This window comes from Protopterus annectens, chromosome 8.part0 (assembly GCF_019279795.1).
Source record: "Protopterus annectens isolate FY-2018-M chromosome 8.part0, PAN1.0, whole genome shotgun sequence".
NCBI lineage: Eukaryota > Metazoa > Chordata > Ceratodontiformes > Protopteridae > Protopterus > Protopterus annectens.
Genome location: NC_056741.1, coordinates 742,877,574 through 742,941,225, shown reverse-complemented (window position 1 = coordinate 742,941,225; position 63,652 = coordinate 742,877,574). Strand labels below are relative to the sequence as shown.

Below are 63,652 nucleotides of genomic sequence, written 5' to 3'. Positions count from 1 at the left end.
TTTAAGTGTGTCAGCATTATAAGGCTTATTTGTCTGTTTAGGACATGGTGGGCATGGTTGTGCGAGGTGGGTGTAGGAAATGACAACATGCTTGTTATAGTCTACTGTCTCTGAGGGTAGGTTAACCTCCAAGGTTAGTAGATACTTGCACCTCCCACATATGGAATCATTTACCAAAGTATTAAACACTTGTCACATATGGAATCATTTATAGGAAGAATTAAACATTTATCACGTGTGGAATCATTTACAGGAATAATTAATCAATTCTCACGTATGGAATCATTTATAGGAAGAATTAAACATGTATCACGTATGGAATCATTTACAGGAAGAATTACACACTTGCCACATCATCATCATCATCAGCCCCTTTTTTCCCATTTTCTACATGGGGTCAGAGAATTGTGTTAACTGTTGCCATCTCTCTCAATTCAATGCCACACTCCTGTCTTCTTCGACACTCATGCCTGACTGTCGCAGATCTTCTTTCACACAATCCATCCACCTCTTTGCTGGACTTGTCTTCTACTTTTCTGCTGGTGTCCAAACCACCATAATCCATTCATAGGTTCATAGGTGTGTACTAGGCTGATGGCCCTGGAGCCTTTACAAGCCTAGCCCATAGAAGTGACATGGCATCATGCCACCCGATGTTAGTTCCCAGTGCCTCTATTAAGTAGAGCCACTGGAGTGATCCCCATGATGAACTTTCTATTACCCATCCACTCATCAACATTTCTCTTGAAGACGGCCAGTGAGGTGCTCTGCTTGACATGTATAGGAAGTCTATTCCAGAGCATGGGCAGTCTCCAGGTTACAAACCTGCCCCTCCAGCATGTTCTGTTGACTGTGGTAATGAGCTTGAGGTCTCTGCAGCATGTGGTGCATAGGGATTGGGATTTCTTTAGATGTAGCATCTCTAACAGAGCTGGGTCAGACATGACTTTGTAAGTCAAGCAGAGATCACCTCTTAGTAGATGATATGAGACAGAGAATAGCTGGAGTTTTTAAGTCTGTCCATATAGGACATTTGTTTAAGGCCTAGGATCCTCTTCATGAGGTACTTTTGTGGCCTTTCCAGCTGTTGCAGGTGTCTAGTGAGATACATGCCAAATGGGGCATTATACTCATTGATTGGTCTAATGTGAGAAGAACAGAGAGAGAGAGAGAGAGAGAGAGAGAGAGATGATGACCTCTTTCTTCCTGGATGCACAACCCTTGGTAATGAGATGTGCCACATAGAAGGACTTTCTGACCACACTGGCAATGTGGTGGTCGAAGGAGAAGTTGCAGTCAGTAACGCTTTCTGTGTTCAGTTTGAGCTGCTATCAATGTAGTAATTAGTGGGAACCAAGTTTTTCCACAAAGGGGATGATGACACATTTTTTGGCATTAAGCTTAAGGCCATGGTTTTGACACCAGTCATTGGTCTCAGTGAGGCCTTTCTGTAGGATGTCTACATCACCTAGGGAGTTAATAATGGCTCCCAGCTTGTAGTAATCTGTGAACTTGATCAGCCAGAGTCCCTCCATATTGGCCTGGACTTCTGAGAAGTAGATGCCAAACAGGAGAGGACCCATGACTGATCCCTGTGGGACTCCCCTCATGACTGGTCGGCAGTCTGACTTGGAGTCCGCTACTTTCACACTGTGGGTTCTATCTGTGAGCTAATTTGCAACCCACCTAGTGATATAGGCGTTGATGCCTAATTTGGTGAGTTTATCAACAATTCCTGAGTGGGGAATGGTATCAAAGGCCTTGGCCAGATCAAGGTAGTCTGTATGAACTGCCTTGCTCTCATCCACATCTCTGGTGACTGACTCAAAAAAGTTAACCAGGTGGAGCAGGCATGATCTCCATTTCACAAAACCAGATTGCATGGGATCTAGAGTTTGGAGATTCCCTATATCCTTGTTAATTAGGTCCATGACAATGCGCTCCATAGCCTTACATATCAGACTCATGCTAATGGGGTGGTAATTCTCAGGGTCTGTAGTCACTCCCCCTTTATGGAGAGGGATGACTGTAGCAGTGCACCATTTGGTAGGGACAAAGCCTGAGGTGAGGCTGTGATTGAACAGGGCACACAGATGTGGTGCCAGTTCACTTTGTAGTTCATGCAGAACACATCTAGGGATATTGTCGGGTCCCATGGAACCTGTATTCTTGGCCTTGGACAATGCAGTTTTAACCTGTGCTGCAGTAATGCTGGGTGCCTGGCATTCCTCCAGTATTGTGATTGGTCCATTGGGGGGGAGAGGGGTAAAGCTGGCACTGAATCTGTCAGCCAGTATGTTGGCAATATCTGTTGGCTCAGTATAGGAGGTACCATTGTTCAGTAACTCAGAGCAAACCTGGGTATTGCCATGGAGATTCTTAATATAACTATAAAAGTTTTTGTGGTTGTTTTTAGTGTCTTCCGCAATTCTGCCTTCATAGCTGGCTTTAGAGGTTTTGATGAAGGATCTCAACTTTTTGTTGAGGCTAAGAATGGAGTTTTTTGAAGGAGAGAGTCTTGGTTCTGTTGGGCATGGCTAGTTCCATGCATTTATGTATGTGTTCTTACAGTGCACTGGTGTATGATTCAGTAGTCATGAATCTATTTTCTGTTGACATGGTTGCAGCGAAGTTAGCCACCTCTGTTTATAGGAGCCCAAAGTCAGCTTTGGAGAAGTTTTTCATGGTGGTTACCTTTGCAGGGGGGTAAGGGTGAGATATGGATTTCCATGGTGATTACTTTGTGGTTGGATCTAACCAGGGAGGAATTGACTATTGGTGTAGAGCACCAGTTGCCCATGTTACTAATAACCAGGTCAAGGATGTTGCTTCCTCTAGTGGGGGTAAGAATGAGCTGGTCCAAGGCATTGGAACTGATGAATTCCAGGAAGCGTTGGGCCAGTGTATTGGTGCACGAGTAGTTTTCCCAGTTGATGGAGATGTAGTTGAAGTCACCTAGTATAAGAGTGTTGGGTTGGACCCTAATAGTTTCCAAGGTGCTTAGGAACGTGGAGTAAGAGTCTTGGGACATGGTTGGGGGCATATAGCAGGCTATGACCTGAATCGCCATCTTACCCAATGTTAGTTGTACCGGAAGTATCTCTGATACGTTACGCTGGGCTACAAGTCTGGAGGTGTGCATATCCTGTATGAATATGGAGACACCACCACCTTTGGAGCTTCTGTCCATGTTCTGGGGCCGAAAGGTGTGGAATGAGTTATAGCCTGGTATAGCCTGTTCTCTTTGATTTTTTTCTACAATAGGAGCTACTCTGGCTTCTGCTCTTATGTCCTCATTTCTTCATCTGTCCTGCAGAGTGCATCCTACCACCCTTCTCAGGCACTTCAATTCCATCACTTCTAGATTCTTCGTCTACTCTGCCTTTATTGTTCAGGTTTCTGTACCATGCAGCAGTACTGGTCGCACCGCTGTCTTGTACACCTTACTTTTCAGCTTCTTTGGCATTCTTCTGCAGCCCCTATGACTCTAGCTTTGATCTCTTCATTCAGACTTCCCTTCTCCTCAACCACCCCTCCCAGATACTTGAAGCTATTTACCTGTTCCACTATCTTCTCTTCTATCTCAATTCTCAGCTTCTTCTGATTTCCTCAGTTTGCTGCCATTACCACTGTCTTATCTGTGCTTAGTTTTGTCCCATGTGCCTTCAGTTTTGCATTTCATTGCTCTATACTTTGCTGGAGTCTGCCTGTAATGCCACACCATCTGCATACAGCAACTTTGCTGATCTGTCCCCTCCAACCTGTTTGCTAATGTAGTCCATCACCAGTATGAAAAGCAGTGGGCTCAGAGCTGAACCCTGGTGCACACCCACTCCCACTGGGAACCCCTCTGTGAGGCCAAACACTGTTTGTAGTTGAGTCATTGGGTCCTTGTACATAGCCTGCACTAATTCTACCGGTGTTTCTGGGACTTGGAACTACCATAGTACTGCCCAGATCAGCTATCTTGAGACCTTGTCATATGCTTTCTCCAAGTCTAGGAATGCCCAGTTGGACACTTTCATCATCTCTACCTTCTTCTCAACTATCTGTGTCACTGCAAACATTGGGTCAGTTATGCTGCATCCTGATCTGAATCCGAACTGCTCATCTCCCACCTTACATTCTACTGCTCTGCATATAGCTTTATCAGTCACTGTCTCCAGAACTTTCATGCAATGTGGCAGAAGTTTAATGCCTCTGTACTGCCCAAAAGTTGTGGATGTCCCCTTTCGTCTTCTACATTGGCACACGTATGCTTGTTCTCCAGTCATCTGGGATATGCCTTTCTCTCCACACTGCGATGAGTACCCTCAGGACCCATTTCTCCTGTATCTCACCCAACATCTTTATCATATCTGCTATGACCTCATCTGAGCCTGCTGCTTTCTCTGACATAATTTTCCTTAGTGCTATTCTTACTTCTTCTAGGGTATGCTCCTCCTCTTCTCTCATCGTAGGCTGCTTCTGGGGTAATACAGCTTCTGTGGGGTTTTCTTTATTCAGAAGCTTGACACGCATGGAATAATTTACAGAAGAATTAAACATTTGTCAGATATGGAATCATTTATAGAAGAATTACACATTTCTCACATCATTTATAGAAGAATTAAACATTTGTCACATATGGAATCATTTATAGGAAGAATTAAATGTGTCATATATGGAATAATTTATAGGAAGACTTAAACATCTGTCACATATGGACTCATTTATAGGAAAAAATAAACATCTGTCACATGTGGAATCATTTATATGAAGAATTAAAAGTTTGAGTGTCTCCACTGATAACAGATGGTGAAGTAAACAGACATTATGATATTTACTGTCTGGAGAAAAAGGGGTTATTATGATGGCTAATGGATTTGTAGGAAGGGTCTTTATACTAGAACACTAGGAGGAGTGGACTTTAAAAGAAATATGGAATAAAAGATGCAACTACTAGGCAGTCCACTGTGAACTAGGCAGGAAGGAAGATAAGCAGAAGGATAACTCAGACTTTACAATCTAATCGGAAGCACCTTCCAGTTTGATCTACAGTTCCCAGAAGTTTAAGCAGATTAGATGAGAGTGGCAGGAGTTTCCAGAGGCAATTTACAGTGAGAGCACCCAGCTCTAGAGCAGCACTGACTGGATATGCGGGCACTCAGTATTCTGGATCTATGGGATGTAAATGAGACTTTTGTGCTTATAGACACAGAAATGAGACAGGAGAGGGAGGGACTTTGGCAGTCAAATTAGCATAAGGGGAGGGACAGAACAAAGATAGGACAGTGTGGGAAGATGGGGACAAAAAAAAAAATCAGTACCACAGCCAGATAAAATCAGACACTTGTAGCCCCCCCAAAAAACTTGCTCACACCAAGGCTATAAAGTACAGATGATGAATAAAACACCTGCCCAAACAAATCTGTTTTAGTTAAAGCACAATGGGAATGCAATGTACAGGAAAAATGCTTTAAAAACAACTCTGACAACTGAATATTTGAATAAAAAAGTGTTTATATACATGTATGTATGCATTCTGTATTATATATTACTTTCTTGGTGTACATATGCTCAGAATAATTATTGACTTTTGTTTAAAAATTTATCCAAAATGCTATTTTTATTCCAGGCTAGCCACAGAGGACAAAACAAGCAAAATCTCAGCTCTCTGACAATGGACATCAGCAAACCGTAGGTCCTGTGACAAACAGCATGGTTGCAGAGAAGCCATCATCTTCAGTCTTCATACAAAAGTAGTCTCCAGAACTGTGCAAATGATTCCAAAAAGAATCTCAATGCCCATACAATTTTTAGCATTTTCATGATGTTTCCTTATCAGTAATGATAATTACATGTGAATGACCTCACATTAAAAGTGCATTTGTGCACTTGACAAACATTATACTCTATAACCAAACTCAAGGTGAGACCCCATGTTCAACTAGCTCAGATTAAAATACAAACATCTAGTGTCTCAAAATTGTTTTCTTCATTGTCATTTGTAAAGCCATCTCCAAATCCTACTGCTTCCACTAAGTTAGGATTCCTGTTGCACATGGGACAGAGATGGTTACGGACAGATGATGACCTCATCCACACAATAAGATTCCATCTTTCTCCTGATTCAATAGGAAATGCGCCATGAAGCTGTCCTCCTCTATGTAACAACCCCTGGGTGACAGTATGTGTGACCTGTACACACCCAGACAACAGTGGAATCTGTAAAACAAACATATCAGCATTATTTTCATATCAACATGACTGGACTTAAGTGAAGGCAAAATATAACCCATTCATTTTTCTTAATTTTGTCTAATTACTACACATTATTTATTATAGCAATTCAACTACTTTAAATAGTCTGCCTTCTATGAGAATGTTCTCTTTATTCATGTTACCAGACGTTTTTAGACCTATCAAGTATTATCCCATATCAGCTCTAACAACGGCAATTTTACCACTAAGTAGATCATGGTGTTACCAGAATAAATCTGAAAAGACTACACTTTGTCTTCCTCAGTGAGATACATTTAATAACAACTTGATGGCAAGCTTTCGCAATGCTATATATCTGAATTCCTCTTCTCTATTGGGAATGCAATGTACAGGAAAAGCAGAAAAGCCCTTCTCAAAAGTAAAGCCCAGACATTGTGATGTCTGGTGCCTATCTTTTCTACCAAGTTCGATTTCAATCCCAGATTACCAAACATTCTGTCAGAATAGAGGTGTTACTAGGTGGCAAAGTAGCTCCTCAGAAGTTATTCTAGTATAAAATGTAAAAAGTACAGTGAAGAAAACACGCTTTAATGTGCCGCACTGTCATTGTTAGAGACAGCATCAGTGACACAAGCTGAAGACCAAAAGACAAACTTATCTAGTCTGCCCTTCAAGTGTAATTGGCCTTCAAACTCCCTTCTTCCATCCACAGCATCCCCCTCAAACTTCCTCCCTCCTCCATGCATAGCATCCTCCCCCTCTTCCATCTGTAGTGTCCCACTCAGACATTATGCACCTCCTCACCCAATGGTCATATTCCAAAAGCAGTGACTTCTGTCACCTTAGAATGGAACATTTTGAGCAGCTCGCAATGCTCTATTCCTGATGTCAGGTGCTAGCATGCAAAACTGCACATTTCCACTGTATGCTTGATCCACCTGTTTAAACACACACCAACAATTGTTTCCAAAAAAAAAAATGACACAGCAAACACATTCATATAAGCCATACATTTTAGGGTCCAAGTAAGACTAAAGGAGGGCAGTACAAAACAGTAACACAAAATGTTTATCAACATATTTTTTTAACTACATCTTGGTGCATCACTGTCAGATGTGAGCACTAGGTAATCTGACCTACTCATTATTGTCAGGTGCGAGGCTAACACATCCTGTAATTCTTGTAATTCTCTAATATGAGCACTAAGTGACTTAGCATAGTTATCTCTTTCAGATGTCAGCGTCTGCATATGTAGCTTTGTGTGATAAATGCTAAACTATGAATGTTAACAGTATGAGGCCAGGCTCTGGAAACCATCATCCACAAAGTGTTAAATGAGGAAGTCTTTCCCCCTATATCCAATATTTTCTAGTCCACTCATGTGATAGACTGCACTTTACTTCTTGTGGTAGCCACACTACTCACCAACATGAATAAAAGGATTGTTCAAATACTGTCTGAAACTGTGAAAAAGTACATAAACAAAACTCATATGCATGCTAGGCCTTACCACACTTCTATAAGATAGGAAGGGGATTCCTTGCATGACAGTCCTAAAGGATCTCTGACTCAGTCACACAAAATTCCACCATCCACCCATCCAATTTCCAATAACAAACTTCAAGCTTTATCCTTTTCCAGGTTGCAGGGATGCCACAGATTTTCCCAGCAGCTCACTTCCACATTGCATTAGGTCATTTATGTAAGACTGACTCATTTCTAACATCTCTAAAGAAACAACTGAATCCTGGATCAGTACATGTGATAGTAATCAACGTCTTCTCCAGTAACCAACAAACTATGTCACCTCTTCTCTCTCACTTAATGTATGCTTCTCAAATGATATTCTGCAATTCACAAATGTGTACACAGTTACTGTACACCTTACTACAACTGTGACCTTTATAGGTTCATAGGAGGTTACAAGGCTAGCAGCCCTAGAGCCTTTACATGCCTAGCCATGTTAATCCCAGGTATCCCCATTTGTTCTTTTTTGGGGTAGTTAAGAACGAACTTATGAACAGACTGGGTCTCTGATCAGCACCGGCAACTCCTGTCCATGAGGGACCAGGGTACCACCCCTGGAGCGAATTTGCAGTTTCTCATCCAGTTATCTAAGTTGTGTCTGAGTAGTGTCAGTGAGGACCTCTGTTTTACGTGAATATGGAGTCTATTCCAGAGAAGTGGCAGTCTCTGGGAGACATATATGTCTCTCCAACATGATCTGTTAATGTCACAAAATAGGTTGAGATCTCCAGAGTGAGTGATGCTTGAACCATTTGACTTGCGAATGAGCAGCATTTCTATTATGGCAGGGTTGGAGATTGCCCTATAGGCCAAGCACAAGTCACCTCTCAGCAGCCTCTAAGATACATGGTAAAGTGACAGGGCTTTCAGCCTGTTCATGTAGGCCATAGTTTGGAGTCTCTGTATTTTCTTAGTGAGAAACCTCTGAGGTCTCTCCAGCTGCTGCAGGTGTCTGGTGAGGTACATGCAAAAGGGTGCATTATATTCTATTAGTGGTCTGATGAGAGTCAAGTACAGTGGAGTTATAACATCTCTTGACCTGAATGCTATGCCCTTGTTTATGAGATGTGCTATGTAGAAGGCTTTTCTTACCACGGTGGAAACTTGGTCAAAGTTCATATTGCTATCAACCTGTGTTCCCAAGTCTCAAACCACTGGGTTGGAACTCAGGGTGGTGCTGTCAACACTGTAATTTGTTGGGAATTTCATTTTGCCAAAGGGAATATAATGCATTTTTTGCATTTAGTTTTAGACTATGGTTTTGGCACCAATCATTTGTTTGTGTTAGCCCTTCTTGTAATATGTTGACATCATTGGGGGACTTAGTGATGGTCTCAGTTTGCAATCATCAGCGAACCTGGTTAACCAAAGGCCATCTACTTTGGCTTGGACTTCTGAGAAATAGGTGTATCACGTCTTTCCTTTTTATTGTTCTTTGAGGATTCCCCCTGAGACTCGAGTGAAATCATCCAGACTTTCCTAGTCAACAAACTGAAGTAAGCAAATGAATGAATGAATGAATGAACTGGCGAGGCACTGAAACCCATTCAGACAGGAACCAATCTCTCAAAGAATGTACACACTCAATCATACACATTACACTTACACCTACAGGCAATGTGGAAAACATTAATTCACCTACTACACATGTGTGAGGGAGGAAACCTAGGCACCTAAAAAAACCCCACAGAGCCAGAGTTCAGATATGCAAAAGTCTATACCACAGCCAAGAATCAAACTGGATAAATGTTTTACTGTGATGCAGCAATCTCAGTCTGTCACCCAATACTCATTTTATTTGCCCATCACCATTTTAACTAGCTGTACAATTTATTGCAGCTTATTCATAGGTTCATAGGTGTGTACTAGGCTAATGGCCCTGGAGCCTTTATAATCCTAGCCAATAGAAGTGCCCTGGCATCGTGCCACCCAATGTTAGTTCCCAGTGCCTCTATCAATACAGCCACTGGACTGATCACCAGGGTGAACTTTCTATTACCCATCCACTCATCAAGATTTCTTTTGAAGAGGGTCAGTGAGGTGCTCTGCTTGACATGAATAGGAAGTCTATTCCAGAGCATGGGCAGTCTCTGGGTGAGGAACCTGTCCTTCCAGCATGTTTTGTTGATTGTGGTAATGAGGTTGAGGTCTCTGAAGCATGTAGTGTGGAGAGATTGGGATTTCTTTAGCTGTAGCATTAATTCCAAAAAAAACGAAGGCACAAGGAAAAACTTCACAAATAAGGTGACCATACAACTAGTTCCAAGAAAGGCTGTATAAGCCCTTTCGTTCCTTTATTCTCCAAAGACAAAACGGAACTTCATCAGATACACAAACACATAATTTCCTTTCATTTAAATACCATTTAAAAATCATGTGATCCACAAAAACAATTTTAAAAACAATAAAAATAAAAACCTTCATCCTTCTTATTTATCAAGTGCATCGTGAGTGTCACTAGTCCCTTCAACTGGAACTTCCTAACCCTACACATTAAACAAAAAACACATTGAATCAGCTTTTGTTAACAATATTAATAATATATTTATAAAGCAATCCCTGCTAAAAATCTTTTTGCAAAAACACTCCACCTAAAGGCCAAAACCACACTCTCTTATTGTGTTTTTTCCTAGATTTAATTATATAAATCTTTACTTCTTAATTTATTTGTTTAATTCTTACTGCCTTAGACTTTGTCTGCTCTAAGGTTAAGTAAGCTACTAATTGAGATTCTATCATTTAGTCCAGGCTTCATAGTTGCGTTCAACAACACCTGCCAGAAGGTCTCCCTGTACTCAAGAAAATTGGACCAATTACCCCCTCTCTCTTGTTTTTTGACATTTTCCAACACACAAAATCTAATTTTTTAAAACTCTTTACATGTAAAAATGTGCCTAAACAGGGCATTTTTTTCCTCCTGTCTTTTTTCACTAAATATTTTTTTATTATTTCAAATAAGATCTGTTAAAAACATTACATGAAATAAAGATAAATAACATATTTATAATTCTAAAACATTACTAATTTCAAACCATTGTATAACTACTTACATTGGTGTCTATTCAAATCACATTGAAATTTTATATTATGTAAAATTAGAAACATAAGATGATGTATCTTCATCGATCTTTTCAAATATTTCCAGTACTTTCATCCAAGAGTAATGGTAAGAAGTAGATCTTTTAGTTCTGCTCTTCACTGTTAATATTTCCATGTGTGCAACTGTTGATGTTAAATTCTTAAATTCGTTGAACGTAGAAGTCTCATTTTTCCAATGTATAGTTATGATTTTATGTGAGATTGCCAATAGTGACCATAGGATTTTAGTGTCTTTTTTTGGTACACAGTTTGGAATAGGAGAGTTGAATAAAATTAAAGACTTTGTTAATTGAAAATTATCATTAAAAACAGTCTGAAAAAAAATAGTTAATAGACTTCTAATACATATACATTCATAAAAGACATGCTGCCAATCTGCTTTTAACTTGATATGGCATCTCCAACATTGATCTTCAATAGAATACATTTTGGTTAGCCTATGTGGTGTATAGAAACTTCTATGTAGATATATCCAAGTGAATAATTACCAGTATTTTGATAATGTAGAAAATTTGGAAGATTTTAAAATATTACTTTTTTCTTCTTCAATTGGAGGATTATTGTTTATTAAAGTATAAGAATCCCAGTATGATTTTTCATGATAGTGTTTTGTTTTTTTAACAATTTTATAGATATTAGACAGATAACCGGTACTCTGATAAGGCTGTTTTGTGATAAGAATAAGGTATTCAATGAGTTTTGGAGCTTCATGTCTAACTGAAGATTGCATTTGTTCTATTTTATTTATAAGAAAATGCCTTAGATTTTGTAAAAACAACCAATTGTCTTTATTTATATTATATTTATAAATTATCTGTTCATTTGTTAGTATTTTCCCTTTCTCTATAAGTTGATGCCAAAAGAGCAATGATTCTTTTTAAGTATATTTATTTTAGATATTTGGGCTGTATCTAGAATATTTGGTGTAAAAGCTATAGGGAAAATAAGAAAAATCCAAGAATTAATATTTGTTTTTTGTTTATATATGTTTTGAACACTGAAAGTGTAGAGCTTATATAGTTTGATGGCAATTTATTGATATTATTCCTTATCCCTAAAAAATAATCTTTTAACATCCATATAAGGGGTGATGATATTATTGTTAAGTTGTCTTGTATATGATTGTAATTAACTTCTATGTGAATCTGTTCATGGGCTTGTTTCCATATAGGTGTGTATGAATTATTTAACCATAGTATTATATTTTTTTAATAACAGATGAGATAATATATAAATCAATATCCGGTAAATTAATTCCACCATCTTCACAATTTGGTAAATGTTTATTTAAGGCTATACAGGGTTTATTTGGAAACCATAGAAAATGTAAAATTAGTTTATTGTATCTTTGAATAATATATTTGGGAGGTGGCAATGAAAAATTTTGTATTAAGTATAATATTTTGGGAACTGTGATTACTTTAATAAGATATAATCTGTCTGCTGTTGAAAAGATGTATTTATTCCAGTAACCAATTGATTGTTCTATTTTATCTAGTATTTTATTACAGTTAAATATTAAAGAATCTGTTAATTAATTGAGTAGATTTATTCCCAGATATAATAATTTATTTTCTGTTACTATATATTTGGAAAACCTTTTGTTTGTATTCTTTTTTTTTACAGTTACATGGCATAATTTTTAAGGTAAATGTTTATTTAAGGCTATACAGGGTTTATTTGGAAACCATAGAAATGTAAAATTTGTTTATTGTATCTTTGAATAATATATTTGGGAGGTGGCAATGAAAAATTTTGTATTAAGTATAATATTTTGGGAACTGTGATTACTTTAATAAGATATAATCTGTCTGCTGTTGAAAAGATGTATTTATTCCAGTAACCAATTGATTGTTCTATTTTATCTAGTATTTTATTACAGTTAAATATTAAAGAATCTGTTAATTAATTGAGTAGATTTATTCCCAGATATAATAATTTATTTTCTGTTACTATATATTTGGAAAATCTTTTGTTTGTATTCTTTTTTTTTTTACAGTTACATGGCATAATTTTTGTTTTATTTTCATTAACTTTTAAGTCTGAAATATTTTGAAATTTATTCATGGAGTTAAATAGAGCATTTAAAGACTCATTGGCATCTGAAAGAGTTAATAATATGTCATCAGCAAAGAGTTGGATTTTAAGGTTTAACATTTTATTTTTACAAATACCCTTTATGTTAATGTTTGATCGGACTTGATTTGCAAAGGGTTCTATGAGAAATGCAAATAACAATGGTGATAAGGGGCAATCCTGTTTAGTTCCCTTTTTAATTGTTATAGGGCCAGATCTATGTGATCCTAGTTTAACATATGCAGTAGATTTTTCATATAATATTTGGATAAGGTTATTAAAATTAGAAGGAAAGTTATATTCTTTTAAAACTAGTGAAATAAAGTTCCAGTTAACCGAATCAAAAGCTTTATTAATATCTAATGAGATTACATTTAAATCTAGGACTCTATGTTTGCTATAGTCTATTAATGTTAGTATTCTTTTAACATTACATGAAGTATTTCTTCCTTTAATAAAGCCTGTTTGATCTTTGTGAATTAAGAAAGGAAGAAAGTGTTTAATCCTATCTGCGTATATATCCATAAACATCTTATAGTCTATACTGAGAAATGATATTGGCCTATATGAGGAACAATGCCTCTCATCTGTATCTGGTTTGATAACTGGAGATATCAATGAATATTTCCAAGAGGGTTGTATGTTCAAATCTTTTTTGGCTATATGATATACTTTTAATAGTAAGGAAATGGCTTGATTGGGTATTAATTTATACATTTCTGGTAGCATATTATCTGGGCCAGGTGCTTTGACTTGAGCTTTTTAATTTGTGACTTTAACTCTGTCATATTGATTGGTTTGTTTATAATATCTGTTTGTTCTTGTGTTAATTTAATATGAATATTATTTTCTAAGTATTTTGTTATATCCTTAGTAGGTGTATCTTGAGTGTTTATGGAATTGTCAATGTTAAATTGAAGTCTGAATGCTTCTAAGATATCATTTAGATCAGTAACTCTTTTGTTAGTATTAGGAATAAATATTTATTTTATTTGTTTAGATTTAATTATTTTTTGTTCTATTAGTTAAGTGTCTCAGGTGTGCTGAATTAGTGGTGTATGAATTTATTTTTATTTTTTCTAAATTAATCATAATCGTATGATGTAACAATTCTGTATACTTCTTATTGATTTGTGCAAGTTTTTGAACTTGAGAAGTATTTCCCTTTTGTATTTCCAGCTTCAGTTCATCTGCTTTGTTTTGTAAATCTAGCATATCTTTATTCCATAACTTCCTTTTATTTATGTACCAGGATAATGTTTTTCCATAAGCAACTGCTTTTAATGAATCCCAGACATATATTTCTGAAATATCCTCTTTGTAATTTATTTCTAGAAAATTTTTGATTGTTTCTTCATAACATTCTTTGAATTCTGTCATTTTTTGTGATAAAAGAAGGTATCCTAGTAATGGGATTTGAATAAAAAGGTGTAAGTTCTGTTTCAAAGACTATGGCATTATGATCAGATAATGGACAATTTATAATTTTGACTTTGTCAATTTTTGTTATTAGGTCATTGGCAACATATATTCTATCTATTCTTGAGTTAGTTTTATATCTATGAGAATAAAATGTGAAGATTAATGAGTTTGGTTCTACAAATTCATTTATGTCTTTTAAATATAATGTATCTATAAATTTTGACAGTGCTTTAGAGATAGGTTGTTTTCTTCTTTTAGATTTAGAATCTGTATCTTTTTCATTCATTATACAGTTAAAATCTCCTGCCAATATGAGGCTACCCTTAGTTAAATGAATTATCTCTTCAAAATGCTGTTTAACTGTTCTTAATCCTAGTCCTGGGAGCCAATATACATTTACTAACATATAGATTCTCTTATTTAGTTCTATTGAAGCTAAACAAACATACTTGATGTATCTCGATGAGTAGTAATTATTTTAGGTGTTATAGTTGAGTTACGAAGTAGTATAGCTACTCCTCTTTTTGTTTGTTTTGTATTGAGAGTTTATTAGTACTGTGTAATTATTAATATTTAAGTTGTTTATATCTCTATCTAATAAATGTGTCTCTTGTAAAAAGACTTTTTGTGGTTTATGTAAGTTTATGTATTTGAATAGGCTTCTCCTTTTATTACTATTATTTAGACCATTAATATTTATGGATAGACATTTCATTTCCTAGTTTTGAGTTTATTTTATATGTGAATTTATGTAAATATTGTTTACTCTTAGTTTCATCTTGGATGTAGAATTCAAAAATATTTTTCTTGTGTGGTTTTTACATGTTTCTAAGTGACACCAAAGTGGTAGAATAAAAAAACAAAGAACTTCCAAACTTGTAATTCTTAACCTTAAAAACCATTCCCTATCACTATGAGGTAATATACCTCCTTGTTTGATTAATGAAACTAACCAAACAATCTTTCCACCCTCTCTAATAATATTTGGATCAGTTACTTTTATCCTCTTAGGTTTTAAATAAAGATAATTGAATAATATATTAAGATAATCTAATCAGCTAAAATATATAAATTTACTTGTACTCTTTATCTTATTGTAATTCAATAATACTTATTTCCAATCAGACTTCAAAAAGGTACAAACATTTAGACTAAGATAATATCATTTCAAAATAGTTTAGAGTATTAATAAACATTTACTCATGTTAAAATCTATAACTGTATATTGTAGACATCTGTCGAAAATTATTTACAGACATTACTTTACAATACAATACCATTGCTGTGTAAGTGCTTTTAGACTACTCAAGTCCAAAACTAGTTATTAGAGTAGTATTTACAATGTCACATTTGAATAAAAACATAAAAAGTTCTGAAACCACATCATAGTTCATGTTTAAAATAAACTGAAATGAAATACAATGCACAAACATATTAATATTTCTTTAATGGACATCAAATATGTTTGCCTAATTGCATTTTCTAACTTTTCAAAAACTTTCCCCATGGGTGGAGGCAACAAGATAGACATCTCCGTTATCTAAGAGATTGCTTATAATGTTGTTATTTGATTGAGTGTTTTGTTGTTAACATTTTTATCAATTTCCATAGCGACTTTGTATAATCAAAAGACACAGTACAAAAGTAAAACTACTGTTCATTTGACCACATTTTCCAACACAAACACATACTATCTCTTACAGCTTAGACTGGCATTTAATCAGCGAGTTTATCTGCTGATAATATGTATTGAAAATACAAATTTGGGTTACTTAACATCAGTAACTTAATCTTATAACTGAGTAAAATTTTTGGATTTAAACATCTGCAATTTCTTATTATAGCTGCACCACTGAAGTTGTACTTATGCTTAGAAAAATAGCCACTAATTGTTCTATTTGTGTTTGGTGATATTGTGTTCTTGTGTACTGTGCTTCAGTGTGTGTGTGTGTGTGTGTGTGTGTGAGTATGTATATGTTTATATATTTTTGCTTTTACTTATAAAAAAAACACTTTTGTGTATTGTAGTGATGCTTGTCATGCTGGCATATTATATTCCTTTGTTAACCAGGTAAACCCTCTAGGTATATAACTGATTTTAGGGTGACCCAGGAGGATGTCTGGTTATATGATTTGTTTTGAGTCGCACAGTAGGGAACTACAGGCTGAGGGAATAAAACTCTGTCAATACAAAGTTCTATTCCACTATTTTCTAAGTAACATTAAATTTCTGATAAAAAGTCCTCACTATCCTGGGTGATATCTAGGACTTACAGGTCATTAAAGATTGCTGTCCGGAATGGTATTTCTCATACTCTATCCTAATCAGTGTGATGAAGACACATTACTTTGTATCTCAGCCTTCTTATATAAAACCTGTGTAAAATGAAATCTGCATACATTTAGATGAAGCACAAATATTACTTGCATTTTATTAAAAGGAATTTGGGTTCTTGCATCTTTAAAAGTGAACGGTGCTTATTTCCTGAATAGATGTCAATTAGTTAAGGTCAGGGGATGATGTAAATAAGTAAATGCGGCAAGCAATAAGGAACTCGAGTGTCTAGATATATTCATGGGTGTTTAATTGTCTCGAGAGCTAAACGGGAAAAGGTATGTGTTTTTCTCTCTCTTTTTTTTTTTTTCCTTTCCCTGTCACGCTTCATGAGAAAATCATATAGTGTGCACGCGAGCACTATAGTCTGCTGAATAGAGATTAGCACCAACTAAGCCTGCATTTTGAACATAAGATGCCATATCTCTCAATGAGAGAAAAGGCAACTGAACACCCAAACCATTTAAAGGCATCTCTCAACTCCGGACGTCCGGAGCCATAACTCAGTCGACTCATAGCCGCAAAATGTCAGTAACAACATACTTCTGCACTATATTAGATTTAACACAAGCATATGGGTCAAAGACAGAACACCTTTTAATGCCATCTAAACTAGTCTTATGAAATGTTTAAACTGAAATACTTCATTTCAAAACAACACATTCCAGTTCAGCATTACTATTTACCCAGTCAGGGACATTTTTAACTCATAAAAAGCAATGTTGTTACGAATGAAACTAATAACAAAATATATAGCAGCTGTTATTATATCTATTAAGCAATGTGATCATATACTGGCTAAAGTATTATAAGCTCATAGCCGCAAAATATCAGTGACAACATACTCCTGCACTGTATTACATTAACACGAGCATATGGGTCAAGGACAGAACACCTTTTAAGACTATCTAAAATAGTCTCATAAAATGTTTAAACTGAAATACTTCATTTCAAAAACAAAAACATCACATTCCCATTCAGCATTACTATTTATGCAATCAGGGGCATTTTTAATTCATAAAAAGCAATGTTGATAGTGATGTAACTAATAACAAAATATATAGCTGCTATTATTATAGTTATTAAGCAATGTAACCATATACTGGTTAAAGTGTTATAAACTAATGAAGACTTTATATAATAAAAAAAGAACAAAGTAAAAAGAAAGAAAAAGAAAAAAAAATTGTACTTGAGAACATATTTGAGAACATTTTTATAGTGTTGATTATTTTGATTAGAAATATAAAATTACTGAATAATAAAGTAATGTTTAAATTGTGCTTAATATATTAATGTGATTTGAGATAAATGCATTTAAATTAATGTTAACTTTGAGAATTGAAGTATAATTGAAAACAGTACCTGTTTCAGATTGACTTGAAGACAGAAAGAACTTTTCTTTTGTTCTTAGTATTATTATTTAAACTTTTACAGAATATATCATTTGTTAGATTATTTGTCCTTTAGTTTTTTTTTTTTTTTTTGCTCAATAGTTTTCCAGTTATTTACTTCAGCATTTCTCTTTGGTGTATTCTTCATGTGTTAAGATGTTATTGTTGGTAAGGTATTTTATTGCTGAATCTACTGTTTTGAAGACTTTTATTCCATTTGGTAGAAAAACTCTCAGTCTTGCTGGGAATAAAAGATAGGTTTTCAATTGCTTCTTTTTCAAGGTTTTTATTATCGGTAGAAATTATTTTCTTTTTGATACCACCTTTGTAGAATAATCATTGTCAAATCTTATTAATGAATCATTGTATTTTATGGGAGAATTTGCCCAAGCATTTCTTAATATAAGATCTTTATTTGTGTAGAAAAAGTCTTACAATTATGGATCTTGGCTTGTTTTTACTTGGAGAAGAAGTATTTCCAGAAGCTGCTAGTGATCCGTATGCATGTTCTATACCAAATGAAAGAACTTCAGGTATTTTTGTTACAGCTGGTATCCAAGTGGTAAGAAAGTTCATCATGTTGTCCCCTTCAGGTTTTTCTGGTAGACCATATATTCTGATATTATTTCTTCTTGTTCAATTTTCCATGTCATCAAGCTTTTCTAGTAAATATGTATTCTGTTGCAGTAAGAATTCAGTTTGTTGTTCTTCTATTTGGACTCTAGTGTCAATGTCATTCAATGACTGTTCAATAAGTGATATCTGTCCTTTCTGCTGAGTAAACATTTCTTGAAGCTGTTCTAGTTGTTGTGAGCACTTTTCTTTAAAAGTATCTATTTTATTGTTCATCTTGTCAAGTTTTATTGTAAGTTCCTGTATATTTGTAATGAGAGATTGCAGGTCTTTTTTGAGAGAAGAGTCTTGTGCTGAATTCTTTAGATGGCTCATGGTGTGAAGCTGATATTGGTGCTGATTTTCCAGTAATTAATTTGACAGGAATTATTCAAGTTCTGACAATGAAAGATTTCTTGTAGATGCTCGAAGTTATTAGAAATAAGTTAGTAATAAATATTTCTTCAAATTAAATGTTATTTTGTGAAATTCCTGTCAGGAATTGAATTGAGGTAAGAGAGCTGAAATGTAGAGCAGCTATCATTTCAGCATCCTAGCCATGTCCCCTTCCTCCTGTCTTTTAATAGCATAATAGTGCTGGTAAACCCTCTTCCTCAATTCATTCTCAGTTTTACCTATATAATAGGCATTACATATTTGACATAAGGCGACATAAATGACCCCTTTTGTCCTACAGTTGTAGTTCCCTTTAATCGAAATGACCCTGTCATTACCTTCAATAACCAAGTTCCTGGTCTTTGATATATATATATATATATATATATATATATATATATATATATATATATATATCTGCATTCCCTACAATTACCACACTTACTCATCTTCCCCAACACCAATTTAGTCTCGTTACTCTGGTTTCTTTCAAATAGGGTCTTAATATTATGCCCTTTCCTGTACACTACCTTGGGGCTGGGGCCTAACTTATCAATTATTCCAAACACACTAAACATACGACTCCAGTTCTTCTCCATTCTTTTGGATCTCTGATGAATACTCATCATTTGTCAAAGTACAACTAAAGGAGTCCACTAATGTGTCTTGACCCCTCATTATCACATTGGGATTTTTCAACAAAGGCGGGTATTTATTTAACATTTATTTAACATTTGTTGACCGGGAATGTCCGACTAGGTTCCACAGAGCCTGTTTTCAGCGGAGGCCCGGGGAGAAATGCTCCAGATGCATGTCTTTGGAATGTGGGAGGAAACCGGAGTACCCAGAGGAAATCCACGCGAACACAGGGAGAGCATGCAAACTCCACACAGAAGGCACCCTAGCCGAGAATCAAACCGGAGAACCTCTTGCTGTGAGGCGACAACGTTAACCGCTGCACCACTGTGCCATCCACTCAAATGGCTTGTTGCATTTTGAGAGTGAGCACCTGTTTTGGCAAAAAAGGAATCTTATCAAAGGAAAGATGATAAGGGTATCAGGATTGACTAATGATGATGGAAATTTTATGGAAGAGATGGATACTACCCACCACATATCTTTCCTGTCCCTCTATTAATGCTTTAGGGTACCCTCTAATATACAAAATCCCCTTCAAAATATCCATCTCTTCCATAAATTTTCCATCATCATTAGTCAATCCTGATACCCTTATCATCTTTCCTTTGATAAGATTCCTTTTTTGCCAAAACAGGTGCTCACTCTCAAAATGCAACAAGCCATTTGAGTACGTTGGTTTTCTAAATATTGTTCACTCAAAACACCCCCTAAGTCTATTTTTATATAAATGTACATCCAGGAAGTTAACCATCTCCATTCCCACTGTACATGTAGAGGTTAGGAACTTGGTTGCTGTGTTAATGTACTCAAGAACTTCACCTACCTCTTCCTTGGTCCCAACCCACAAAATTAGGATATCATCAAGGAATCTATAATATTTGTAAATGTAAGTTTTAAATCTTGCATCCAACAGAAATTTAGTTTCCCAATACCAAAGGGCAATGTTTGCAAAAACCAGCACTACAATAGACCCCATCGATACTCCTCGGGTCTGCTTAAAGTGTTCAGCCTGAAACCACACAAAGTTGTTACTTAACACTAACTCCATTAATGTAGATAACACATAAACTGAGTCTTTGGAAAATATTGTACCCTCTCTGAGTGCATCCTGAAATATTTCCATCCTCTCCTCATGAAGAATCAAATAAAGATCTTTAACATCAATACTCAGAAATATCACTTGCTCATTGTATTCAACACCTGCCAAACTCCTCAACAGGTGCCATGAGTCCTTCAGCACATGATCTTTCCCATCAAAGAATATTTTTAAATGGAAGTCAACCATCTTAGCCAAGGGTTCAGTTTTACTTCCCCTCCCTGCCACTATAGGTCTCATTGGTGGATCAGTCAGGGATTTGTGTATCTTTGGGATCCCAAAGAAGGAGGGGACTTTTTGGGTGTTTAACTTTCAAAAATTGTATTTCTTCTTCAGTAAAACTATATTCCTGAAATAAATCCTCTAGTATAATATCCAATCTCCTATTAAAAATATTAATCTCATTCAAAGATGCTGGGTTAAAATAAACACTGTTATTTAAATACCTCAACATTCTTCCAGTATAGTCAAACTGATCCATTATTACCACCCCTCCTCCTTTAGTGGGTTTCATAACCCTAATATGTTGATTTTTCATCAGTTCCCTCAACACACAATTTTCTTCCTTAGTTAAATTATATCCCTGTTTTTTATGGTTACTTAATAAATTTCTAATTTCCATTTCAGTTACTTTTTCAAAGATGGCTACCGGAGGAAGCAAAGGAGGATTGTAAGTACTCTTTCTTACCAACGGGATTTTGATAAACTCACTTTTGTCATTTTTTTCCAACAAAAGTTTTTAGGTTTATTAATCTAAAAAACAACTTAACATCCAAAATCATATCCACCCCGTGGTTCTACCCCTTGGGTACAAAGGTGAACCCTTTTGCAGTAGTTCACCATGATGCACTTCCAATACTTCACTAGTATAGTTATAAATTTTAAGCCCTCTATATTCACTAACCATGACTTTATCTTCAATAATTTCAAAAGGGTCCTTTCCCATAGCCATTTGGTCCAATTCATTCAATTCTAGCATTTTAACATTGTCTGCTATCACCTCTGAATTGTCAAAACAGTGTGGTTCATTTTCACTACCACCTACAGCCATAAATTCATCATGCACAGTTTGTAATACATTTCCAACAGTTTTGGTATCATAATGACAATCAAAACCCTCTGTTCCCAACACAACATAATTCACAGAACATTCTGTAGCCGCACAGTTCATAAAGTTTTCGAATTCACCAATTACATGTATTCTATTAATATCATTGTCAGTCCCATCCACTGTGCTTTCAAATAGACCACTTACCACTGGTGGTATTGTGGGGGTCCACCTTGCCATCTGCCATGACCCCCCTGCTGCCATCAATACCCCCCGTGGTTCTGGCCATTGTTTCTCGGAGTCCATTGTCCATTTTTGCTCTTCAGTCTTGCTGAGCGTCTCGGCATTTGTTGAAAATCATGCCCCACATTACTACTGGAGTTAGAGTTAGAGTCTCTAAAAACTTCTCTTTCCTTATCATTGTCTACAAATGGAACCTCAATGGTATCTTCTTCCACATCCACAAATGAGACCCTCTGCTGAAGGTTAGTCCTTGGGGTAGGGTATGCCTTCTTTTGTTTATAGTCCTCCTCATCCCTTTTAAACTTCTTTCCTTTTCTAGCTTTAGTAATTTTTTTGTGTTGTTCAACTCATTCAAAAATACTACGATACAAACCCTCATTTGTGCTGAACAACTCATGCTCAGTAATCTCTTGTTGCAATTGGATAATTTCCTCCTTAAGACCTGCTAACTGCCATTGGTTGTCCTGTATTAACAACCGCATGTACCCGACCCCCATGCGATCAAACAACTGCAACAACTCATGGTGTAAAACTGAGCCACTCACAAAGTTGTTTGGAAAGCTCCACATCCTCAGCCCCTTAGGAACATGATGCACCTTAATACAGTCATCAAGAAAGGCTATATCCAATTGCAAACCCCTACATTTCTTAAGGGTCTTTTCCAAACGATAGATCCTTTGCCTCAAATCCGTTACAGGTACGGATTCCGTAAGTACGCCACCCTGGGAGCTGACTGTTGGCTTTGGCTCCTTATTAAGTCAACTCAAAAAATCACTGTTGTTAATCAAGGGAGGCAACGGAGGAATGTTCAAATCCTCAGGACCCCTCCTATTCCTCCCATTCTCACCAACAGATGGCTCCCCTTCAGCCAGCGTCCTCAAATAGGACACCCCTCCAACATTAGTCCTGTTATTCAACGAACACACATTTTCACTCGTTCTTACCAGTCTATCACTCTTGCTGGTAAAATCCTTCATATTAACACAAACCGAATCAACCTTCGCATTGGTTTCATTAATTAACGCCAACAGTTGAGTTAAAGTATCTTGATCCTCAGACTGCGTGCCTTCCATAGCCACTAACCAAAAGCACAGTCACTAAAATTTCAACAAGGCAGCGGGATTGCAAATATTCGGGTTCTTCGGTATGTCATCCTTACCCGAATCCTTCCTTATGCCATACACAAAGTCCACGAACAAACAACCAAACAATAATCCAAGGCAAAACTAATTCCAAAAAAAATTAAAGGCACAAGGAAAAACTTCACAAATAAGGTGACCACATCACTAGTTCCAAGAAAGGCTGTATAAGCGCTTTCGTTCCTTTATTCTCCAAAGACAAAACAGAACTTCATCAGATACACAGACACATAATTTCCTTTTATTTAAATACCATTTAAAAATCATGTGATCCACAAAAACAATTTTAAAAACAATAAAAATAAAAACCTTTATCCTTCTTATTTATCAAGTGCATCGTGAGTGTCACTAGTCCCTTCAACTGGAACTTCCTAACCCAACACATTAAATAAAAACCAGAGGCTAGTAAGGGAGTTTTTCCAGTCTTGGGATTCACCTTTTTCTGCAACAGTTTCTTCCTCCTGTTGTAGAGTTTATTAATGACAGGGGACCACCAGACTGGCTTCCTTTGTTTTGAGGAGATCGTCTTGGTTCTGTTGGGTATGGCTAGTTCCATGCATTTGTGTACATGTTCGCACAGTGCATTGGTGTATGATTCGGCAGTCATGCAGCTATTTTCCAATGACATGGGTGCCGTGAAGTTAGCCATCTCTGTTTTTAGGAGTCCAAAGTCCACTATGAAGAAGGTTTTCAAGGTGGTTACCTTTGCAGGGGGGTGTGGGTGAGATGTGGATTTCCATGGTGATTAGTTTATGATCAGATCTGACCAGGGAGGGGTTGACTATTGGTGTAGAGCGACGGTCGCCCATATTAGTATTAACTAGGTCAAGGATGTTGTTTCCTCTAGCAGGGGTAAGAATGAGCTGGTCCAAGGCATTGGAATTGATGAATTCCAGGAAGCGTTGGGCCAGTGCATTGGTGCATGAGTACTTTTCCCAGTTGATGGAGAGGTAGTTGAAGTCACCTAGTAGGAGAGTGTTGGGATGGATCCTAATAGTTTCCAGGGTGCTTAGGAATGTGGAGTGAGGGTCTTGGGACATGGTTGGGGACCTATAGGTTCACAGGTAGGTACTAGGCTATCAGCCCAAGGGCCTATGTAAGCCAAGCCAACAAGGTTCACTGGCTTACACCACCCAAGAAAGTTATTTTCCTGTGCCCCTGTTGAGCAGAGCCACAGAAGTGATCCCCGGGGTGTATTTCCTATTTCCCATCAACTCATCAAGATTTTTCTTGAAAAGTGTGTTATGGGACAAGACCAGCTTATTAAAATGTATATTGATTTCAGTTTATTAATGATACTATAATATGATTGTTAAAAAGCAAATATAATTTGTATGCAGGGCTGGGAAAATACAGCTTCATAAGACACATTCATGGTCAGAAACAAGACCCCTTGGAAGCAGGTGAATCATGTATAGGAAGATGTTCACATGAAGTCTGAGGCGAAAATCATGAGGGATGAGGATATTTGCAAAGTTTTCCTATAGGACACAGTCATTATAATGTCATGAAATTGCATGAGCAGTTTGATAAGAAAATGTATAAAATTATGTAAAGTGAGAATGCTTCATCAAGAATTATGAAGACTAACTCCCAGCGCTTTAAGAATAACATTTCTGTTTGCACATGTTAAAGTGTTGTTCCTGACTACAGGCATATAAGGTAAATTCTTAATGTTTTTTATTTATGACTTTAACAAGTGCTAATGAGGAACTTTGCTTGACATAGATGGGTAACTTGTTCCAGAGTATAGGAAGTCGCCTGGCCTGGAATGCTGTCCGGTCCCATGGATGCTGTGTTTTTGATTTTAGAGAGTGCAGCTTTTACATGTATAGATGTGATTACAGGGACTCTGCATTGTTCCTGTATAGATATGGGCCCTTTAGGGGGTGAGAGGGGGGTAAAGTTAGCACTGAACCTATCTGCCAGGATGTTGGCAATATCAGTTGGTTCTGTAATTTTCATGCCGTTGTGCTGTAACTCAAAGCAGATCTGGGTGTTGCCATTGAGATTCTTGACATAGCTGTAGAATGCTTTGTGGTTGCCCTTAGAATCAGTGGTGATTTTGTTGTTGTAGCTTGCTTTGGAGGATCTTATAAGGGATCTCAGCTTCTTACTGAGGCTGACCAGGGAGCTCTTCCACTCATGGGATTTTACTCTCTTTTGCAACAGTTTCTTCCTTTACTGTTATAGAGTTTGTTTATGGCAGGGGACCACTAGATTGGTTTCCTTTCTTTGAAGGATTGCATCTTGGTTCTGTTTGGGATAGCATGATCCATGCACTCGTGTAAGTGCTTATAGAGTGCATTTGTGTAGGATTCAGCAGTCATAACTGTATTGTCCATCTGCATGGGTGTCATGAAGTTCGCTACTTCTGTCTTAAGAAGCAAGAAGTTGGCTTTGGAGAAATTTTTTACCATGGTTTCCTTAATGGGGTGGGGGTGGAATGCGGATATCTATGGAGATTAGCTTATGGTCATATCTGACCAACGAGGAGTTGACTTTAGGTGTGGAACACCGGTCACTCATGTTGGTAATGACTAGGTCTAGGATACTGTTGCCCCTGGTGGGGGTGTGGATAAGTTGATCCAGGGCATTGGAATTTATGAATTCCAGAAAGCGTTGAGCGAAGGAGTTGGTACATGAGTAGTTTTCCCAGTTAATGGTGGGATAGTTGAAATCGCCCATTATTAGGGTGTTTGGTTGAACCCTAATATTTTCCAGTACATCAAGAAAAGAGGAGTGGGAATCCTGGGGCATGGTAGGGGATCTGTAGCAAGCTACAATTTGGATTGCAGTTTTGCCCAGAGTTAGTTGCACTTGGATTATCTCAGATGCACTATGCTGCGCAACTAACCTGGAGGTGTGGATATCCTTAATGAATATGGACACATCTCCACCTTTGGTGTTCTGGTCCAGGTTAGATGGCCGAAAATTGTGGTATGAGTTTATAGCCTGGTAGTGCAGGGGTGCTCTCTAGAGCCTTGAACCAGGTCTCAGTCACTGCACAGATATCGATGTTCTCCATTTTAAGGAGTGCTTCGAGTGAGTGCATTTTGAGATTTAGACTTCTAGCACTGAGTAGCATTACTCTCAGTTTTTGCTTGCCTGTTCCTGTTATGGTAGTGAATTTATCATTTGAACCTTGCCTAAAAAAGGCACTATAGGGGCGGCAAGACCCTTAACCAGTATCTAGAATCTCAGGGGTGACAGGTGCAGGCCATCTCTGGCAAAGCATCATGGTCTGTCGACCATGTCATCCCAGGCAAGACAGATACTGGATCTCCTTAGAATGACACCAGAAGCTTAGCCAGTTGTTGAAGTCAATCATTTTGTCCTTGTACTGCGGTATCATTCTGGGTGATGGCAGGATGCTACTCAGGGCTAGGGTCATACTGCCTGGGCTACAAGATAGGAGAGCTCTTCCATGTCTCTTTTCATGTAGTCCAGGGAGGTACATCTCAGGTCATTCACACCAACATGGACAATGACAGAGTCATATTTGTGCTTGTTATGGAGTGATCTGAGTGCATAGATTGTGTGGCGGATCCTGGCACCAGACAGGCAGCTGAAAGTAACATTCTCCTTGTTTAGCCTGGTGAGTGAGACATCTGTGTGCTTGACTATAGAGTCACTTATGACTAGTGTGTTGCGTACATTGTTTTGCCTTATGGGCTGTCGTTGAGTGGCAAACTTAGTCTGTGGGCTATGTGTCATTTGGGTTGTGTTGGGGGTGGAGGTTGCTTGTATTTCTGCTTTGGAGGTCTCTGTTACTGGAGCAGATTATTATTGAGAGCTTCCTCAAATGTTTTTGTATTTCTATGTGTGGATTTTTGTGGTGTAGGTTTAGTGGGACTATGTGATGAGTGTGGTGTGGTGCAAGTGTTTACCTTCTCTTCTTGACTGTCAAGTTCAGTCTTGGTTGGAGGGAGCTTGACCTCCAGTTTGGCTAGATAAGTGCATCTCTCACAGGTTGTGGTGTTGGGTGGTAGGAGGAGATGGTTGTCTGTGTACATGAGGCAATTGCTACATTGCCCCAAGATGCCCAGATTCATCAAATAAACAGGAGAGAACACTGGGAGCTGTTCCTTTGACATACCTGAATAAAAAAACTATTTTCCTCTAGACAAGTGAGGAAAGTGAGTACAAGAGCTGTTTTTTCTCTAAGCAAGTGAGGAAAGTAAGTACAAAAACTGTTTTCCTCTAGGTAATGAGGAAGGTTGAGTACTGTGGTAATTTGTAGCTTATTTAGTGCTTACAACAAGTTCTGAAAGAGTGCTGAGCACGACTAAGCAAATTCAAGTTCTAAAACTTAGACTATGTATCAGGCTATGACCTGAATTGCCATCTTACCCAATGTTAGTTGTACCTGAAGTATCTCAGATGCGTTATGCTGGGCTACTAGTCTGGAGGTGTGCATATCCTTTATGAAAATGGAGACACCACCGGCTTTGGAGCTTCGGTCCATGTTTCGGGGCCAAAAGGTGTGGAACGAAATATAGGCTGGTAGTGCAAAGTGGTGCTTTCTGCCACTTTAAACCAGGTCTCCGTTACAGCCCAAATGTCGATGTTCTCCATTTTGAGGAGTATTTCGAGCGAGTGCATCTTGAGATTTAGACTTCTAGTGCTGAGCAGCATGACCCTCAGACTGCATTTACTTATAGCTGTTACAGTGGTAATTTGGTCTTTGGAACATCATCTAAAAAAGGCACTGTAGGGGTGGCAAGACCCACGTGGGATGCTTAAGTTGGGGCTTGACAATAACAAAGTTTGGAGTTAAGTAAATTAAATTTTAGTTTTTCTTTAAAGTGTGATGGGTGAATAATAGAACTTATCTCTATAGGGAGTTTGTTCCAAGCTTATGCGATTGAGTATTTATATAGAAATTTGCCTGCATTTTATTGGGCTGATATATGAACAGTAGCTGCTGACTAATGGTGTGGAGAGTCTGAGGTGGTGTATAGATAGAGACAAAGGAGGAGAGAGCAGGACAGGATGAAGGTTTATTAAGAATAAAGTGTAGCATTTGAAGTTGACATTGTAGTAGAAGCTGGGGGAATTCAAACCACTGGAGTGAGTTTAAAGAAAGGCAGTGATGTGAATTGTAAGGTGAGTTTGTGACAAACCTAGCTACCTTATACTAGGTTTGTTGGAGTGTATTCAAGGTCGTGGTTTGAATGTTAGTGAGTACTGGGGCGGCATATAGGAGGGAGGGGAGGAAAAGGGCTTGAGCAAGTGAGAAATGTTTTATTACGATATAGTAAACCAAGTTTCTGGTGTGTCTTTTTTATACACTGGAGCAGGTGGAGATTGAATTTGAGTTCATCATCAATGATGACTCCCAAGAGTTTTGTGTGAGCTTCTGGTTGGATTATAGTCTTGTTAGAGGATGTAATATCAAAGGTGGATTTGTGGTGAGTGAGAGATCAGGGCAAAAAGAGTAAGAGTTTGGTCTTTTTGGGGTTGAGGATAAGTAGATTATTGGATAGCCACTGTTCTGTGGGTAGGAATGCACTTTGAGTTAGAGTGTGTAGTTTAGAGATACTGTCACAGATGGAGACGAGGGTTGAATCACCAGCAAATTGGATGAGGGAGGATTCTTTACAGGATGTGTAGAGGTCATTGGTAAAGATATTGAATAGGAGGGGACCCAGGATGGAACCATGTGGTACTCTGGTAGGAACAGATATAAATGGAGAAGTGGAAGAAAGCCATTTGACAGATTGCTGCTGCAGGATAGGTAACTGGAGAAGCAGGCCAGGGTGGATTTTCAAGTTTAGATAGCAGAAGGGGATGGTAAACCATATCAAAGGCTTTGGAAAGGTCAAGGAAGAGACAGGATATGAGTTTGTTGTTATCTTGGGCCTTGACAATGGTATGTGTGAAGGATAAGAGGGAAGAAGTGGTGCTATGGTTAGGACGGAAACCATACTGAGTGGGAGTGAAACGGTTGTTCTGAAGGAGGTGGTTGAGAAGCTGTGAGTGTATGCATTTTTCAAGAATCTTAGAGAGGGAGGATAGGATGGCTATGGGGAGGTAGTTAGAGGGGTCTGTAGAGTTACCACCTTTGTGCAGGGGAATTGTAAAGAAAGATTTCCATAGGGTAGAGACAGTGGATTCCTGAATGGATCTATTGATTAGGATAGATACTGGATAGGCAATGGAATTGGCAGCGATTTTGAGGAAGCGAGGAGGAAGGTTATCAGTGGAGGGAGAGCAGGGTATAAGGTTTAGAAGAAGATATCTGATGTAAGAAGCAGGGAAAGAGTGTAAGGAGAATGGAGTATTACTAGGGGGACTGGGAGGGTTAGGCAGAGAAGTAGTGTTAGAGTGGTAGGTATGAGTTTTTGGATGGAGTCTATGAAGTACTTATTGAGGAGAGTAGCTGTTTCAAGCGGGGATGTGTCAGAGTAAGAGCAGGGTGTTGAGGGGCAACCAAGAGAAAGAATTCTGTTTAGAGTTGACCAAAACTTCCGAGGGTTCGATTTGCTGTTGAGCTGTGCAGAGTTATAGAAGGACCTTTTGTCATTATCTGTTTGTTTTTTTTTTGTCAGATTCCTAAGCTGCCTATATTTGTGGAGTAGTGGAAGTTCTTTAGTTTTAGTCCAGGGTTTCCAAGTACTATCTCTCTTGAGCATAAAGGACCTGGTTTCTCTTGATAGCCACAGGGCGTGATTGGATTTTATTCTGATCATCCTAGAGGGAGCAAGGGAGTTAAGGGTATTCAGGAAGATGTATTGAACATGGTTACTGCATCATTGAGAGGGATTTGCTTAAAGATAGACCAGTCTATGCTAGAAAGAATGGAGTTGAACTGGGTTACATTAAAGTTTGAGAGTTTACGACAGTCGAAGTAGAGGTGAGTTATTGAGGGGTGGGGCTGTATCTTAGGACAGTGGTGGGAAGGTGGTCACGAAGACAGTCTGGTAAGGTTGTGGGGTTATGGTAGTGGTGGGGGGAGTTGATGAGTATCCAGTCTATAATGAAGCTGGAAGATGAGTTTTTATGGAGACTGGTAGGGGTAGATATCAATTGATGGAAACCATGCAGGTTGATACTAAGTTGGGGAGAGTCAGTTTTAAGTTTCGACCAATCTAAGTTTACATCTCCCCAAATTATGGTTTCGTAGGGTATATTGTGGGAAAACCGGTTAAGGATATTCTCTTCTTCTTCTTCTTTCGGCTTTTCCCGGTTAGGGGTCGCTACAGCGGATCACCTGTCCGGTCATGATTGGCAGTGGAGTTTTACAGTGTTGAGTTGCCAGCCCAGCGCCCAACCTTCCACAGAAGGCACACACACACACACACACACACACACACACACACACACACACACACACACACACACACACACACACACACACACACACACACACACTCACTCATGCCTAGGGCCAATTTTATTGTGTCCAATCCACCTACAGCATGTATTTGGGATGTGGGAGGAAACCGGAACACCCGGAGGAAACCCATGCGACCACAGGGAGGACATGCAGACTCTGCACAGAAGGCACCCCGGCCGAGGATCGAACTGGAGAACCTCTTGCTGTGAGGCGACAATGCTAACCACTGCACCACTGTGGCTGCCTGTTAAGGATATTCTCTAAGGTGGACAAATTATTCCCAGCAGGGAAGCAGATGGAAGCAATGGCCAATTTCTTGTGAGCATTAAGGTGGCAATTAAGGATGATAAGTTCAGCAGGGTGAAAGTCAGGGATGGGTGTGGGGAAAACTGATAGGCTAAGGCTATTAGAGTGGAGAAAGGCTACACCACCTCCTTTTTTTGGGATTCTATCAGACCAATAGATATTATAGAGTACACCACCCCTTTTGGAATGTACCTCACAAGACATCTGCAGCAGCTGGAAAGGCCACAGAATTACCTCACAAAGAGGATTACTGACCTCAAACAGATGCCCTACAATGACCATCTCAAAAAACTTCAGCTTTACTCTGTAGCATATCACCTACTCTGAGGAGATCTCGGCCTAACATATAAAGCTATGTTAAACCCAGAACTGTTGGACACGCTACACCTAAAGAAATCCCAATCCCTCTGAGCTACACAATCTAGGGACCTAAACCTTGTCACCACAATAAACGGAACATGCTGGAGGGATAGATTCCTGTCCCAGAAACTTCCTACACTCTGGAACAAACTACCCATCTATGTCAAGCAAAGTTCCTCATTAGCACTCTTCAAGAAAAATCTTGATGAGTGGATGGGAAATAGGAAATACACCCCAGGGATCACATCTGTGGCTCTGCTTGACAGGGGCACAGGAAATTAACTTTTTTGGGTGGTGTAAGCCAGGGAACCTTGCTGGCTAGGTTTACTTAGGCCCTTGGGCCAATAGCCTAGTACCTACCTATGAACCTATAGCCTGGTGGGAGAATTTCAGTATTAGTGATGTGTGGCTTAAGCCAAGTTTCAGATAAGGAGAGGATGTGAGGAGTTGTATGGGCTATCCAGGAATGGAACTCTGTGATTTTGTTAGTTAGGCTTTGATATCATTCTGGGTGATGGTAGGATAATGCTTAGGGCTAGGGTTGTATTTCCATGAAGAATGACTGGTGCTGATGGCACTTAGGTGTGCTACAATAATTGCTACAAAAACCTGTTGAAGTGCAAAGAGATTAGGCTATTTGAAGTGCAAGAGAGAAAGAACTAGCACAATCTAAGGGAAAAACAGAAGAGCAGACTTTCTGGCACCAGTAATAGTTTGCCTCAGTTCGGCGCCACAGTGCGGAGCTTAAACAAGAGCAAACCCACGCAGACGCAAGCTTTTAAACCAGAAAGTTGAAAGGGATGGAAAAACTGCCCAAACGGCCAATAAACTACAATGTCTGGGCCAGAAACCACCCCTCTTGTGGTAGATAGGCTACCTAGTGTTTACCACTCCCATTGATATGCTAGAAGGCTTCCATCCAACACAGAAAGGCTTGGGGGCTCAGAAGCTTACAAACAGTCCTGGATACAGCAAATCTGTATTGGGACTAGACTAGTAACAGGAAAGGTGGGAAACAAATGCAAAAGTGGGCTTTTAAACCAGACAGATTAAAGGGATGGAAAAACTGCCCAAATGGCCAATAAACTGCAATTTCTGGGGAAGAAACCACTCCTCTTGTGGTAGATAGGCTACCTAGTGCTTATCACTCCCACTAATAAGTTAGAAGGCTTCCCTCCAACACAGAAAGGCTTGGGGAGTGCTCAGAGGCTTAGAAACAGTACTGGATACAGCAAATATGTATCTGGACTAAACTAGTTACAGGTAAGGCAGAAAACAAGCTTAGAAACATTTTTTTTTACAGAAAAGCAGCTAAAACAGCAGTAAAAACAATTCAAAGGCAGTGCAAGCTAGCACACTTGAGTGTGTAGCAAATATTAAAGCAAATACAGTTTAAATAAATGCAATTACATTTAAAAAATGACTAAAAACAAGTGCAGAAGGCAGTAAATTAGGAAAAAATCAAGATGGAGGGACAGAGAGTATCAGAAAACAATGCCAGCAAAAATATTAACAATTCAGTCAAGCAAAAATTAAGAAAGTGCAGAACTCTGAACAGTTAAAAAGTGCCAAAAAAGATGTTATGTCTTACCATAACGTTCCATCTGTGTTGTAGATCTTCATTCATTCATTACTGATAGGACTTTGGTTCCATCCTCAGAACCGACACAGCCAGTACTAAGCTCGCACCAGCCAAAAACTCTCAGCTAAGACCTACCCACAATGCCCCTCTCATAGTCTCTTCAGATCGAGTTTGCCCACCCTTATAGTATAGAAATAATGATAGTGATAGAAGGAGGCTCTGTCTGGGTAGAGACCTTAACTAATAAGAAGATCCTAAAGTCCACCAGGAGTCCAGGCAGGGGGAAGGAGGGTGTGAAGTAATGAATGGATGAAGCTCTACTACACAGATGGAATGTTATGGTAAGACATAACTTCTTTATCTGATGTTGTAAATCCTCATTCTTTCCTTACTGATAGGGCCGAGTCCCCAGCTTCTTGAGTCCTGGGTGGCCCTAAGGAAGGACATTCCTGAGCACCATAGAACTAAAAAATGCCCATCCCCTGGAGGCCAAATCCAATTTGTAATGAGTGCTAAAGGTATGATGTCTCGCCAAAGTGGCTGCTGTGCATCTATCATCCATCGAGGCTCTGGAATGAAAGACCATTGAGTTAGCTATTGATCTAGTAGAGTGAGCCTTTATTTTGGAAGGCAAGGACACTTTGTTTTGATGGTAGATGAAAGTAATGGCGTTTCTGAGCCAAGAAGAGAAGGTAATTTTGGAAACAGACTTACCCATTCTGGGTCCTGCAAAGACCACAAACAATTGATCCATTTTCCTGAAATATTTAGTTCTATCCAAGTAGAAAGAAGTTGCATATGAAAATTGAGGATATGCAGAAGGTATTCTGCTCTATTTGAATAGTGGGAAAATAAAAACAGTAGGTAAATAGATTGGTTAATGGAAAATCCAGAAATGACCTTGGGCAAAAAGGAGGGGTCAGTACATAGAGAAACTCTTTCCCTATGAAAAATCAAGTAAGGTCTCTTGACACTCAAAGCCTACAACTCAGATACTCTTCTTGCTGAGGTAAGGGCTACTAGAAGTAGAGTTTTCCAAGACAAAAATTTGATATCACAGGAATTAGAAGGCTCGAAGGGAGGACTTGTTAATGACTGAAGCACCAAAGTCAAGTCTCATGGCTCTATAGGATACTTGACAGGAGGTTTAATATGTAATACTCCCTTCATGAAGGTTTTGCACAGTCAGTATGACATAACAGATGAATTGTCAAATCCATTGTGAAAGCTTGCAATAGCTGCTAAATGCACTGCAATTGTTGATGCTGAAGCTCCTGCGTGCATCAGGGTAGTGAGGTATTGTAAGATTTTCTGAATAGGCATGGAAAAGGGGTCTATGTTATGTTCTTTGGCCCATCTAGAGAACCTAGTCCACTTACTGGAATACATTTTTCTGGTGGAAGGTTTGTGTGAAGCCAGAAGGATCTCAGGAACAGGGGATGAAATATCAGGTAGCCTGGCAATCATCGGAAGTGGAGAATCCAAGCCATGAGCTTGAGGCTATGAAGACTGGGGTGAATCAGTCCCTGAGGATGAGACAGCAATCCTTGGGATTGATCCAGGATCCACGGTTGTGAATCAGGTGAGGCCATAGGAATGGGAACCAGACTTGTTGGGGCCAATAAGGGGCAATGAGGATCACTTTGCTTCTCAACCTTTGAGCTTTCTGTAGAAATTTCAGGATGAGGGGAAATGGGGGAAATGCGAACAGTAGACCCGAGGGCCAATCATGCATCAGAGCATTCCTTGGTGACTCCACCTGAGGGGGAATCAGGGCAAAGTAGCTTCTGCATTTGTTGTTTAGGGGTGAAGCAAACAGGTCACTGCAGCCACAGTGCCACAGCAGCAGAAGATTTGAGCCGCTATTGCCGGATTGAGGGAACAGTTATGAGGCATCAAAATGTTCCTGCTAAGATTGTCTGCAAAAGGATTGGAACTCCCGGGAATGTGCATTGCTATGAGAAAGTGGTTGGACGTCATCGCCCAATGCCAAATTCTCATGGCTTCCCAACACAGGGGATAAGACCTGGTTCCACCTTGTTTGTTGATGTACCAGATGACTGACATGTTGTCCGACTGAACTGCAATGGTCCCGGAAGGGAGGGATGTGTGGAACACTTGCAATGCTAAGAGAACTGCCCTAATTTCCCAGACATTTATGTGCAAACTGGCCTCCATGGGGGACCGGGTCCCTTGGATATTCTTTCCCTGTAAATGCCCCCTCCACCCTAACAGAGAAGAATCCGCGGTCACAGTGGCCCTGGGCTGGGGAAGACAGAACAGTTGACACCAAAGATTTGTTTATGGCTTCATCCACCATAGCATTTCTTTCTTGCAAAGGTTTGTAAAGCATATCATGTCATTGAGTGGGTGGGCTAAGATCGACCATTGTGATGAAAGTAGCCACTGTAATAGTCTCATGTGCAACTTCGCCGGGTGGGTTAAGATCGACCATTGTGATGAAAGGAGCCACTGTAATAGTCTCATGTGCAACCTTGCCAGTGATATTAAGGTAATGGTTGCTGCCATAGAGCCCAATAGTTGTAGTACAAGCGTGCTGGTACAAATTTCTGCGGAAGGTGGACTTGAATCTGGTTTCTTATTTTTGAAAGTCCACCTTCCACAGAAATTTGTACCAGCAGATGTGAAGAGGAAGGGAAGCTTCACAGGACATTGTGTCAAAGATTGCTCCAATGAATTCCAGTGCTCTTGTTGGAGGCATGTGTGATTTATCCATGTTGATCGTGATACCTAGGTGAAGAGCAATGCCTTGTGTGTAAGAGAAACAGAGGATGCGAAGGTTCCTGGTTGTGGCAGTAAAGAGACAATTGTCTAGATATGGAAACACCTGCAATCCTTGTAGTTGGAAATGAGCTACTATGACTGCCATACATTTGGTGAACACTCTGGTGGCTGTCAAGAGACCAGAGGCAGTACTCTGAACTGGTAGTGATTAGCTCCCAGCCAGAAGCGGAGAAATCTCCAGGAGCGTTTGTCCATCTTTATGGATAATATTATATTTATAATACATGTCCTGGAGGTCTATAGAGCACATCCATTTGTCCTTCCCCAGAAAGGGGAGAATGGACTGTAAAGTGACCATCTGGAATTTTTGAGGTATGATGAATTTGTTTAGTAAGCTGAGATCCAGGATTGGTCTCCAGTCACCTGTCTTTTTTGGCACTTAAAAGAACCGCAAGTAAAACCCGGATCGTCTTTGGTCTGGTAGGACTGATTGGATGACTCTTTTTCTTAGCAGCTTTTCAATTTCAAAGGCTGCAGCCTCCCTCTGACCAAGTGGGACATCAGGGATTCATTTTATGGGTCTGGAAGTAAGGTCGAATGGGATATGTTAGCCTCTGGACATTATTTTCTGCACCCACGCATCTGTTGTTATGAGCTGCCAGGCCTGTAGTTGCAGAGAAAATTGACCCCGGACTGCTTAGAGAGGAAAGCAATCAGGCCACTGCTCAGGAGCACTAGAAGGGTCAGTCGGAGAAGAAATGTGTAGTGCCCTGGTTGCACAGACCCCTCTGCCCTGAAAGGGGGGGTCTTCTGGATGAGTTGCCCTCTCTGTCCCAGGGAGATTGCTCATCACAAGTGCATGAAAAGATCTTTGGGACTTCTTGAACCACAATCCCCCCCTCTGATTCCTGGAGTAGGATCTCCGGGGGGGTGGTGGAAAAACATATGTCCACAGGAGACAAGGTCTTTCCGTCCTTCTCAGCATGTGATAGTGTGTCTCTTACTTTGGGACCAAAAAGGGAAGATTCATCAACAGGCGCATTGACAAAGGAAGATTTAGAAGGGACTGCAAAGTCACACAAATGCATCCAAGCATGCCATCTCATGATGATGCCCAATGTGGCTGCTCGAGCTGCCCCCTCGGTAGTGTGAGAAATCAAGCGCATCAAGGAGTTCAAGATGGATTCCAAGGTAGCTAGCTGAGAGGCAACAGTATCACGAACCTCCTCAGGCAGTACCTCCGCCAAAGAGGCAGACATTTCTGAAATTAGGTCTCTTTGGAGGTGAGTAAAGTGTGCCAGATAATTCAGCGACTGAATGGCAAAGGTCCTTGAAGTGTAGGTCTGCTTCCTCAGTCTGTCCATAGCCCGAGACTCCCTGTTCAGGGGATGAACAGTGGAACTATCTTCTGCCAGTTCTCTTTTGGTGGACACGGGCTCGACCATGGAATCAACTACCAGCTGTTTGGACCAGTTGGGTTGGTCTTCAGGAGTGGACAAAATTTTATCTGACCTCCGGGGGACAGGTTCTATGTTGTCCAGGGCCTTCCAGGCAAGCTGCACAATAAAAAAAAAAAAAAAAAAAAAAAGGACTAAGTGGTATTAACTTTTATAAGCCTAACAGCAACAAAGTTATTAATTTGTCTGGTTGTTTTGTTAAAGATGAAATATATGAAGTTTTAAATCATGGTTTAAAGTTTATTCCAACTATTTTACCTAAGAAATATATATGTAAAATTGAAATGTTTCAGCTTGTACGTAAATTGCATTTATGGTATTATTTTAATCAGATTATTAACAGAGCACATGAAAGTAATAATTTATTTAATGATGGTGAAAGTTTAGAAAGTTCAGATAGTAATATATTGTTTTCGGATGATTCATTCGAGTCATGTGTTAGTGAAATGAATGCTTATTGCACTATAGATACCTCTAATGTGAATATTTATAGTAGGTTTATGCCACCTTTTGTACATGAGGGTATTAGGAACTTTCATACAATGATTAATTTTGAGATAGAACAGTTAATAAATAATATTGATTATACTAAAATAAATTATAACCTGTCAAAGAAGGAATGGATAGAATTAATGAAATTTTCAAAACAAAATGAATTGATTGTGAAGCCGTCAGATGAGGGCAATAAAATTGTCATTATGCATTATATGCAATATAATAAAATGTGCATGAATTTGTTAAATGATGTAACAGTTTATGAAAAAACTTCTAATGAAGTGATTGCCCTAGCAAAAAATAATTATACACAATTAATTAAAAAGGGATTGAGACTAGGTTATTGGACTGAACAAGATGTGGAAAGCAAATTGGACTTAAATGATAGTGCTCCTGCATACTTCTACTGTCTACCGAAATTACATAAGAATATGATAGATCCTCCAGGTAGACCGATAGTTTCAGCAAGGAAGTATTTTTTATATAATTTAGGGGAAATTTTACATCAAGTGTTATGGAAAGAAGCTATTAAACTTCCATCATACATAAAGGACTCATTTGATTTTTTAGATAAAATTAAGAAAATAGTTTGGAGTGAAAATATGTATTGGCTCACAATGGATGTAAGTAGTCTTTATACAAATATTAAAAATGAATTTGGGATTGAAGCAGTATTGAAATCTATGGGAGACTTCCCTTTAACACATTATGTTATTGAATTACTGCAGTTTTGTTTGGAGAATAATTTTTTTATTTACAATAATATTATTTACCATCAGATACAAGGAACAGCCATGGGTGCATCCTTTGCACCCATGTATGCGAATACTTTTATGGGTATGTTAGAAAAAGAATGCATATATACACATGCCTTGTGAAGCAACATGTTATATATTTTTTCAGATTTATAGATGATTTGATTTTTCTATGCAAGGGTGGCAAAGAAGAGAGTAATAACTTTATTCAAGATGTTCAAAATAACAGATTTAATATAAAATTTGATGGGATTCAATGTGGCAATACTGTCTCTTTTCTAGATATTAATCTAAAAGGAATAGTGGGTGAACACATAGTGACAGGTATACATAGAAAGTTTGATAGTATCAATCAATTTTTGATGGGAAATAGCTGTCATCCAAAACATGTTATGAAAGCAATACCATATGGTGAATTATTGAGAATTTCTAGAATATGCAATAATGATGAAGAATTTATTAAAGAGATAAATAAGACGTGATATGTTCAAAAATAGAAATTATGATAGTCAGTTGATCGATATGAGTAAAAATAAGGTATTTAATAACAGATATCATAGATGCCTTAGGGATTATAATAGGAATGAGTTTGATTCAAATAGAAATGGCAATAATAGTATCTATATGGTATCTGTATATAATATACTGAGTGAAGATATGAGAAGATGTATTTCTCATTTTTGGGAATATTTACGAAACTTTAAAGAATTAAAAAATATTCATGACAAAATGTTAAAATTTAGTTATAGAAGAGGGAGAAATGTAAAAGATATAGTAGTACACACAAAATTTGAGCTACCTGTGCAGAAATTGGTTAAATCTGTACGAAATATAGGCACAGGGGCATGTGGAAAATGCAAAATTTGTATCTATATAGAGAATTATTTTCCTGTTATTAATGGAATTCATTATGTCCCAAAGATAAATTTTTGTTGTACTACAGAAAAAGTGATCTACATTATTAAATGTGGATGTGAATAATATTATGTGGGCCAAACAAAAAGGATGTTAAAAATAAGAATTATGGAGCACTTGAGAGACATAAAAAACAAAAAAATAGAAAGTCCTTTAGCACAACATTTTATTGAGCATCATAACTCTGAATGCAACAGCATCAGAGTATCTGTTTTAGAACAAATTATGTTGCAAGAAGTTAGTGAAGATAAATTGAGATATGAATTGTTGAAAAAGGAATTAATTTTTATTTTGAAATATCAGACCTTAATTCCTACAGGTCTGAATACTGAATGCTGCTGGAAGAGTGTGATTCGAATGCATAATTGTTTGGTACATTGTTAGTATGTAATTGTTTTATTCAATTGATTAATGAATTAATTAAGGTGTGTATAAAAGTTACTTGTTTTTTACTGTGAGATACTCCTTGAAGGCTTTTTGAAGCCGAGGCGCTAGAGAGAGAGAAGCAAGTGGAATAAACGGTTGGATTTACTGGCAGTTGTCTTTTTTCCTGTTGGATTTATACTTCTTTTGGTGCTTGTGTTGTTTTCAAAGCTGCACAATAAGTCTAATGAGCTCATCTGCAGGTGGGGTCACCCAGAAAGTAAATGGTTGAGCACGGGAAGCCTGCAAGAATACCGATTCCTCCAAAGAAGGGTTGGAGGGCTTCTAGTCTCCCCTCTGCTAGAAGATCTCAAGAATGTCTCCAAATGAGACATCTTCCAGGGGAGACCATGGGGACCCTTCTCCCTCATCGTAATCAGTGTCTTCAGTGATGGATTCCTCAGGAGAATCAAGATGCTTCCTCTTGCAAAATTTCATCCAGGGTGGCTCCCCAGTGGGGTCTTCTGAGGAGGACTCCGGAGAAAGGGTTCCCTTCAAAAGCAGGTGTTGTGGCTCTGGTGCTTGAAATCCCAGAATAGGAGGTTGGAACAGCTGGTTCTGATGCCAATGGTGTCAACTGTAAGCCTGTTGAAGCAAGAACCCTCTCCAGCACTTGGAAAGCAGGCCCGCCCCAGGAGGGATGAGAGCTCGGAGCCAAGAAGGATGACCTCTGAATTGGGTTCACACCCTGCCCCGAGGAGTATGCCTCCAGGTGAGGAGCTCCAAGAGGACCAGTAGCTGTCGGGAGAGCCATGGCCATAGATGGCACCACAGAAAAAAATCAGTGCTGAACTAGGTACCACAGTGCTGACAGCCCAATCACTGCTCTGACAGTGTGCCAGTTCCAAAGGAGCCATGGCACCAAGAGTAATCGGTGCTGACAGGGAAGCTTCTGCTGTTGGAGCCGCGACAGTATGCACCGGGAAGGCCATCAGTACCAAAGTCTCCAAGACCTGGGAGGAGGTCAGAGGAGGATAGACAGGAGAATACCCCATGACAGCTTCCATTACAAGAGGGAGGGAAGACCTGGTCTGGGTGATTAACCCTCTAGCTGCCAAAAGCTGGTCCGCAACCATCACTACATCTTATTCTGAAAGACTCCTGGTGGATCTGAAGGATGCTGCCGATGGAGAGTCTGGTCTCTCAAGAAATGGACTAAACTGTTGTCCCAAAAAGGGGTCATAAAAGGGAGAATACCTAGTTCTGGGAAGGTTCTCTACTTTCGGAACCGAAGGTGTCATTACCAGTGGAGCCGTGTAAGACATCGGCACCGTGGCCGGGGATGGTGCTGATGCAGATACAGTGGTCGGAGCCTGTGTCATAAACAAGGTCAGCACTGAGGGGAATGGTGCTGAAGCTGGTAGAGTGGAAGGAGTCTGAGTCAGAATCAAGAACGGCACTGAGGGAGAAGACAGGGACCCTTGTGCTGAAGCTGTCTGTGACAATGACACGGGAGATGCTCGGTGTCGATTCAGTTCTGAGGAAGACCGGGATGTCAGAACCAAAAGACTCAATTTCTCCTTATGTTTTTACACATCCTTATGCTTAGGAGGTGGTGAGACCTCCATCTCAGAAAGAGCCTCCACGAAGGGTGATTTCAGCATACCCTTTAGAATAAGCTTGTTCTTGTGTTCAGCCAACGTACGGTTGCTGAAGCTAGAAAAAATGTCACAAGAAACGTTAAGGTGGTCAACACCCAAACAATAAACACACCAGGTGTATCCGTCAGAGTTGGGCAGTTTACACCCGCATTTATCAGCACTTATCACACTGCTTGAACCCAAGCTTGGGCTTATCCAACATTTTAATAGACTATTACTACCACACAATGACTATATCAACCAAAACAAGATAAAGGGTCAGCAAAAATAACTCTTTTTTTGTTGTTGTTGTACAGATCTAGGAAAGGAGTATCAACAAAGGTACTAAGAAATACCAAAAAGGTAAGAGATGGGCCTGTTAGATATGGAAGAGGGAGTAATACCAACGATGATACAAAAGAACTAGTAAAGTAGTGGGTAGGGTTTAGTCAGGAAATACAGAAATTAGAAACGAGAAATAACCTTAGACGAGAAACTGGCAAAAAGACACTAAAACTAGAAATAACCACAAAAAAGCTACACTTGGCTTGATAAAAGGTTTGGCACATTTGACGAGGAACATGGTAAACGAGATCTGAAGAGACTATGAGAGGGAAATCGTGGGTAGGTCTTAGCTGATTGTTTTTGGCTGGCGCGAGCTTGGTGCCAGCCATGTCGGTTCCGAGGACGGAACTGAAGTCCTATCAGTAAGGAATGAATGAAGATTTAAAATATCAGATATATGCTTATCAGCTCTATATTCCCAGATTGTTTGAGAAGCACACTCAGTCAGAACACAAGTAGATTCTAGCAAAGTGTTTTTTTTTTTTTTTTTTGTAAAGTGGAAAGTGAGAAAGGAGGAACAGAAGATAATTTAAAGTTAAGAAACTAAGTGGGTTGGCATTCTCAAATGTTCTCTCTGCTTTAGGTAGAATGAACTAATGACACTAGGAGGAGTGTCCCAGATCAAATTTACAGCAGGGGCAGGCAACTGCAAAGCCAGCAGCCAATAAACAACAATTACTCTCACTAAAATTAAAGAAGAAAGGTTTCTGCTAAGCTGAGATGTCCTGGAACATGTGCTCAGAACAAACAAGCCCTGCAAACAACCAGGTCAGAGAGACAGCAAACCTGAACGGGGCTGTGCTACGGCTGCTAGCTACACTATTTTAGGCAGAAAACACTACAGAAGTGTTTATCACAGCAGAAAAACAGCAGTGAGTAAATTAAAGTTTTAAACATATAAAGGAACAAGGAGACCCTAGAGAATGCTTTTAACTGCAAACAAATAGGATACATTCCTTGGCAGGAAATCAGAACAAACAGATGCTTAACAAATGGAGAAAATTTCAAGTTAATACCTTTCACACAGTGAAATTGGCTAAAAAAAAGCTTTCCAAACAGTGTGACAGTAAAAACCTTATTTATCAGGCCCTGTAAGGCAGGCAATTTTAGTACAACCGTGCAGATTAGTTTATAGCAATAAAATACAGTAAAAAGTATGCAGCAGACAATAAACAGTGCTATAACTTACTAGAATAAGCAATAACTAGTACAAATAAGCAAAAAAAAAACAGGATACTTCTTGTTATATATCACAGATCAGAGTTGTGGTCAGTGCCCTTCCTCTGCTCAGCTCAGTTGTTACATTACATATGTTCATCCTAACTGCATAACCCACGGCAGGTCTGTAAAGGTTCCAGTAAATATCAGACAAGAATCCCTCATAATAAATAATATGCTTAAAAGAAAATGAATAAAGGAAACAGCTGATGATAAACAGTACAAACACACTTGATATGTATTATAAAACTTGGCTAAAAAAAAAAGTTTTAATGATTAAGCACTTTTGTCTTAAAATAATACAAACTTCTTCAGAATGATTACTTCCCAAAAGTCATCAGTTAACTACAATAATTCAAAAAAGTGTTTAAAAAGAATCACCTAATGCAATTTGTCTTCACTTAGGAACACTTAATACAAACATGCTCATTCAAACCCAGAAAACAGTATTGAAAAAGAAAGACTATTAGCGTCAAGTTTTTTTTGAATGCAGGTTGTTTCCCAATCCAAGTGTTTAGTTTTTTTCTCTTATATTATAATAAATGTTTTCCTTTCCATCACCTAAAAACTAAGGATGGTTTATATCTTTCTTCTAGACAGGAGAAAGAATAGTGAGGCACAGTATCAAACAGACATCATGTCTTGTCAGTCAAATTAACACGCAGAAATAATTCATATCCTGTCAAATTAACACAAAGAAACACTTCATAACCTGGGAAGGAAGACAGGCTCTGAAAATGAAAGCAAGGGAAATGATGCCACAGTCAGTAGCTGTAGAAAAGTAATGCTAATTTTCCTTCTCCCCAACAAATCTGGGTACAATTATGTTCCTAAAGGTAACTATATTGTTTTGACAGTGGTAAGGTTTTAACAAGGCCTCAATGAACAGAATGCTTGGAATACATAAAAAGAAATAAAATGTATACCTCTTTCATATCATCAAAATACAGGTTTCCTTCTGTAAATGTTTTCCCAAGTGATACATTTAGAGTTACTTCTGCATTATTATAACGAGTGCTTAAATCCAGGTCTTCATCCACTGAATACTTGATCACAAAAGCCTTGTGGCTATCTAGTTGTCCTCCCCAATGTTCTGGGTACAGCAGTGCAGTAATTGGTTGAAGGTGGTACTCCAGAAGTGGTGTAATGAATGCTTCATCAAATTGCAGCTCATTCAATAGGATCTGCATGGAGACAGGTAGGTAGGTAGGTGAGGAAAATCACTGCAAATCCCACAATGTCTACCACAGACATGATAGTTACCATATCTTATCAAGCAGCAATGTTCATTTTTAGTAAATATTCCTTTTTTTGTACTACAGGTCTACATTAAAAATCTACAATAAAAGAACAGTGCACTTCTATTAAAAACATGAACTGAAGTAAGACCTTTGTAGAATGAAAGGTACAACTACAGTTTTTTCAGCCTAACAATACAAATATGTGAATGAGGCACAGATGTTGGTTGAGCTTGTCTGCAGAGGGATAGAATTCAGCTTTGCACAAGACGCAAAAATATTTTTTTAATATTTAAGACATGTACCTCAAACGGTGGCAGTGCATCCAGCAGAAGATATGTCTACTGAAGCAAGCCCTTTGGATGGCAAAAATAAATCTCCACACTAACCAGCACAGGTAAACACATGCAATAAAAGTATGGGGAAAAAAACAGAGGGCATAACACAGGTGCATGGAATTTCTTTGAAGTCTCACATATCACAGTGCAATTGTAGCAGTCTTGAACAATGTGTTTAAATGTTTGTGTGTGTGTGTGTGTGTGTGTGTGTGTGTGTGTGTGTGTGTGTGTGTGTGTGTGTGTGTAGATATATGTGCATACACACACACATGCATATGTGTGTGTGTGTGTGTGTGTGTGTGTGTGTGTGTGTGTGTGTGTGTGTGTGTGTGTGTGTGTGTGTTTGGGTGTGTAGATATACCTGTATAAAAACACATACATTATATGGTTACTGCGCACTCTGTCAAATGTACAGGTTGTCAACAGCTATTTCTGCTGAAGCTGTCAAACTCACTCAAACTGAAGTGCAGTACTGAATGTAAGAAACATCATCAAATGAGGAGGAGATGTGCATGTGGTCGTGTTAAGTGGGAGTAGATGGTAATGCCAAAAGCTTTGGAGGAGTGTGAAAGTTCGTAGGTTAGGGTTAGAGTAAGGGCTCAGGGAGGAGATACATTTTGTGTTGTATGTGAGTGCGTGTGCATGTGCGTGTACGTGTGCGTGTGTGTGCGTGTGTGTGTGTGTTTGTCTTGGTAAAACGTACTGTCAGGTAAAGGATTTTTTGTAATGTAATGCATAGTGCTGGGGTTAAGGGTGGGGATAGGGTTTGGGTTAGCACACATGAATAAACATAGGCAGGGGGCACGCACCCTGCCCATCCTTAACTTGACCTCTAACTCCAGGTCTGCACATCAAAGTCAAAGTAAACTTTATTGTCACTTTGATTCACAGAGGTGCGAACCAAGCAAAATTACATTTCTTCGAACTCAATGTGCATACAATACAAAGACTACATTTAACATGATGATAATACACAAAAGTCTATAGACACAGACAAACACAACAATAATAAAAATTGCATTATTGCACTGATTTAACAGATTACCACTCATTACTAGGTTTATTAGCTTATTTTCACTGGAAAAATTGCACTTGAGTGATTGATTTAAGGCCTACATTTATATTGCATGGTAAGATATTTACTTCATTAAAAAACATTTTCCTAGCAGTAGTACAATGCAGGCAGGACTTTTCTTCAAGTTGGTCTTTTTTTCACTGATCACAAAAGAAATCATTTTTCATTTTGTGATTGAGGCATTTTCAGGTTTTTCTGTCAGGTAAGTGTGTTGTCAAGATGCAGGTACTGATATAATGTGCACTGATGTTTCTGTACATCAACATTTGATAACAGTCATATTTTACACATATATACACACACACATATATATATATATAAATATATATATATATATATATATATATATATATATATATATATATATATATATATATATATATATATATATATATATATGTAGGTAGGTGTGTGTGTGTATGTGTGTGTGTGCATGCACGAGTGTAAATGTCCTTGTATTTATTTTATATAACTACGTTTGTACTAGTTACCTAAAGGTCATCGACAGTTTAACCTGTCAAACAAAAAGGGTAATAATTCTGATTGAAAATCAGTTTATTTAACATACCAGCTTTTTTCCTACTCCTGGTTTCAGTTTACTTCATGCAACCCTGTTTTCATTCCCTCAGGTGAACACAGTTAACAGCATTCAGTTCCTGCCAAAGCTTTCAGCCCACCATCACTGGGAACCAATAAGGTTATTACATTTTTGTGTGTGTTTGTTGTGGGGGTTTTTAGGGAAAACTCTCAGTGTTTACTTTTTATGAACTCGTCAAAAAGCTTATTTTAATTGTGGAGGTCTTTATTTCCTTTATTTATTCTGCATAGTGAAACTGCGAGCAGTACAGTCAAAGAATACAGTTTAGTGAATTCATACTAAATCTTAGCAGTCTCTTGATGCATTCCCCTTACTCCGTAGTAAAGCATTTTCAGAATTAGTATGCATAACTATCACAGGTTGCCATACTGTACAGCCCCCACTGGGACAGGAAGTTTTGTACTTCATTGTTTAAATGAACCTATTGTTTGTCATATACTTTTTTTTTTTTTTTTTTTTTTTACAACGGGCCAGAAAACTATTACACTTTGCTAGTATTCAGAGATCAAAAAACAAAACACAAAAAAAAGAAGATTGCTTCTACTGCTGTTCAAAACTTGCATTATTCTCATGCTTTTTATAGAGCAATCATGCATACCATCATAGCACTTAGCTGGCATTCAGAAATCTGCACACAATAAAATATGAAATGAACAGAAAACCCTGTTTACTAACGTTTTAGCTTCGCAGTGCTCATATGCTTTCCTGTAAGGTATTAGCAAGTCAAGTCATAAAATTCATGAAAGGCTACTTTTCTCTGAGGATAAAAAGACAAGTGAATGACTTGGTGAGAGTTTTTAGTACAACTGTAATTTGAGACTGAATTTGACTAAGATCATTGAAACTTCCTGTAAGCACCCTCCCCCAAGCTCTGCAGCCATAGCTGGGACATGCTCAGAAAGCCATACTGAAAATGTAAACAAAGTCCAGAATCAAAACAAAAAATCTCTAGGACTGTCTCTTTATGTTTAACACAGTTGTTTGTATTTCTGTGTGCTGACCTGCTGTCTAATTACTTCCTGAATCTTCTGATGATGAAATATGTGGTAGACTTTTCTGCTTTATGATTTGTACAGAGACTGCAGCTCAGCCTGCCACTCAGACAGCATATCAATAAATAAATGGTCAGTGCACTTTGAAGTACTAAATCTAATAACTTTTATACCTCTGTCAGCCAAACCCTATGAAAAGCACTCTTATTGTAGCATTAAAGCATTACTCACATAAAGCTCCCACTATCCCATCACCTAGAGCTAACCTCCACTGCATTAAACATGCCTCTCTTCCATTGCTACCCCACTTTTGCAGTCTCTCCCAACACAGCCAAAAGAAACTAGCCACTACTCCAAATTCAGGGGTAACTTAAAATGTACCTGTTAAAACAAGTTCAGTGTACCTGCTTCTCTAACGGCCATGTCAACCAATTGCTATGACATTCCATCTTCCTCTGCCTGACCTTGCTTTGCTTCTCCTCCCTGCTTTCCAATTGAGTTATGAATTGTGCGTACAAATGCAAATACTAGAAATTTTTATTTGAATCGTAGTTAGATGTAGGCTGCAATGCTTATCCTCTGTTGTTCTACCCTCAAACGTCTTGTATTGTTTTAATCTTTGTACTTATTCTAATAACATTCTACATGTTTTTACAACTGTGAAAATATCTTCACTCGTCAGTTTTGATCAATGCCCTACCTGGCAGCCAATATAAATAAAATATAGAGGATTATAATTGGGTCTCTGATCATAACCAGTTTATTATGTTTATGTTTGATTTGTGGATACCAAGAAATTCATCTCCGGAGCAATGCTGGAAAAGTGAATCTTTACATCCACATCAAAAGCACACAATAAAACATTATGATTGGTAACCTGATTGAAATTCTTTGTAGTGCACAGAGCTTTATCTGCTCCATGTACTACCAGGTACAGGGAAAAAGAAAGAAAAGAAAGAAAAACTGTAAGAGACTTTTTAACTAGCTTTATAAGTTGGTAAAGTACTTAGCACTGTTGATCAGACAGTAGCATACCTCTCAATTTCTTTGATTAAGAATTCTGGACAAATTAAAAAATAAAATCAGGGGCAGTTTTTAAATATTGTTCTAATTAAATTCAAAAGTCATTAGAATAACATGATTTGCATCACAATGCATTTTCTGAAAAATGAATATCAAACCCAAATGTCTGGCATTATTGACTGATTGTAATCCTCAGTGATTTCCCAGAGATTCAAAACTTTTACAAGGGACAGAGCAAACGTAGAAGGTACAATCAGGGGTAGCCTACAACTTTAGCAGTTGTTAGACACTTCAGCATGACACACCTTATATGCCTGTAGTGTGGCAAAATGAAGTTCTGACAGATTTAAAATCTGTTTAATCTCTGTTGCTGGTCTTTGCTGGTTGACACTGTCCACTATTAGTCCAATCTTTGCAGCATGTGGGTGCCATTAACAAGCTTTTGTTAAGCACCCTAGGTGCTGTTAAGTTTGTGTCTTGCACTAGGGAAGCTCCTAAAAAGTTTATCTTTTTCCGGATTTCATAACCTAATCATGGCACTACATGCACTACAAATAAATTCCTGGTAAAGTGTACTGTTCTTGGCATACACTGCAATAACACAGATGTCACACTGTAGTAAACAACTGACTATAACATAGTACTTAACAGTTTTCGGCTATGGAATGATATCATTACTGTCTTTTCTTCTTCACAGATAACGCAATTTATTCCAAATGGTTTCTTTCCAGCACTAATCCCTCAGAAGTGTAACATACAAACTCACTGTAAAATAAAGCAATCAATCAGATGATTTACACACCTGTAGTTTTCTCCCTAAAGGTGATCAAGTGCCTTGGACTGTTCTTCCCAAATAATGCCCCCTCCACCCCATCTTTGAGGTGTCCGTGGTCACTATGGCCTTGGGTTGAGAAGGAAAGAAGGGATGGCCTAAGAGGATTTCCTAGCATTCCATCCACCAGGATAAGAACTTCTTGCAATGACTGGTGATTAAAATGGGATGAGTCACTGGATGGGTCAGGATGGACCACTGGGATGCCAAAAGCCACTGTAGTAGTCTCATGTGAAATCTTGCTAGCAGAACTAATGTAATGGCTGCTGCCATGGACCCTAAGACTTGAAGGACTAAGAGTGCAGGTACCTGGCTGTTGGAGAGAATGGTTAGTACTTGGGATCTTAAGTTCTGTAGCCTGTGAAGTGGAAGGGAAGCTGTACAAGTGGTGGTATTTAGACAGGCTCCTATGAACTCTAGATCTTGAGATGGAGTTAGTTGAGATTGTGAGTGGCTGACAGTAATGCCCAGATGAGCAAACAGGTGAAGAACGAAATCTGTTACTTAAAGCAGTAGATGCCTTAAGGGAGCAGTGATGAGCCAGTCATCTAGATAGGGAAACACCCGAAATCCGTGCAGTCTCCAGTGAGCTGTAACTGCTGCCAAACACTTGGTGAACACCCTGAGGGATGTGGTGAGACCAAATGGCAGCACTCTGAACTGAAAATGACTGGCTCCTAGCTGAAAGTGGAGGAACCATCTGGACCATTTGTCCATTTTTATGCAGTAATACACGTACTGAAGATCTACAGAACACATCCAATCGTTTTCCTCTAAGAAGGGTAGGATAGACTGTACCATGAACAGCTGGAATTTTGTTTGCTGAACAAACTTGTTTAGAATGCTGAGATCCAAAACTGGTCTCAAGTCCCCCTGTCTTTGTTTGGCACCAAAAAGAACCTTGAGTAAAACTGGAATTCTACCTGGTCTGGTGGGACTTCTTGGATGGCTCTTTTTTCTAGCAGCCTTTGAATTTCCAGAGCTGCTTGATTCCTCTGACTGGGTGGAACATCAGGGTGTCATCTTCTTGACCTTGGAATGAAAGTAAAGTGGATGTGGTAACCTCTGGCAATGATTCTTTGCACTCAGGTATCTGCTGTTATTTACTGCCAGGCAACTGAGTGCAAAGAGAATCTTCCCCCAACTGTTTACAGAGATAAGCAATCTGGTACCATTCAGGAGTGCTAATAGGGTATCCCAGAGAAAGACTCTCTGGAACCCTGATTTTGTGGGCCACCTCAGCAGCGGGGCTGGAGTCTTCCATTGGAGCTCCCCCCTATGCCCAGAGGGGAGCCACTATACCATGTGTCCTGAAAAGACCTTTGGGATTTTTTTGAAACCACATCTTTCTGCTCTTGTTCCTACAGTAGGACGGCTGGGGAGCAGAAAAACATATGCCCACTGCAGATAGGGTCTTCCCATCTTTTTTGCACCTGGCTAATGTTTCTCTGACTTTGGGGCTGAACAAGGAAGATCCATCAAAAGGAGCACTGATGAAAGAAGACTTAAATGGCTCTGCAAACTCATACAAGAGCATCCAGGCATCTCGCTGTAAGACAATGCTGGAACCTGCTGCCCTAGTCATCCTTTTGGCTGCATGCATGATGAGCCTCATGGACGAGTTGGAAATAAAACTCCAGGGTAATCAGCTGGGAGGCCACTTTATCTTTGACCTCTTCAGAAACAGCTCCTGCAATGGTATCTGATAACTCCTTGATCAAATCCCTCTGCAGCCTAGTACAGAGTGCCTTAAAATTCAAGGACCTGAAAGCAAAGGTCGATGATGCATGCACTCACTTTCCGAATCTGTCCATCACCCTGGACTTTCAATTAAGGGGATGACTAGTGGAACTCTCTTCTGCCAGTTTATTTTTGGTGGCCATCACAACCACCATGGCATCTACTGTTAACTCCTTAGCCCAGTGATGGTGTTCCTCTGAAGATGAAAGAATTTTGTCCGGTCTCCTGGGGATTGGCTCTACAGAATTAGGGGCCTTCCAAGCCCACTGTGCAATCAATTTAATTTAATAAGATTGTCAGCAGGAGGAGACACCCAAGCAGTAGATGGACGAGCACCAACAGCTTGCAGGTACACCAACTTCTCAGAGGTAGGGTCTTTCGGCTTCCATTTACCAATATGTTTCAGTATTTCTGCAATGTTGCCAAAGAAGATATCTTCTTGGGGTGACTGAGGGGGAACCCTCCCCATCACTGAAGTCCATGTCTTCTGTGATAGATTCTTCAGGGGAATCTGTTTCCTCTTACACGTCTTTTTCTGGGGTATCTCCTCAGTGGGAATCTCTGAAGAGGACTCAGAAGAAGAGAGGTCCTGTGCAGGGGTATCCTGCAGTTTGGGTGCTCGGTGCCCAGGCGTGGAGGTTGGTGGCAGCTTTGAGCAAGAGGGAGCCCCAGGATAATACTCCCATATGGGAGGGGCCAGATGAAAACCTGCAGAGGCCACTGCCCTCTCCATAACCTGGAAGGCAGGTCTCTCTGAAGAGGGATGGGAGCCTGGAACTGAGAAGGACAACCTCAGAACCATGGTCCCACCCTGTTTCAAGAAACCTACCAGCAAAGCAGGAGCCAAGGAAGAGCCCACATCATCCGAAATTCAAGAGTCAAGGATGACTCCGAATAAAAAAGTTGAGCCAATTCGAGACCCCCCTGACCCGGCAGCAGAGCTATGGCCCCAGGAGTCCTTTGGTTCCAGTGGAACCAAGGAACTCAAGGCAGACCCTAGAACTGAAGGGGGAAAAGCTGATGGCACCAGAGCAGCTGGAACAGGAGTTATAAGCTCTAAGCACTCATAGGAGGTTAGAGGAGGAATAATTGGTGGAGTCCTGGGAGAGAAAGTGGGAGAGAAAGCCCCATCTCCACAAGGGAGTTGAGCCCAGGAGACAGAAAGACCCCTACACACTAGGAGCTGATCCACCAACCTCACAATGTCGACTTCACTTGAACTCAGAAATAAAGAGTGGTGAAGCCTAAGGGGGATTCCTGTCTGTCTAAGAATGGACTTGGGAGCTGTTCCACAAAGGGGTCAATTGAAGTCTTGCCTTGGGTACATTGATTATACTAGGTTTCTGGTTCCAAAATTTCTGTGAGTTTCACAGGTGGAGTTGGTTAGAGTTGTCAGTACTGAGGTGGCCGGCACCGAGTCCAGTGGTGCAGAAGTAGTAACAGCCGATGGTGCCGAGGAAGTCAGTTCCATAATTTTCTTAGTCTTAGACTTTGGTTCCGCTGGTGGTGTGGGAAAGTACAGTTGTGTACACTTACCATAAATGTAGATGTTCAAGGGCCAGATTCACAAAGGCTTGCACGGAGTCTAAGAATAGAGTAAGACTCCATGCAGCCAACATGTCCACCGAGCAATCCAGGAACAGCCGGTAGGGGCATGCAACAGAGCTCTCAAAACTAGTCCTACATGGACAGGGCTTGGATATGCAAATTACCTCAACTGCAGGCAAAAGCTATGCAAATGAGGTACATTTGCGATCCAGGAAACCCGAACCTGTCCGAGTAGGAGTAGTGTTATTTGCAGAAATGTACTCAGTTGACAACTGAGTACGGTTCTGCAAATAGCAAAACGGAGCCGTGACAGCTCCAAAAAAGGATGCATTTACAGGAGGAAGCATGCCAATGGCCAAAATTACGGCCATTGGCAATGTGAAGTGATGCAAAATAAAAATAAAATAACTTTTTTTTTTCATCCCGATCTCCGGGGTTTAAGCATAGCGCAGCGCCGTGCAAACGCGCTGTGCCCTAAAAACCAGAAAATCAATAATTAAGATCCACAAATGTGGATTTTATTGCTGATATGAATTTACAATGCAGGTGAATGGCAGGCTGAAGACAACATGGCCACCGAGTAGAGGTTGCTAAGGGGGGAAGTTCAGTCTAAGAGATGTAACCAAGCATTAGTAGGCAATCTTATGCAAATGAGGGTTAGGATAGTGAATCGCAAGTTTACATAGCAAATGAGCACAGTCAGTGGAGTGTAGGAGTAGGATAAGGGGAGTAACATAGTAGAAGATAGGTGACATCACGAGGGGGGTATGTATGAAAGAAGTGAAGCTCATTGGAGCAGAGTGGCATGTGTCAGCTGACATTTACATATCATTGAAAGAGGTGTGTCAACAGGAAGGCTAGGTAAAGTAATGAAATTGAAGGTGTATGCCGTGGATAACACCAAAGTTTCTTGCTGAGCGTGCATGCGCACGTGTATGCGCCAGTAAACCCGAGTAAGACAGTGTGCACGTGTGTAAGCGTGTGTGCGCACGTGTAAGCCGCAGTAAGCATATGTAAGGCTGTGTAAACAGTTGTAAGCACGTTTGCACCAGTGTCTGCGTGTTTTAACAAGAATAAGCAAGTTTTAGTCCATGTAAGCATGTGTGTGCATGTGTTAACTGCTCTGCACGTGTTTCCGCTTGTGTGCGCAGCGCTCCCCCCTGAGGAAACAGAAAGGAAAAAGGAAGCACACCAAATAGTAGGAAGTTACCAGGGAGTACTAGCAGAGCTAGCAGGTGAAAACAATCAGAATAAGGCAATTACACAGGCAGTACACTAGCCCAGCCCAGCCCAGCACTTAAAACTCTGCAAACAACAGTCCATTATGTTTTTCTCAAGAGACACTGCAACACTGCAGTAAGCTAATAGAAGTGAGAACTGAAAAAGCTTTACTAAGACAAAAATGTTAGGGGCTGCCATTGCTGTTATAAGGTGACATATGCAACATGCTGAGGGTGGTGATAATGCAAATGCTGCTGGACAACCCACAGTGAGGAGACGGAGAAGAGTGTACAGGCCCAGGGTAACCTACCAGGGGCTACATGAGCTGGAGATAGTGGAGCGCTATAGAGTGCACAGAAACCTCTTGCAGCAAATTGTTGAGCTGTACAGGCCATGGTTCACACACAGAAACAACAGAGGGGAACCCATCCCAGTGGGAACCAAGGTATGTGCTGGCCTAAGAATATTAGCAACAGGTACCTTCCAGAGACCAACCAGTGATATGATGGGGATATCACAGGCATCAGCATCCAGGATACTGCACCAGTTCCTGGATGCCATGTCAGCATATGTCGGTGATCATGTATATTTCCCAATTCCCATGAGGTATTGGCCAGCAATATGTGTCTCTTCCAGCAAATAGCGGAATACCCTGAGGTACTGGATGCAATAGACTGCACGCACATACGCATCAAAGCACAGGCTGGTGAGCGAGGTAGGGTCTACTTCAACCACAAGGTCTTCCCCTCCATCAACTGCCAGGTCATGTGTGATGCCCAGGTCATAATACTGAATGTGTATGCTGGCTGCCCTGGAAGCTACCATGATTCCCATATCTGACATCTGATGCAGCTGTACCAGACATTTGCCAACGGGGACATCCCACATGGTCACCTAGTGGGGGATGCTGGCTATGCACTGGAGCCATGGCTGATGACACCCATCAGAAACGCACACACACCTGAACAGGAACGCCATAATGAGGCACACGCACAAACACGAAATGTAATCGAGCGTGTGTTTGGGCTGCTCAAGTCACGGTTCCAGTGCCTGGACACATCTGGTGGAGCCTTGCAGTACTCACCAACTATATGTACCCAAATTGTCATGGTATGTGCTATGCTACATAATATGATCCTGCAAAAAGAGCTGCAGCAGGACCAGCATAGGCCTGGGACAAACAGCCCCCCACCATTGCCAAGGCCATCACGGGCAGAGCGTGACTCGGAGGAGGAACAACCTGAGCCTGTCCCAGTAGGCAGAAGGAGGCATGCCCAGTATGCTTTGGCCTTGGCAAAGAGGCAACGCATAGTACATACACTGGCTCAGCAGGAACTCTGGAAATGATACCTCTCTCTGACTCGCACATATAATAAAAGGGATGCCTAAGTTGACACTACCTGCTTTCAAACATGTATAGGGAGTGTAGAATGTGCATCCAACATATTCAGCCCTGCAGCACCACCTGAGGCATGATTGCCATGTGTTAAGCAACATAAAGCAGTGCTAAACAGCATTTACCACCATGTAGTATATGTAAAGAAAATCGCACACACCAACTAGCGCAACTGTGGTCAATGTTGAGTAATATTGGACAACGTCCAGCAATGTTGGTTAATATTGAGCAATGTTGGACAAGCTGGGTCTAAGTATATGAAGGTCTCTCCAAACACCATTATATTGGGTGACTTCAACTACCCAAACATTGACTGGGAGCATTACTCAAGCCCCAACACCCTAGTCCAAAGGTTCCTAGAATTTATAAACTCAAATGCTATGGAACAACTAGTCACCACCCCCACAAGAGGGGATAACATACTGGACCTGGTCATAACCAACATGAAAACTCTATGCTCCATACCAGAGGTATTCCCCTCATTGGTAAGATCGGACCATAAATTAATCTCACTGGATATCCACATCTCGATCCCACCCACAGCCCAGAAAACCACAGTGAAAAACATCTCAAAAGCTAACTTCACACTTCTCAAAACCGAGGTGGAATCCTTCAAGGCCCCCGGGCCAGTGGAAACTACGGCTCAAACTGCAGAATCATTTATAAACGCATTCTATGGACACCTTCAGGAATGCATGGATCATGCTATCCCAAACAAAACCAACACCCAATCTTCCAAAGGCAGGCGTCCTGCCTGGTGGACCCCAGCCATAAATAAGCTGTACAACAGGAGGAGGAAGCTACTACATGATAGAGCAAAATCCCTAAAAGGGAAGGCATCTCTGATCAGTACTAGCAAAAAACTACAATCTCTCATAAAATCATCCAAGGCCAGCTTCGAGAGAAAAATTGCACAGGGCACTAAAGATAATCACAAGGCCTTCTTTAGTTATGTTAGGAACCTGGGTGGCAACTCCCAGATGTGCTCAGAGTTGGTCCAAAATGACAAAAAATACACTGAACCCATAGACATTGCCAACATCCTGGCAGACAGGTTCAGTGCAAACCTCTCCCCCCTTCCCCCCTAAAGAGCAAATATCTATCCCAGCAGAGTGCTGCCTCCCTGACATTTCAGTTGCTCAGGTGAGAGCCGCCCTCTCCAAAGCAAAAAACATAGCATCAATGGGACCAGACGGTGTCCCGGGCTGCGTCCTACATAAACTCCAAGAAGAGCTAAACCCCCACATAAAGCTGCTGTTCAATCTCAGCCTTATTACAGGATATGTACCCAAAGAATGGCGTACAGCAACAGTGGTCCCACTCCACAAAGATGGTGCCTCTACGGACCATGGAAACTATCGCCCCATAAGCGTGACTAGCCTGGTCTGCAAAGCTATAGAGAGGATCATCATGGAACTCATAAACAAAGACATTGGGGACCTACAGACACTGGATCCTACCCAAATCTGCTTTGTTAAAGGGCAGATCCTGCCTCTTAAACCTGGTCGATTTCTTTGAAACAGTCACCAAGGCCATTGATGAGGGGAAGGTAGTCCACACAGCCTACCTGGACCTCGCAAAAGCCTTCGACACAATACCCCACTCGGGCATCATAGATAAACTCTCCAGCTTAAATATAAACCCCTATGAGGGGTATATCTCAGGTGTGGAACATAGAGTCCCCATGTTGGTGATGATTATATCCAATATGTTGTCCCCTCTTGTGGGTGTGGTAACCGGTTGTGCCATATCATATGAGTTTACAAATAGTAGCAACTGTTGGCAAGTGTGTTGGGGCCTGCATACTATCCCCAGTCAATGTGCGGGTATTTGAAGTCACCCAATATAATGGTGTTTGGGGAGACCTTTATATTGTCCAGTGTTCCCAGGAAAGCCGAGTGTGGTTCCTGAGTTTGGGAGGGTGCTGTGTAGCAGGCAACAAACCAAAAGGCAGATTTGCACAATGTGAGGTGCATATGTATGGTCTGTGATGCTTTGTGCAGTGCTACCAACCCAGAGGTATGTGTATCTGTGATGTATATGGATACTCCCCCTATTTGTGTTGGCCATTCTGAGTTTTGTGGTCAGAAAGTATGGTATGAAATATAACCTGGTACTGCTGGTGTGCATTTAGGAGCCTGAACCAGGTGTCTGTTAGTGCACAAATATCGATGTTGTCCATACTGAGGAGATTCCTGAGTGGGCGCAATTTGAGGGTAACACATCTGGTGTTGAGCAGCATTACCCTCAGTGTCATGTACTCTGTAATGTCTATGGAGGTGGGTTTGTCTTTTGAGCCCCGCTTAAAAAAGGCAGTATAGTGGTAGCAAGTGCCTTAGCCAGTATTCGAAAGTCCAAGGGTGACAGGTGCAAGCTGTCCATAGGGAAGCTACGTGGCAAGTCGAGCATGTCACCCCAGGCTGACAGACACTGTATCCCCTTTGAATGACACCAATATGTTAGCCAACTGTTAAACGTGATCAGTTTGTTGGTATACCGTGACATCATACTTGGTGAGTGTAAGATGCTAGACAAGGTCAGGGTCATACTGGCCTGGGCTACATGATCAGAGAGTTCCTTTATGTATCATGTCATGTGGTCCAGGGAGGAACATCTGAGGTTGTTCGCACCAGCATGGACAATGATGGAGCCCGTCCTGTACTTGCTTTGGAGTGACCTGAGTGCATGTGTTATGTTGCGGATCCTGGTACCCGAGAGACAGCTCAAAGTGACTATTCCCTTGTTTGGCCTGGGAATGGGACGTCAGTGTGTCTGACAATAAGTGTCACCTATTACAAGTGTATCAGGTGTGTTGTATAGCCAGAAGGGCAGTGACTGTGTGGCACACTGACATTGTGAACTATGTGATATGTGGGTATTGTAGTGGGGTAGCAGTTGTTTGAGTGTCTGCTTTGGAGGTCTCTGCTGCTTAGGCAGAGTTTATGTAGAGCCTCCGAGTATGTTTATGTGTGATAATGTGGTTTGATTGCTGTCGCTATAGGTTTATTTGAGACTGATATGTGGTTTGTGTGGTTACCTTCACCACCTGATAGACTATGCCAGTCATGGGTCGGGAGAGCTCAGCCTCCTGTATGTCAATATTGTTGCATCTCTCACATATATCTGAGTTTGTTGGGAGGAGGAGAGGGTTGTCTGTGTACATGAGGCAGATGTGACATTGTGTCAAAACCACAATATTCACTAGCTGGACTGGAGAGTACACACAAAACCGACCCCTGGACATGCCAGGATATTATGATGACATACTCTGTAGCCTGATCACAAAGGATCAGTAGGGTGTTAAGTGTGTAAAAGAGTATAACCGGGATTAGTGCTCAGGTCTGTTGGTGTTTTGTAAAGAGTAGCTGAGAAGGAGTCCAGACTGAATCATGACACCTCCTTCAGCTATGTCATAAATAGCAATGTACACTCATATATGTCCTGAGTCAGGGCCAACTGTACCTGATTGACAATGCCGACATCCTGTCAGACAGGCCCATATAGACATACCCACTTCCCACTGACGATAGTCCCTGTCATCATACCAGGAGATATCACATGTAGAATGGCTGAACAGCTCCCCCAAAGCCAAAAGCATGGCAGCAATTGGATTACATTGTTTCCCAATATGTGTCATGCATGAACTACAGAACAAACAGACCCTGCACCTGAACAGTCTGTTGAGCCTCACCCTCTCCACAGGATCTGGAACCGTAGAATGTGTTACAGCAACATATGGCACTCCCCACAAGTGTTGGTGCACAACACACCATGGGAAGTTTAGTCCAGTAAGCCTATGAAGTCTGATCTGCAAGGCCATGGAGTCCAGCATGGTTGAAGTCATAAACAGAGCTATTGGAAGCTGACAAACACACAACCCTACCAACTATGGAATGTTCATGTGCAGATCATGGTTCCCAAACATGCTAGACTGTTTGCAAGGTAGCCACCCAGGACATACATCACTGAACAGAGCTACACATGTCCCACATAGACTTTGAATAGCCCTTTATCAACATCCCAGACACATGTCGAATCCACAAAACCAACAATCTGTGCATAAATATGTGTTGACATATGAAGGAATGTCAATGTGTCCACAGATAGATCACATAAGGTAAGAATTATGGGGTCCTGTTCAAGCTGTTGACACCTGCCGACCCACATGGCTCATTCCTACACACATTACCATGTCCAGTCTGATGATGTCAGCATTCTACAAATATAGCAGCAGAAAAGAAACCACCCAGAAAAGCATCTAGCGCCGTGTTAATGCATATCTCTCTTGTATCATAGCATAGTTAGGTAGGGATTTGAATCCTGCAAACGCTGACAGTGTGAGTGTGTCATTTTCTATGAGAGGAGTGCTCTTTTTGGAGACTGGGAAAACACATTAAAAGAGGTACATTCCTCTTTGGAAAGTTTGATGATGACAGCATCCTACAAATTTAGCAGGAGAATAGAATCCACCCAGTAAAGCATATAGCGCGCTGTGTTAATGCGTATCTCTCTAGTATCATAACATAGTTAGGTAGGGGTTTGAATCCTGCTGACAGTGTGTGTGTGGGGGTGTGTGTATGTGTGTGATTTCCTTTGAGAGGAGTGCCCTTTTTGGAGACTGGGAAAACACATTAAAAGAGGTACATTCCTCCAGCATCCTACAAATATAGCAGGAGAAGATAAACCACCCAGCAAAGAGTACGCCGTGTTAATGCGTATCTCTCTAGTATCATAACATAGTTAGGTAGGGGGTTGAATCCTGCAAACGCTGATAGTGTGTGTGTGTGGAGGGGGGGTGATTTCCTTTGAGAGGAGTGCCCTTTTTGGAGACTGGGAAAACACATTAAAAGAGGTACATTCCTCTTTGGAAAGTCTGATGATGACAGCATCCTACAAATATAGCAGGAGAAGAGAAACAACCCAGCAAAGCATATAGCACACCGTGTTAATGCGTATCTCTATGGTATCATAACATAGTTAGGTAGGGGTTTGAATCCTGCAATTGCTGAGAGTGTGTGTGTGTGTGTGTGTGTGCGACACAGTTGGTCAATGCAGTGTGGGTTTTGCTTTTACTATAGTATGACATATCATGATTAAAACAGTATGTGCATTGCACACATCAGGTATCTGCATGGCAAATAAATATGTGTACATGTGACCTCAATCAGCACATAGGTGTGAAGCCTGCATACTACATGAATACATTTGTTTCCTTTGACAGATTGTGCCGCTGCTTCTCAGATCGTAGGTCACATATGTATGTATGTGACAAGCCCGACCACTGTAGTGATCTGTATCCAAGGTCATCTGTGCCACACACACCCATGACAGTTACTATAGAGTACTGTGAGTGAGGGTACATGCCTGGGGTATATGTCAGACATGTTCATACACAACAACGACTGGCAATAATGGACAGTCATTATAGGTGTACAACAGCCCTGTGGATATGCATTCAGGCCCCTAATGTCTTATGTGACACACCGAGGGACTCCACAATACCTATGGATATGTGGATACCAAGGGACAGATGACATAACACGTGGCTGTATGTACACATTGGTACACAACATACATGTTGAGGGCTACCACCTATGTGGTACTGTTGGGATAGTATGTATAGTAAATGTGGATGACTATGCCATAGTCAGCCTACTGCTATACAGCATGTATTAGACAACAGGTGTCTGTCTGTATGATACCCTTGTGCAGGATATGCGTCCCATCCAGGGAATGCATTGTAGGCCAATGCATGCATTTCCAGATGTGGATGGACATATCCCTAGTGTGTTTGCATGTACCTAAGAGGGCTATATGCCAAACAGGTGTGGTACCAGGAACGGGTGGTGGTCAATACCAATGGTTACTGTTATAGTATAGTACCGGAAGGATCCAACTGTTACTGAGTTCCCTACAACTGTGTGTCATTTGTCAGGACATCATCTAATGATTGGTTATAGTCATGCTGTTGAGGTTGTGTATACTACCATACTGCAAATCATTGACAGATATTAACAGTATCACCCACAGCATAGTGTCAACCCATGTCATACACACGTGTACCCATGTTAGTACATATCTGTAGTAGAATGCATACTGGCCATTGAAAGACACTATGAGATGTTAACAATGTGTACAACAGGGTATGTCACACGTCCCATGTGTCCATTATGCAGGTACATGCAGACAGTGCACACCCACCATGTTCACAGATGTACACCTGCTAATCTGTAATGCACACATTACACACATACTGTCCACTCACTAACACATGCTGGCAACACTGTACACTTCAACCAAGTGGCACATGGGTGGACAATACATACTCAGACCTAACACTGGTGTAAACAATGCTACATTGACAATCAGAGCTGTGATGCATAATGCCTGCACAGATGTACCTACAAGGATATCATTACACTTTCCTATTGACAACTTGCTAATATTTCTACACTGCTATAATGTCACCCTGTGCATCAGAACCATGTTAGCCTGTTCCTCCATTAATGTTACAATGACAGGAGGTAGCACAGGTGTCATCATATGCACAGGGTGTGTTATTGGTTTGCCAGAGCCCGACATTGACCCATCCAATCGACGTGTGTGTGTGTGTGTGTGTGTGTGTGTGTGAGGGACAACAGTACAGCATGGGTCAATGTTGATGTAATGTGTGTGTGTATGTGTGAGCCCTAGTTGTTTGGTTAATGTGTGTGTGTCTGCATGCACACAGCTCCACCATGTGGCTGCCATATACGGGAGGTTGTGGGACAGCCACAGACTGTACCTGCTAGGCTGTACAGATCACTGTCTCTGGGCATGGACACTGTACCTGTGCCTGGCAGGGGTGCTACAGGCAGTATCGGTTACCAACCCTGACTGGGTACTATCATCAGAGGCAGAGGTATGATGACTGGACCCATGTCCCTGTTGGGACTGGCCAGAGCCATGTGCACGTAGTCTACTAGGACGGTCAATGGACAGGCCAGCCCCAGCATTGCTGGGGCTGGTACTGCCACTACGGGAGCAGCTGTGATCTGTGTGCTGTCCGCGATGACTGCCAGCTGTTGCTATTGCTGAAATGCATCCGCATCAATGTCTCAACCATCCTGCATGGTCCTGGCTCATGGAAAACACATTGTGGAGGGCATCTAATGTCTCCCCCCAATGTCTATCAATAACCTTGGTGTAATTCCAGATGGCACCGGCAAGGTCATGGATGCTGTCATTGATAGAAGTGTAATGGGCCCTCTGCGCCCTTAGTCCCTGTCTGGTGTTCCGTTCCATACGTGCCTGTGCCTGCATTACAGCCCAGAACATACTGGAGGTTGTAATACCTCTGGGGGCACGTCTGCCAGGGGCAATATGACCAGTGGTGCTCCCCCAAGAACCCCTGGACATCTGCCTATGTGGTACCATTCCAGGAATTTGGCTATGGCTGCTGTGAGGGGATGCAAGTGCCATGGGTACCACACTCTCCTGGTCAATGCCAACTGTATGCTGTCCCTCGGCTAAGGCCATTGGTGATGAGGGATGTATTGGCAGTATCAGTGTGCGCATAGATGGGGTTGAACGCTGTGTACTGTCAATTGGTGGACCAACGACAGACCTTGTCAAACCTTCCTATGCCAGAATACATGTCTCATCATCTCCACTATTAGTAGCAGTGACTTCAGGTTCCCTGCTGCTTTCAGCCACGCCAAACTCAGCACCTGTGAGAGGAAGAAAGGAAACACACTTTACAATCTGTACATGATGTTAGCAGACATGCACACATGAACACATGCACACATGCACACAAATACACTCCTCACTACAGCACATACACACACACTCCAGCAATCCAACACATACTCAATAGTGGGTGAAGGTGGATGACAGTATCACAAGGCAAACAGTCCCCTCACACATGTCAGCATGCAGAATATGTGTTGCTCAAGACTATGCAGTGCAAGTGTAGACAGCCCTATTTAATGACATTATACATGGCTTTGATGCATGTGTGTAGTTGTTCAGTGATTGGCTACACCCTGGAACACAATGTGTACATGGACACAACATTGCTGTGCATGTATTATCAGCTCTGCAATGTCCTGTGCACCATCACTCACAGGTATACATACCACGGCTGCATGTGTTATCTGTGTGACACATATATTGCCATGTGTGATTACAGTGTCTGTGTCCATAGCAGATAATAGTGGACACAGGTGTAGCACATGCATGCTATGTACCCACACGGGATGAGTGGTGCATGTAGATGTGAAGGAATCCCAATGCTCAACATGGCCATTGTACAGTGGTTATGGTGAGTGTGGGACATATTGCAGATATGTCGGTGCCAGCCATGACATGGCATGCTACACGACTGCAACATTAAACACCACACATACCCAATGTGTGTCATGTGATCTATACACCCAATAGCATTCCAGCACATATATGTGACACTTTGTACAGATGGCAACTGCTGTGCATATTTTGTATACTGGCATATGTAAGCACACACACAACATGCTATGCATATTGTGTACAGGTGCATATGTTTGCACACACACAACATTGAGGTGCAAAGCAATGACTGCTATTTGTAGTACTGTGGTCACTGTCACTAGATGGGGTGTAGTACCATGTGCCATCATCATCATGCATCTTGTGGTCACTCACAGCTACTAATGTGTGACAGACCACCGCCTAGCGTGCTGTACCTGAACTGCAGTGCTGTGGCTACGTTCACAATTACACAGCCACTTTGTACATGGATGTGTGAGGTGCCCAATAGGGAGCATTGCCTAACATGACTGTGTTATGTGTTGGAGTGTTGCACAGCCCCATGATAGGCCTCTACCCCTGAGGTACATCATGTGTGTGTGGATGACATGTGGGATACTGAAGTGTGACCTT

General features: G+C 40.3%; 1 protein-coding gene across 1 annotated transcript; it reads right to left on the bottom strand.

The window, feature by feature from the left end:
• Nucleotides 1-5,484: 5,484 nt before the first annotated feature.
• On the bottom strand, nt 5,485-43,940 carry LOC122808340 (2-oxoglutarate and iron-dependent oxygenase domain-containing protein 2-like). Its single transcript, XM_044079307.1, has 2 exons — nt 43,677-43,940; nt 5,485-6,207 (listed from the first exon to the last, which is right to left on the bottom strand). The coding sequence occupies exons 1-2, from the start codon at nt 43,938-43,940 to the stop codon at nt 5,935-5,937; spliced, it is 537 nt and encodes a 178-aa protein (XP_043935242.1). The 3' UTR covers nt 5,485-5,934.
• Nucleotides 43,941-63,652: the final 19,712 nt, after the last annotated feature.

Bases quoted from the DNA above. Each gene is read 5' to 3' on its own strand.
- LOC122808340 (XM_044079307.1), bottom strand. From the start codon at position 43,940: ATGCAGATCCTATTGAATGAGCTGCAATTTGATGAAGCATTCATTACA. The intron at 6,208-43,676 runs GTATACATTTTA...TTTGTTTTACAG, and splicing joins ATTTTGATGATATGAAAGAG to ATTCCACTGTTGTCTGGGTG.